Source organism: Epinephelus lanceolatus, chromosome 24 (assembly GCF_041903045.1).
Source record: "Epinephelus lanceolatus isolate andai-2023 chromosome 24, ASM4190304v1, whole genome shotgun sequence".
NCBI lineage: Eukaryota > Metazoa > Chordata > Actinopteri > Perciformes > Serranidae > Epinephelus > Epinephelus lanceolatus.
Genome location: NC_135757.1, coordinates 1,245,462 through 1,306,409, shown reverse-complemented (window position 1 = coordinate 1,306,409; position 60,948 = coordinate 1,245,462). Strand labels below are relative to the sequence as shown.

The 60,948-nt window shown below is 42.5% G+C and overlaps 1 protein-coding gene and 1 long non-coding RNA gene across 22 annotated transcripts; both read right to left on the bottom strand.

The window, feature by feature from the left end:
- Positions 1–5,464: 5,464 nt before the first annotated feature.
- On the bottom strand, positions 5,465–13,926 carry LOC117249998 (uncharacterized). The gene is made up of 4 exons (XR_004501028.2): positions 13,718–13,926; positions 11,499–11,618; positions 7,228–7,297; positions 5,465–7,065 (listed from the first exon to the last, which is right to left on the bottom strand). It is a non-coding gene; the product is annotated as an uncharacterized LOC117249998 (long non-coding RNA).
- Positions 13,927–14,293: 367 nt separating this feature from the next.
- abi3bpb (ABI family, member 3 (NESH) binding protein b) lies at positions 14,294–48,928 on the bottom strand. 21 transcript variants are annotated; one of them, XM_078165748.1, is made up of 24 exons: positions 48,636–48,928; positions 42,393–42,572; positions 39,818–39,886; positions 39,611–39,743; positions 37,297–37,478; positions 37,114–37,166; positions 36,338–36,377; positions 34,685–34,759; positions 34,017–34,091; positions 31,207–31,401; positions 29,069–29,146; positions 28,456–28,644; positions 26,367–26,432; positions 24,627–24,713; positions 23,238–23,306; positions 23,025–23,150; positions 21,965–22,054; positions 21,092–21,301; positions 20,786–20,891; positions 16,822–16,901; positions 16,667–16,696; positions 16,431–16,589; positions 16,224–16,346; positions 14,294–16,085 (listed from the first exon to the last, which is right to left on the bottom strand). In XM_078165748.1, exons 1-24 carry the CDS (start codon positions 48,712–48,714, stop codon positions 15,970–15,972), a joined length of 2,610 nt encoding a protein of 869 aa, XP_078021874.1. In that variant the 5' UTR covers positions 48,715–48,928; the 3' UTR covers positions 14,294–15,969. The 21 variants fall into 21 exon arrangements, with proteins under 21 accessions (XP_078021874.1, XP_078021875.1, XP_078021876.1 ...); XM_078165749.1 differs by lacking the exon at positions 34,017–34,091; XM_078165750.1 differs by lacking the exon at positions 28,456–28,644 and having other exon boundaries at positions 48,636–48,926.
- Between the last annotated feature and the right edge of the window lie 12,020 nt (positions 48,929–60,948).

Here is a 60,948-nt window from a genome sequence, read left to right as displayed (position 1 = left end):
GGAGACTGAGTCCCATCATGAGTCACCAGCGTGGGAGAGTTCGGCCTCCCAGCGAGGACTCTGAGGGTTCCCCACCAGCTGCAGGGCACCTCAGCAGCGTGAAGCTGGTTTCTCCGCATGCTGCGGCGTTCAGTGAAGGCAGCAGCTCTGACACTGAACAGACACCGTCGTTGAGGTGGAAGGTGTTCCAGTCGCCAACACATGCCTGTAAACCACTGCCCCACGTGACATCACATGGACGCCTAATGCCAACTGCCTCACCAAAACAAGTTTCTGATGTCAATCTGTGAATCGTGTAGTTAAAGTATCAGCAGTAAAAGTACACAACTATCATCGGCCTCATGTAATTAAAGTATCTGCAGTAAAAGTACACAAGTATCATCATCCTCATGTAGTTAAAGTATCAGCAGTAAAAGTACATAAGTATCATCGGCCTCCTGTAGTTAAAGTATCAGCAGTAAAAGTACACAACTATCATCGGCCTCATGTAATTAAAGTATCTGCAGTAAAAGTACACAAGTATCATCATCCTCATGTAGTTAAAGTATCAGCAGTAAAAGTACACAAGTATCATCGGCCTCATGTAGTTAAAGTATCAGCAGTAAAAGTACACAACTATCATCGTCCTCATGTAGTTAAAGTATCAGCAGTAAAAGTTCATAAGTATCATCATCCTCGTGTAGTTAAAGTATCAGCAGTAAAAGTACACAAGTATCATCGGCCTCATGTAGTTAAAGTATCAGCAGTAAAAGTACACAAGTATCATCGGCCTCATGTAGTTAAAGTATCAGCAGTAAAAGTTCACAAGTATCATCATCCTCATGTAGTTAAAGTATCAGCAGTAAAAGTACACAAGTATCATCATCCTCATGTAGTTAAAGTATCAGCAGTAAAAGTACACAACTATCATCATACTCATGTAGTTAAAGTATCAGCAGTAAAAGTACACAAGTATCATCATCCTCATGTAGTTAAAGTATCAGCAGTAAAAGTACACAAGTATCATCGGCCTCATGTAGTTAAAGTATCAGCAGTAAAAGTACACAAGTATCATCGGCCTCATGTAATTAAAGTACTGCAGTAAAAGTTCACAAGTATCATTGGCCTCATGTAGTTAAAGTATCAGCAGTAAAAGTACACAAGTATCATCGGCCTCATGTAGTTAAAGTATCAGCAGTAAAAGTACACAAGTATCATCGGCCTCATGTAATTAAAGTACTGCAGTAAAAGTTCACAAGTATCATTGGCCTCATGTAGTTAAAGTATCAGCAGTAAAAGTACACAAGTATCATCGGCCTCGTGTAGTTAAAGTATCAGCAGTAAAAGTTCACAAGTATCATCGGCCTCATGTAGTTAAAGTATCAGCAGTAAAAGTACACAAGTATCATCATCCTCGTGTAGTTAAAGTATCAGCAGTAAAGGTAAAGGTACGTCAGAATTGTTCTTGAGTTCAGTTTTTTTGCGTCACGTTTCTTTTGTGTGCAGTTTGTTTTTGCGTCACAGTGACTCAGTTTCACGTCTGGATGTTTTTTGAATTCTTTGACGTCAGTTCTTCTGCGTTCCTGTAAAAGCACCGTCGGTTCGTCTGTTTCACTTCTTTTAGTTGACGTGTTTGTCTGAAACTAAACAACATGTTCTCTGTAAACACATGTGTCATCCGTGTGCGAGGTGCAGAGAACAGAACGCTCTCTATTGTTCTCATATAACTCCGTACAGTCTGTTACCGTGACAATATGTCGAGCTGCGTCACCTGACAGGAGAACATGTCAGACTGTAACGTGCGTGAACGCTGAGCTGCTGCAGGGCGGTTTGTTTCCTCTGCAGGGGTGCAGAGGCGGGTGGATGGGGACAGTGTGTGGAGTCTGGAGCACATTAAACTCCTCTGTGACTGGAAGCAGATGTGGAGTTAACGTCAGAGGGGGTTTCCTTCATGTTCCGTGGTTTGAGTCAGATTTAAAGATTCAAACACGACAAACGATGTTTCTGTTTGTTTCGGAATCCAGTCAACATGTTGTTTACAGCCAACGTGTTTATCACCGCGCGCAGTGTTTCCCAGCATGCATCAGGACACAAACAGATTCAGTCAGGTGGACCTTCGAAACACAAAAGAAACAGGGACACGGTTCTTTTTTCAAACATGACTCAAACGACATACGATCAATGTTTTTTCTGGCCTCATGTTTTTATTCACTTTGGTTGTTTGTGTATTAATATAATACGTCCAGTTTGCTCTTACGTGCGGTTTGTTTTAACATGTGGTTGGTTTGTGCATCTGGTTTGAACAGGTCATGTCATTAACATCTATTAAAGTATGTTGTATTAGCAGTTAGTACTTCCTGTTTGGGTTCTGAAGCGCTTTTCTGATTTCTGAGCAGATTTATAGATGTTTATTTTAAAAGGACATCAGAGATAATGAAATCTTCTGGAAGTGGACGTCACACTGAATCTAAAAGTGTGTGTGCAGATTTGACAGAGTTACGACTCTGAACAGGAGTGCGATTTTCAGAAGTCACACTGAATAATAACATTAATGTCTAACATCCAAGACAAGCTTGTGTTTGACCCATCAGGTGCTTTAAAACGTCCTCACGGTTTCGTCCCCTGTCAGATACAAACAACAACAGCTGTGACGTGGAACACTGATGCGTTTGCAAGAAGCGCCTCCACGGCGATGTGTTGCAACACTTCCTGCCTGGCAGCCTGATATCTTGTTTCCAGCTCCCAGCTGTTTACTGATGCACTGATTAACGACGTGTGTTGGTATGTTGGAATCTTCATACATGTTCCTGTGTGTCCTAACCCCACTCTGAACTCTCGGCCAATCAGCTCTGTGGCTCAGACCTGCCAGGACCAATCAGACGCGGCGTTCTCCAGGCCAATCCCGGCTGGGTGAGCGCAGCGGCGGTTTGGATGCGGGCCCCGGTTGTCGGAGGCCTCCCCGGCTGTGCTGTAATCTAATTTTCTCTTTAATGGCGGTGATGAGAGCAGCAGATTGGAAACATGTGGAGAGCTGAGCGATGAGAGACAACACAAACACACGTCTCTCCGAGTTAAAGACAGGACGACCTGGACACGGGCGCAGTTCAGGACACATCTGAGTTTCAGTCTGAGGGACAGATATTTGTCTTTATGCACTTCACCTCCAGCAGTGCAGTTTTCCAATGTAACGACGTAAATGAGCTGCAGGTCGCCAGATCTGCACAAAGTGCCACTTAATAAGATCTGATGTTGTGCCTGAGGCTCAGGGTGCAGATTTGCAGAGCAGCAAAGTGCAACAACAAAAGTTTCATGCTGCTGAGTTTTAAATATTGATCAGAGTAAGGAGCTCCAGGTGAGGAAATATGAACCTGAAATATTCCAGGCTGCCAGAGAGACAACTTTTCAGGGGGGGAAGTCTGAAGTCCACAGCTCTAAATCTTCAGGCAGGTTGTGAAGCGCTTTTTTCCCTCTGATTTCTGAGCAGATTTATGGACGTCTTAATTAAACAGAGACACTTCATTAAGTAAAATAAAACAATTAACTAAATGAAATACAAATAAACTCATAAACTATTAAAATAAAAAATATAATATATGTACATTTTTGCACTACTGAAGCGCATTTTTACTGACAGTACATATGGGTGGAGTCTGTTGTATGGGTGGTCACTGTGGAGCATGTTTGGAGCGCATTTTGCAAATGGAGCACTTTTTACCATCGCATTTGGATTCTTTTGTTTCGCACTATTATCGTGCACATTTTAACGTTGGTGCGTTTTCTTATTTTGTTATCGGTGGAACGTGTTGAAACTTTTGTGAAGCTGCAGCAGAGGAACAAGGCCCCAAAGATCCAGAATAAGAGGGTTTTTCTCACATGCTGGACTTCAGTATTTATCCTCTCTGTGACAAACCAACAGGCCCGAACTGATCAGTCAACAACCTCAATCCTCCTCTACCCCCCACCACCCCACCCCGCACCCTGTCCATCTTCATCCTCTCAAACTCCAACACGTGTTGTGAAACTTTTGACAGAGGCGTGTTGGACGTGAGCTGTCAGGTGGCTGGTGACAGAGTGCGGGGTCTCCGCTGTGAATGAAGCTCTTTGTTTCACCTGTTTACACTCCGAGACAGCTGATTGGTCCTCGGAGGGATCGAGTTTCAGACCGCCAAGCTGATGTCAGGAAGTCAGATAAAGTTTCTAAACATCAGAGTGCACTCTGGGAAACGTCATCTGTCTCCATTAAAACATCTTATGGCGTCGTCACCTGTTCAGTTAATGTGGAGCTGCTGACGTCACTACGTCTGGTTTATACGGACCAAAGTAAGTGATACCACAGTAAAACTACTTTATTACAAGTACTAATACCGCAGAGGAAAAATACTTCATATAACTAAAGATCAGGTTTTCTAAAGTCTTCTTTGTGTGTATGAAACTAAAGCTGTGAGATAAACGCAGCATAAAGTACCTGCTGTGTGTAGTGCAGCTCAGTACTCGTGAGTAAAAGTACTTGTGAGGTTCCTGCTGTCATCCATCAGCCTGCCTGTTACATAAGCCTCTGCTCGGAGGGGTTTTCCTGCTGAGTGAAAGCAGACCAGGACCTGCAGCAGTTCTTTAACAGTCTTATTAAAACATACAGCGAGCTCACGTGAGGCCCCGTCCAGCTCCGGGCCCCCCGGGCCCCCTCAGGGACGGACAATTATATTTTAAAAGAGCTTTTTGAACTAATTCTTGAGCCAATAAAGAGTGTGTGCTGGCTGTGGGACGGCTCTGAGATGTTTACTGCACTCAGATCTTTACGGGCCGGAGCCAGAGGCAACAACCATCCACATCAGTCTGAAGGCATAATTACAACCAGTCCAACCTCAACACTCGTCCCCGCAGAGCCAAAACCTCCGATTCAGAGCCCCCTCATGTGACCGTCAGCCAGCCGTCAGCCACATCCAGCCTCTGCTCAAACAATCAGGTTCTCTTCTGGCCCCAGTTCTGCTCTGCTGAAGTAATCAGGGTCCCGGTTTGGACGGCCCCCGGTGGGAGACGTGGGGGCCAGCGCTGATTAAGTGATGTCTTTTGGAGGAGACGGTTCAGGTTCAAAACTTTTGTTTGAAACTCAGAGGAAAATCTCCATGAGAGCAGATGGTGAACACACACAGGAGGAGCAACCACACCACGCACCAGACCGCTGACTCTACTGTCAATCAAACAAACAAACAAACAAACAAACAACAGACTTTACCATGAAAGGAACAAAACAACTGACATAAAGACACCACACATCCAGACTGTACCTGCGTCTTTCTTGAAGAGACAAATGTCCAAACTCTACATAGAAGATTTTTAAACAACAGCAGAGCAGAACTTTCTAGGAAACTAAAACAAACTATCATTTTTATTTAAAGTTATCCAGTTAGTGTGTTCACTGAACTGACGTTAAAATGTTTGGTTCATAAAATGACAGAAAAAAAGTAAAAAAAAAAAAAAAAACACGTCCAAGTCAACATCTTCTTTTAATGCGTTGATGTGTCCAAAAAAATAAATCTCAGAAAAAAAGTAAAAAGAAAATGCCTTTGAAATTTTTTTTAGTTCCCAAATGCCCTGCACACATTTTAGTTAGAGAATGGCCTACATTCATTTTTAGTTCCCATACGCCCTTTGCTGGTTTTAGTTCCCAAACACCCTGTGCTGGTTTAAGTTACCAAACGCCCTGCACCGGTTTTAGCTCCCAAACGCCTTGGCTGGTTTTCGTTCCTCAATGCTCTGTGCTTATTTTAGCTCCTGAATAACCTGTGCTTGTTTTAGTTTGCAAATGCCTTTCACTCATTTTAGTTCCCAAATGCCCTGCACACATTTTAGCTAGAGAATGGCCTACACTCATTTTTAGTTCCCAAACAGCCCACGCTTTTAATTCCCAAATGTCTTGTGCTGGTTTTAGTTCCCAAATGCCCTGCGCTGGTTTTAGTTCTTGAACGCCCTGACCTGGTTTAAGTTCCCAAATGCCATGCACTGGTTTTAGTTCCTGAATGCCTTGCCCTGGTTTTAGTTCCCAAACGCCTTGGCTGGTTTTCGTTCCTAAATGCCCTGCACTCATTTTAGTTTCTGAATAACCTGTGCTTGTTTTAGTTCCCAAATGCTTTTCGCTCATTTAAGTTCCAAAGTGCCCTGCATTTGTTTCGTTACAGAATGCCTATGCTCATTTTAAGTTCCCTAACGCCCCATGCATCTTTTATTTCTCGAATGCCCAGCTTTCATTTTAGTTCCCAAATACGCCGCGCTCCTTTTAGTTCCTGAACACCCTGTGCTCACTTCTGTTCACAAAAGCCCCACACTCATGTTAGCTCCAGAATGGCCCACGCTGGTTTAGAGACCCTGAATGCTCCACACTCATTTTAAAATGTCCATGTGTGAATCAGTTAGTCACACTGTGTTACCTTTAATCTGTGAAGGAAACTTTTTCCTCCACAGAAAACAGCAAATATTGATTGATTGATTGATTCATTCATTCATTCAATGGCATTCACACTTAACAAAAACAAAACTATATCAGAACATCTTTTTACAAACTGTCACACAACTCCAGTCCGATTTATTCAGTCTGATGTTTTAACACTTCACAAACACACACGAACGCACTGTAAATGATTAAAGGTGAAAGCTATAGTTTTGTAGAACGTACTTTGACAAGTGCAAATATCCAGACTGTGTCTGTGTGCTCACAGCGTCACGTGAAGCTGAGGCTTTTATTTTGAAGGAGCAGAGGAATGAGCGGTATGTGAGCTGTGATTGGCCGGATGAGTCGAGGTCGTCTTTATCAATGGAGGTCACCCGTCACTCTGACACTGACCGTAGAGGAAGGAGGCAGGTGTGACGAGGACTCTGACGTCCCCCCTCTGGATTCAAGGATAACTGGACCTGGACCCAGACCAGTCTGTCCTGGATTATGTAACTGGGTTTGATGGAAACCAGCTCTGTGGTTCGAGGACAGACGTCTCCTCAGGTTCTCTCTACACATGGATGTCTTCCTGGTCCACGTGTTGGGGGGGGGGGTTGAGGGGCGAGGAGTGCTCGTCTGGTTTTCCTCAGACAGCGAGTCTAAAAGAAAAAATCAGCAGCATTGTTATTATCATCAGGTACAACTTCAGCACACACACTTCAGTCCACTGTGTGTGTGTGTGTGTGTGTGTGGGTGGGTGTGTGTGTGTGTGTGGACATCTCAGCTCACACTTCCTGATCGATTTACAGGTGACTGGTTACCTGAATCAATAACCATGCTGAAGGTCTGAGTGTTTTTTACGTCTGTCAGGCGACTGAGAGTCACAGGAATCTGTCAACATGTAAACAAACACCACAAGTTTAAAGTCAACAGCAACACATCATGTCAGACAGTTTGACCTCTGACCCTCAGAAGTCAACTCAATCAAGAATAGTTAAGAATGTCGTTGTGATGTTTGACGGCACTTTGACTGAGTTTCTATTTTTAGTTTCAAAAATCTAAATTTGTCTGCTGAATTTTCTGAAAAGGTTCAAAATCTTAAAATAATTTACTGACGCCCCGCACTCATTTTAGGATGCCAAACACCATGCATTGTTTAGTTCCCAAACACCCTACGCTCATTTTCATTACCAAATGCCCCAAGCTTGTATTACTTCCAGAATACCCTGCCCTCATTTCAGAATTCAGGTTCTCATTTTAAGTTCCCCAACACCCACGTTCATTTTAGTGTTTAAATGCCCTGCGCTTGTTTTAGTTCTGGAATGGCCTATGCTCATCTTTAGCTCCTGAACAGCTCTCGCTCATTTTAAGTTCCCTAACACCCATGTTCATTTTAGTTCCCAAATCCCCTTGCACTGTTTTAAGTTCCCAAATGCCCAACCCTCATTTTAGTTCCCAAATGCCTTGCACTCGTTGTAGTTTCAGAATGGCCATTTTAGGTTCCCTCATGGCCCACACTAATTTTAAGTTACCTAACATATTCAGTGCCAGAATGGCCCATGCCCATGGCCAATTTTTAGTTCCCAAGTGCCCTGCGCACGTTTTGGTTCCAGAACATGCGACACTTCGTTCTCAAACGCCTGGTGCTCATTTTAGTTCCAGAATGGCCCACACTCATTGTTAGACCCTGAACGCTCACGCGAATCAATGTTACCTTCAGTCTCTGAAGGAAACTTTTTTCTCTCGCTGCTCCACGGAAAACAAGGAACACATTAATTTATTGATTTATTGATTGATTGGTGTTTACGTTTATCAAAGACCAAACATCTGTTGACAAACTGTCACACAGCTCAAGACTCATTCATCCAGTCTGATGTTCACAACACTTTTCAGTATGATGGCTGTTTACCATAGAGGCATGAAAGAAAAATGTTTCCTTCACACATTGAAGGCAACACAGCGTTACAAACTGATTTACACATGGTCATTAGGAAGGTAAGGTATTTCTTTAAGACCCTGAATACCCCACACTCATTTTAGTTCTCTTCTTTAAACAACATCACTGATTTTACATCAACACAGTATCAGTAGATCAAAGGTTAGACAAATCTACGATCATTTCTACGACCAAAGGAGAAGAGAAGGAAACATGAGGTGATCTGAGGTCACTTCCTGTAACAGTCCAGAAACATGAACCATCGGACTGCTCGGAGACTTCATGAAAGCGTCTCTGTTAAACATATAAAAAGACCAAGAAGTCAGTGGAGGTTATCAATTTCTGAGTGAGGGTTTCCCTCGACTCACCCAGCCCCCGTCCCTCATTGTGTCCTCCCACGCTCTCTCCACTCAGCCAGGCCAAGTCCTGATTTTCCTAAAACAAGGGAATCCCAGTCCAGATAAGCCAGGGTGTGTGTGTGTGTGTGTGTGTGTGTGGGGGGGGGGGGGGGGGGGGGGGGGGTTCCTCTGCGTCGTAACTCATCTGTCAGAGATACTCGAGGAAACAAAGAGGGAGACATTTGGAGTCCAGACCAAGAGCTGAGGAGGACACAAGGACAACTACAAACATCAGCGACGATACGGACAGAGAATACTACAACTTCATTAAGTCCGAACTGACTCGAGGCCAAGTCATGTGACTAGAGTCCAAAGATATGCTGTTTAATAAGTAGTCAATCAGTAAGACCCAAGTCAACACCAAAAAGTCTCCTTTCAAGACAATCAGGTCCCGAGTTAAGACAACATCAAGTCCAACAAGTGAAAACCGTTTTTACTCAGCTCATCAAATAAAACAATCAGTGTTGATTTTATGTGTCAGAATCAGACTTCTAGTACAAACAGATCCAGAATCATGTCACATAGTCTCCTTACCGAGTGGTCGATAAGGAAAGGACACAGAATAACGTCTGCACCAAACATCCTGTGACACATTCCTCACAATGTTCCAGGGTGGCCCGCTCTCGTTTTTACCTCCCCAATGTCCCATGCTCATTTAAGCCCCCGAATACCCTACGCTCATTTTAACTCTCCAACACCCCATGCTCTGGTGCTTGTTTTAGCTACCCAGCAGCCCACGCTTGTTTTTAGCTGCCAAATGCCCGCGCTCATTTTAGCTCCTGAATTACCCTAAGCTCATATTAGTTCCAGAACACCTAGCACTCACTGTAGTTCCCGTGCATTTTAGCTACCCAACAGCCCACAGTCTTTTTTTTAGTTCCTGAAAATCCTGCACTGATTTTAGTTCCCAAAAACCTGGTGCTCATGTTAGTTCCAGACATCCTGTGCTCATTTTAATTCCCAAATGCCTAGCATTCATCTACGTTCCAAAACGCCGGCACTGATTTTAGTTCCCAAACCCTCCATGCTCAATTTAGTTCCCAAATGCCCCATGCTTAACTTAGTTCCCGAATATCACAAACATTTTAGTAGCCTATCAGCCTATGCTGGTTTTTAGCTCCCAATCACCCTGCACTGATTTTATTTCCCAAACACCTGGCACTCATTTTAGTTCCAGAACACCATGCTTTCATTTTAGTTTTCACTTTATTTCCCAACAAGCCCACGCTCATTTTAGTTCCCAAATTACCCGCACTTATTTTGTTCCAGAACACCTCACATTCATTTTAGTTCCCAAATGCCCCACAGTCATTTTATTTCCCTAAAATCCTGTTCTGATTTTAGTTCCCAAATGTCCCAAGCTCAATTTAGCTCCCAAACACCTGTTGCTTATTTTAGTTCCAGAACACACCATGCTCATTTTAGTTTCCAAACACTCTATTTTCACTGTATTTTCCAAATGGCCAGCACTCACTGAGTTCCCAAGGACCCCACTCTAATACAAGTTCCCAAACACCCCACAGTCAGTTGGAAAAGGCCTCAGAATAAAACACGTAAAAGGAAAGAGCATTATATGAAAACTTGTGTAACAAACGTCTTGTGAAACAATCATCACATTCAAACACCGGATGATTTTCAGGGTCGAGCTGCTGCAGGTTGAACACTGAATCACTGCAAAAACAATTAACAAGTGAACCTCTGCGGACTCATAACTTCCTGTGTGGAGAGGGGAACAGATGGATGACGCACAGAACAGGCTGGTAGAGCCAAGACTGTCAGTGAGGAGGGCAGGTGCATGAAGGCAACATCCAGGACTTCATCTAAATGGATTCTACCATCCAGTCTACCTTTAAACCATGTCCGAATCATCCGAAACTCTAACTCTGAATCTTAAAATTTAAATTATGAAAAACAACGTGTAATAACGAGGTTTATCACGATAATATTCTGAAATCAACCCTCTCATTTCAGTTCCCAAACACCTCAAACTCATTTCAGTTCCCAAACACCTCAAACTCATTTCAGTTCAAGAGCGCCCCAAACTCATTTCAGTTCAAGAGTGCCCCAAACTCATTTCAGTTCAAAAACGTCCCAAACTCATTTCAGTTCAAAAACGTCCCAAACTCATTTCAGTTCAAGAACGCTCCAAACTCATTTCAGTTCAGAACGCTCCAAACTCATTTCAGTTCAGAACGTCCCAAACTCATTTCAGTTCAAGAACGCTCCAAACTCATTTCAGTTCAGAACGCTCCAAACTCATTTCAGTTCAAGAACGCCCCAAACTCATTTCAGTTCAAGAGCGCCCCAAACTCATTTCAGTTCAAGAGCACCCCAAACTCATTTCAGTTCAAAAACGCTCCATACTCATTTCAGTTCAAGAACGCCCCAAACTCATTTCAGTTCAAGAGCGCCCCAAACTCATTTCAGTTCAAGAGCGCCCCAAACTCATTTCAGTTCAAAAACATCCCAAACTCATTTCAGTTCAAGAGCACCCCAAACTCAGTTCAGTTCAAGAGCGCCCCAAACTCTTTCAGTTCAAGAACGCTCCAAACTCATTTCAGTTTGAGAACGCCCTAAACTCATTTAAGTGACATTCACAGTGGAGCAACTGCTGCTGCAAGTTAAACACTGAATCCTGAGATATTGCATTCCTAGCAATGCTATGACCTTTGACCTTTGACCACCACATTGTTAAAACCAAATATTTTTCCTTTTATTTTCACGCCAGGTGAGACAGGAAGAAGAGTCTGAACTGTACCTGCTCTGTGAAGCAGCTCTCAGATCTTGCTCTTTTTTATGTTTCCCTCACGGTCCCCATGTTGCCTTCACAGATCCCATGTTGCCTTCACAGTCCCCATGTTGCCTTCACAGTCATTGTCTGTTTTAGGAAAGAAAATGAAATGACTGATGCTCATTATATAAACAATAAAATAAATCAGTCTTAAAGAGTTAAAGAGTTCAACAAAATACATTTAATCTTTCATAAATATATTGATTAAATCTCCATTTTTTAAAAAATGTATGACTCTATTTAATATCTGAAACTCCATTTCCGTCACTTTAAACCAGTTCAACAGTCTGACCTCAGCCAGTGATCCCAGTCCTCTGTACTCGGAACGTTGATGTGTTACATAACAGAGTGAAATTACAGCTCAGCTATTATTTTCTTTTTCTTCCTCTGTGGTGAATAAACTTGTCACTTTTTTTCCCCCCGCCAAACTGAAATAATGCGCCAGTTTCCACGGCAACGGGACTACAAAGCCTATCGCTGCCCCTGCGGTTGGAAAAGTGATGTCATCCGTCACATCGGAGCTGGTGTTTCTGACTGTGGACCAAACCCCATGCACTTTTCTACTGCTTTTAAATCTGTTCCCCACCAAGTCCTGTTAGTACACACAGTACCAGTACACACAGTGCTGCAAGCTTAACAAGTCTGTAGTATTGGTATATGAAGATTTGTGGTGGTAAAAGTTACTGCAGTTTGAAAGTTTGTGTTTTTATTTGATTGTATTTGAAGTATTGTTATTGTTTGTTTGTTTACAGTTTTTTGAAGCTGGTTTTGTTTGTATGTATCAGATAAATAAAAACAATACTAACTGTTTCCGGTGACTGTTTGTGATGCAGTCTGGTTCATGTTCTGTAAAAGATCCGGAACATTCTACCCAGGAATTCAGCTTTTCTTGCGAGAGTACCGCACACTCTGTAAAAGTGGCATTTTTTATTTTGATCCATTAGCTTGCTGGAATTTCATCCCCATTAGCCAACAAGCTAACGTCACATTATCCTTCTTAAATCACAACTAGTCCATAGCCATTGGCAGCTGTGTCACCTTCTATCTATGCCAGTCCTCAATGCCTATGTGCAGTTTCACATAGATTGACCACGTCAGTGAGTAGAAAAACGTGGGACAGACAGAATGACTGACTGACAGAATGACACACTGACAGTTTCCATGATTATGTACAGCATACCATACCATGACTTAGTCATACCAAACATTAGAAACAACACCAACATTGGTCCACAGGGGGAGCCACAGCGATCGGTCGCATTTTAGCCATTTTGAAGCATTTTTCTGTTGTTATAGCGCCACCCAGTTGCCAATTAGAGTTAAATTTCTCCAGTCACCTTGAGGCGTCCTGTTCTACATATCTACCAAGTTTAGTAAAAATCCATATGGCGGTTAGGCCTAGATAAGAAATGAGCTCTCTAGCGCCCCCATTTTGTTTGATGGGGTCAATAATGGAGGGGTCCCCTCAGATTATGTGTGGTCATATGCCTACAAAGTTGCGTGGTGATGGGTGAAACCCTTGAGATGTTATACACCTTTATGTGATGAGCCACGCCCTCCGCAATATTCATTGCCTTATAGAAGCTCAGTTTTAGTAAGTTTTCCAACTTTTGCCAAGAGGGAACTTTAGATATTGGTCCCTAGATTATGTTCACCCAGTTTCATGCAGATCGCTCAAACTTCCTAGGAAGAGATCCATTTGAAGTGTTTTTCAAAAAATTCAAAATGGCGGAAAATCTATATAAGCGGAAGTTATGGGTTCTTGAGGCAAATGTGTTCCTCATGAGGAGAGGCATCTCTGTGCAAAGTTTCATGTCTCTACGACATACGGGGCATGAGATATGCCCATTCAAAGTTTGACATTTCAGTTGGTTGCTATAGCGCCCCCCTTTGGCCAATTGATGTAATATTGCTTCATTGGCATCCTCCCATGACCCTCTACCACTGTGCCAAATTTCACATGGATTGACCAAGTCAGTGAGGAGAAAAACGTGGAACAGACACACACACACAATTTTTCTCATTATATAGTAAGATATCCCAAAATATAACAGGCTAGTTTTTTCTGTAGGAATATTATTCAGCAGCTTATCAGTGAATTTAATACATTTACTGTTTATCAGAACACAAATGAACCTCCAGAAATCCACTAAGAAAACACAGAACAAAGCAGCTGCAAAACTCACCTGAGAATCTTCGTGTTTTTAGGTTCTCTTCAGTTTTAAAGTAATCCAGTGACAATTGTCCATAAATTCATGGCGCCATTGTAAACAAGAGCTCCTTGCGGATAATTCGGCTCACTTTAATGGACACTTTAAACTAAAAGTGAACAAACAGACAAGAAAACATATTGTAGCTTACAGCTAACTGTGACTGGCTCCAATACAGCCATACATGCCCCAAAGCATTATGGGAACTTCCCAAAACTTTATTGCCCCCCGAAAAGCAGACAAAGAATAATATTGATTTAAAAAAAACATTAATATTATTATATTATATTGTTTACTATCAACAGTTAAACATACAGATGGAAGGTGTTTGAATCTGCTGCCTACAGCTGCTAATTCGGTGACCGATTATTTTTCTCAACAAACTGAATAAAACCCATAAAATATACTTCATGTATCTGTTAGAGTAACTTGTTTGCAGCATTAGTACAAAGTTCTGAGGAACGTAGTACAATTGTTAGTCGGCTATGTGAATGTTTACAGCTGCACACGTTAAAAAGGTTTTCTATCAGATTGAAAATAAAGACATTTCCATTTTTAAAAAAGAATCAAAACTTCTTTATTGTTAAAATCAATACAGAAATGTGTAAAAACACCAACAGCATCATGTTAACGTACATTCTCATGTTCTTTGGCACTCCTCTGTTTTAAATGACATGGGATCAACATTAAAGGCACAGTTCACTGTTTTACTTTCAGGAAACAGCATCCGCCCAGCAGGCTACATGTTGTACAAGAAGGAGAAAACACCTGACAGCTCCTCTCTTTCTTAAACTGGCGCTAACATTTCCTACCAGCCCAATAAATGTTTCTCGTAGGCTAACTAATTTTACAGAAATGCTAACCCTGCTTTAGATGTGCTCTAAAATGAAGTTATTTTCTTGCCCAAAAATCAGATATTTGGGGAAAATGAGGACATTTTAGAATTTTCTAGCCATTGAACTACGTAGTTAGCTTGCTGCCCTGGACACACGTAGCCTGTTTTGGTGGCTAGTTAGCCATGTTAGCCACGGAGTCTGTGTCTGACATATGCAAACAATTTAAAGTTTTGATGTTCTTCTTACTTCTTCTTCCATAAATCAGATTTGGTCGGTTAAAAAAAAGAAAGTTAATTTGTTCAAATACAGATATTTTTAGATTTACTAGCCATTATGCTGCACCGTTAGCTTCCTGCCCTCCTACTTTAGCACGAGGCAACAGGAAGGAGAAGGTTATAGTACATTAAAGACAAAAAAACAAAAGGACATGGCGAGGGAAATGCATCTGCAAAATGTATTGAACACATTCACTCCATATACATATAAATACATTTTTGTTGTGCAAATTGCAAGTAAGGACACCTCCGGGCGGCTAAATGCAGCGCAGCATGCTGGATCGACACATCTGGTGTGTTGACCTGATGGTTTATTGTATTTTTATTATTACGTTGATATAAATTTACACATTAAACCCCAGAGATTCATGATGTGCTAAAGCTAACATTAGCCCATTTGGCACTTTGTCATCAGTCGACCAAAACAAAATCTGAACAAAACTGAATTTGTAAAATGTCGCTGATATTGTTGCGTTAACGTTTAGGGTGGTTCTAGGTAGACATTCTGAGAAATATCCACACGCAGCCCATATTCTCCACATCCAGCGGACTGTCTACTGGTTGGCTTGTTTAAGGCGCATTGGAGCCGCCGGGAGAGAACTGGTTTTACTGGTCAGCTGCCAGTTCTGGTACCTAGCCTACGTTTTAAACCTTTTGCTCAACTTGCAAATGAACAGAAATGAGCTGAAAACAAAATCGACACCAGAGGAACAGAAGACGACCACTTCCTGTTCTGGAAGAAATGTAATCAAAGATAAATAAGTTATGAAAATAGTATTCCAGGGAGCCAGCTTCCCATTATTTTACACAAAATAAAATATATCTAACGTGGGTCTGCTTCCCCCCTACAGCGCAGAGAGGAACCAGACCTCCACGTATCCTCCTCTTCTTCTTCTACCAGTTTAAATAGTAAAGACGAGGCATGTCTGCTATATTTAAAAATGCTCTCTCATTACTAATTCCCTGACGAGTATGTCCTGTACATGTTTTTACAGCTCTGGGTAAGGTGGTGGAACATGAAGGTGAAGTCCGGAAGATCTTTAAGGACCCCTGCTGCCGTTGCCATCCCAGCCTAGGCGACGGTTCCTCTTCTGGGGTTCACTCAGCCTCAGTCCGTTTACCATTTCCCGGGAATGGGCGTCCCACACTCGTACCATGAGACGTAGTTTATGTGGGTGTGTCCTCCTATCTGGCCAAAGTGGACTGGCTCCTGCCGCACGGCTCTGTAGAAACCTGGACCAGGAACAACAGGTGAACTGTGAGAAGGACTTATGGTTTTATGGTTTTATTTCAGTTGGAGGTTCAAAAGAAATTATGAAATAAAGGTTTATCCAGGTCTGGACCATCAGGACTATGAAATAAAGGTCTTACCGGGCCTAGATGGGAGCTGGTCTGCTCGGAGCTGCCGGCCCGTTCTTCCATCCAGGAACGAATCAACGAACTGACAGTGGTCCTCCCCGAAGCCTGTCTGATCCCCAATGTTGTAGAATTTACCTGCAGGGTGAAACAACCAGAGACGGATCAGACCCGGGCTCAGATGAACTCCTGCATGAGGCGAAACAGGTGAATGTTACTCACCGTTGAGGGAGTCGCTCAGGTAGATCTTGTACCTGAGTGAGTTGCACAGCTGGATCCCGACGAACTTCCTGTACCAGGTTCTCTTCACGTACTGTTTACCGTGACAGTCCGAGTACGAGTCCGTCTTAAAGGGGAACTGAGTCCAGATGGCGTCTTTTCCTGCAGAGATTATTGATCAATTACTGTAAGATACTGATCACTGTAAGGTACTGATGAAACTGGTTATTTTATTGTACCTGAGACATTCTCACTGACTCGAGGATCCGCTGTTGAAGGAGGCAAAAGAAAGGAGACTTTTAACATCTTGAAAACTGGTTCAGTTCAGTTCGGTCTGTTTACTTGAGAACTTCTGAAAGTAAAATATTAAATTTGAACTTTTATAGGACTGTACCGGACTCCGTGTTGAAGGACACCGGCTCACTGGGAGGACCTTCACCCAGCTCGTTCTTTGGTTTCACCTTAAACTCGTAACTGTCAACAAACACAGACGAAAGGAGAAAATATAATTGTTACGTGATCTTAAGTGCTACATCGTAGCCAACTGGACTTTTGTCTCTCATCCAAGAAGCTTCTTCAGTTCTAAATGACTGGTGCGCAGTCGCAGGCTTTATACTCTGTGTGAGGTCACTCACACCCGAGTGTGATTGTTGTGTTTACATCTGCCCAAATGAACCTGAGTTCGACTGAACTGAATCAAACAGGTGTGAAAGCACCCTAAGGAGAAATCTGGACCCCATGGCTGGACCAGTAGGGAACCACTGCTCCAGGGGTCAATTTGGATGAAACTCTCAGGTTATGTTCCTGATATCTAATACCAATCAATTTCAGATTTATACTCTGATTTGGATGGTTCAATGCCCATTTTTGGCATTTGCTGCACCCCCTGGTGGTTGATTTAAATGAAAGTTTCATGATACATTCCTGGTATCCGACATTTCATACAAGTTTTGTGATGATTGGCTAAAGTTAGGGAGTAAGATCCATCTGTGTGCTGAGCCACGCCCCCGTTAAAGTTCATTGGTCAGTATCTTCAAAAAGCAATGAGATATTAATAAGAGTTAAAATGCTGGCGATAAAATTCTGTAAATAATCGCACATCATTCTGCTGATTTCAGGTATGTTGTCAAATGTTTTGGTGACATTTGGTTGAAAATATGATGAAATAAAACACGTTGTGCGTACAGTACAAATTACAACAAGATAATGAACATCACTGTGAGCTAACCGTTAAACCCATCTGAACACCATTTGAAATGTGTCATCGAGTAGCCAAACAATGTTTGTGTCAATGGCGGTTGCATTTAGGTGAAGAATTCTGGAGATATAGATGTTAATGAGTTTTGCATATTCTTAAAAATACACAGTGACAGACTTCTGAATTGACGATAGGTCACAGCATGGCAACATTTTGTCACAATTCAGTGGATGTGCTGAAAACTTTCAGCTGTGTCGGATACACTGGTGATTTATTATGATATTTTGAAATATGGAATGTGAATGTCTTGAAATTTATTTTTAACTTAATAAGCCACGCCCCCTTTAAGCAACAGTTTTCAATTCTTTTTTGCATCGACTGAGACATGACCCTTACTGATGCAAACCAAGTTTTGTAGAATATCTTTGGCTGATTATGAGATAGCAACTTTCAGCATGCGTAGCGCCCCCTATTGGTTGATTTTAATCAAACTTTCAGGGTATGATTCAGATACTTTTGTCTACATTTCCTACAAGTTTTCTGACAATTGGCTTAACGGTTAAGGAGTAAAATCCATTAATGTGCTGAGCCACGCCCCCTCTATAGTTCATTGGTCAATATCATCAAAACACAATAACTTATCTTGATATCTATGATGTCATGCTATTATTATTGCTAAAGCTCTGTGTCCTGACCGGAGACTACGGATGAAAATGAGCTTATAGCTAACTCTGGTGCAGCTAAGTAGCTGAGCACTGTCCCTGTTAAATAAATAAAATGAATAAATAAGTAAATATCAACAAGCTTTTGATGACCTTGGTCCGATGATGTTCCACAAAAAAACTGACACAAATCGGACCTACACCTCAGGAGATGTCCAAAATGTGTTTTTCAGAAAATTCAAAATGGTGAGGATATATTGAGCAGGACAGGTGTCCGAAATTAAATATATGGCCCTTTATTATAGCGCCCCCATCTGACTGATTAGCGTCATATTTGTTGAGCAAACAACTTCCACCCAGGTGAAAATTTCACGGGAAAAACATTTCTGAAGAAAAAACTTCAAACAAAAACAACAGGATTACTCAATTAACTGAAGAAAATGGATGATGGAAATAATCGTTGTCACTGATGACGATAAAAATGTCTCGTGGGAAACTTTAGTTTGCTGCAGATTCAGAACAGAAGAAGACGAGATGAACTATCAGCACCTCCTCCTTCTCTTCCTTCTCCTCCTCCGTTCTGAGCTCCACATCCTGACATTTAAACACCATCTACAAATCTTTTTCACAGTTTCCTGTCACCGCCCGGTTCACTGTCAAACCAGATGCAGCTGTAGTGCTGCGTTCAAGTACTCCTCTCCACAATCAGACAATCCAAAACTGCTCAGTACATTTACATCTCAGAGGGACACACTGTCCACTGCACAGTGTGGTGTTAGTACTTTGACTTCAGTTAAAGACCTGAACACGTCTGTGTCGTGTCACAGTGACTTTTCAGTTTCTGAAGACGTCACATTTTCACGAATCTCTGGTTTCACCTGAAGAAAGAAAAACAGTCCGCAGCTGTTGTTGCTCCTTCACGAGCCAGACGTCTTCTCCTTCACACCAAATACTTCTCTCATATCCAGCCTCATTAAAAGTTCACTGAGCGAAACAGACGGACCGCTTATTTGACTCTGGGTAGCGTCTCGCCGTGTTTGGACAGCTGAGCGCCTGAAACAGCCTGACTCAGACATATTTCAGGAGGGGCGGCAGATTTCCTGAGCGTGGACGTGATCAGGAGTCCTAAAGCTGCTTTTTATAGACTTTGTAAATCTTCTTTTTGTGTGTTGCATTAAATAAAAGAGACACTGGAACCTGCAGGAGCCAAAAACCCAACAAGTCCGCCTCAGAGAACTCCTCATGGAAAGACTCCGTCAGTCAGGGGAGGTATTTAATGCTCCCAAAACAAGATGAGACAACATTTAAAGTCATAATGCTGAACTCAGAACCAGGTCTTTACGTGGGACAGACTCGTATCAAAACCAAGTCTTTATGTGGGACAGGCTCGCATCAGAACCAGGTCTTTACATGGGACAGATTTGTATCAGAACCAGGTCTTTATGTGGGACAGACTTGCATCAGAACCAGGTCTTTATGTGGGACAGATTTGTATCAGAACCAGGTCTTTATGTGGGACAGACTTGCATCAGAACCAGGTCTTTATGTGGGACAGGCTCGCATCAGAACCAGGTCTTTACATGGGACAGATTTGTATCAGAACCAGGTCTTTATGTGGGACAGACTTGCATCAGAACCAGGTCTTTACATGGGACAGATTTGTATCAGAACCAGGTCTTTATGTGGGACAGACTTGCATCAGAACCAGGTCTTTATGTGGGACAGATTTGTATCAGAACCAGGTCTTTATGTGGGACAGACTTGCATCAGAACCAGGTCTTTATGTGGGACAGATTTGTATCAGAACCAGGTCTTTATGTGGGACAGACTCGCATCAGAATCAGGTCTTTATGTGGGACAGATTTGTATCAGAACCAGGTCTTTATGTGGGACAGACTCGCATCAGAATCAGGTCTTTATGTGGGACAGATTTGTATCAGAACCAGGTCTTTACGTGGGACAGACTCGTATCAAAACCAAGTCTTTATGTGGGACAGGCTCGCATCAGAACCAGGTCTTTATGTGGGACAGATTTGTATCAGAACCAGGTCTTTATGTGGGACAGACTTGCATCAGAACCAGGTCTTTACGTGGGACAGATTTGTATCAGAACCAGGTCTTTATGTGGGACAGACTTGCATCAGAACCAGGTCTTTATGTGGGACAGATTTGTATCAGAACCAGGTCTTTATGTGGGACAGATTCGCATCAGAACCAGGTCTTTATGTGGGACAGATTCGCATCAGAACCAGGTCTTTATGTGGGACAGACTCACATCAGAACCAGGTCTTTATGTGTAACAGACTCATATCAGACCCAGGTCTTTATGTCAAAAAAACTGGCTTTTGAAGAGTGTGGATTGGTTTAGACCGGTCCATCTCTGGTCTCAGTCTTGTTTCAGTCGCAACCCACTCGAGACCTGATCCTGACTTTGGGGGACCTGGACTTGGCATGGACTTCTTGACTAAAGCCGTGGACCTACTCTAAATGAAGCATACCTGCTCTCAGGTTTAAGGTTCTCCACAGCGGTGTGAGTCTGGTTGGTGGTCAGGATGGAAACCTGCTCGCCGTCGGGTCCTTTAGTGGTGGAGATGACTTCATACTCTGAGGAGAGGACAACAAAGTCGAATCATCAGATACTACTGCCCACCAAAAATGAAGGACGGAAGACAGTTTGGACTACAAACTAAAAGAGCTTGCTAACATGAAAACTTATCTTCACAATGCAGAGATGTCTCAGCAAAAACAACCACTTTTCGTGGCACTATACCAGAAGTTACCCTGAAAACACTACATCTTCGTACCGGTTGTGTCATTGTCGGTTTTCTCCCAGTCCAGGATGACAAAGGATGGGCATCCTTCCACCGTCACCACGGTGAGATTGGATGGCGGAGACTTGGGTGGAGCTGTCACGTTCGCTTCGCCCGGTTCGTCTTCAGGAAAGTAGTTGAGGGAGGAGGTGATGGAGCAAGGCTCGTCTGGTTTCTTGCCTGTTTGGTAGACAACGTGAGGTGCTGTGGGAGGAGAGGGGCAGTTGTTAGTCAGGGTCAGGGTTCAGGAGTTCAGTACCCTGTGAAGGTTTTAAGCTTCATCTCGGCAGTGATAATTCTGTTACCAAAAACTATGACAAAGTATGCTCGTCAAAGATTATTTTCTTTGTCAAATAATCTGCTGGTTGTTTTCAGGAACAATCTTTTGGTCTATAAATGACAGCAAACTTCCCCGGAGCCCAAAGTGACGTCTTCAGGTTGCTTCTTTTGTCCAACCAAAACCCCCAAATTCTTCCAAGAAAATTAGAAAATTCTCACATTTAAAGATGTTTTTTAGTAAAATTGGGCGTTCTCTGTAGCAGACTCAAAAATTGGTGCAACATGACCAGAGACAACAGAGGATAAAGTCTGGTGGCATTTGCTTTTGCTTTTGAGGTAGAAAACCTGCAACCACCAATGGATAACATGTTTCCAATCATCGGGCGGATTTTCAGGAGATGATCGGGGAGATCTGGGAGCTGGTGCGACAAAGGGAGACTTACCACAGTTCATTTACACACACTGTCCACGTTGTTATGATACAGAGCTGGTTGAAAATCGGCAGAGTTTCCCTTTAAGAAGGAACCAACAAATGTTTGACATTTCTTTCCTCTGAAGCTCCAGCTGAATCGCAGCTGTAAAACTCACCCGTGTAACGTTTCTTGCCCAAGGCGTCGACGTCAGAGGCTGGCTGTGATTTAAACAGGTCCGAGTCCTCCCAGGTCTCCTGTCGAGTGGCTAAAGAAGGAAAAAAAAAACAGATCTTATGAGATAAATTTTCACCTTTCTGCCATGTGAGCCAAACACAAAGTTTTAATCTCCCGCAGGAACCAAACACAACACCAACATCTAGTTTTCTAACTGTTGTCGACATCCTCCCAAATTCAGCTCTTGACTTCACATTAAGAACTCGAGTGTGGTGAGGAAGACTGTTCCAGAGGATTACTGATACAAAGATGGTAAAATCAGGCAGTTATTAATATAACATGGTATCTCTGGGACTGGTCTGAACTGCCAAACAACAAGAGAGGTTGTTAAGTTTTTACCACAGACCAAAAATAGAAGCTCTTCCTGAACACATGGATTGGATAGACATGCCTTCAAATGTTGGCGATACGTACGCACCAGAACAAACGTTGGCACTGTCTGTTTCTGCGAACCATGGATACGTAACATTTGTACCTTATTATGACAGGAAATGCAACGAGATCTCAGTAAAAAAAAAAGTGCTTTTTTGGCACTATTCTGAGAGTAAATGCAGCAATGTTTTGGTAAAAGATGGCATTTTTTTGGCACTATCATGGCAAGAAATGCAAAAACGTCACTTTTTGTGGCTGTATCTCTGGTGGAAACACGGAGACAGGTCAATTAAAAAACATCACTTGGTGTCTAAACAGCTGCTGGAAATGCAGGTTTGGTGTTTGTTGTTTGTTGGTGCTGAACAGTGATCTGCAGTTTGGCAGGTGTCACACCATCCACCACCACATTACAACAACCAGAGCAAAACAATTATCCAGCACAGTTTCATGAAATTTGCATCACAGGCTTCGGTTGCTTTAACTTGTCACTTTTTGACTTTATTTGTCGAGCAGTCATTTAAATCTAGATTCTGCTTCACAAGCAGGGAGATTTTGTCTCCTGAAGTTAACCCTGTCAGCCAGCATGCTAATACAAATAGCTCCTGTAGGAACTGAAGTGCAGGTCTTACTGGGGACTGCCGGTGCTGCAGTTGTGGTCTGCTTCCGGTCGAGTTTGGTCGGCTTGGCGGTTGCCGGCGGGACTTTGGGTTTCAGGATCGGCAGCTTGTCCGTCTGCTTAAAGTTATTGACTTTGTCTGATGGAAAATGTGTACAGAAACCACTGAGAAGAAAGAAATCTTCAGACATCACTGATCTCTTGTTGACTGGTGTTCAGCGCTCACCTGTTTCTCCAGGTTTCCCCGTCAGGTTTGGTTTCTTGTTGATGGGTATGGACGGGCGAGCCGGTGATCCTGGAACAAACATCAAACATCATCTTCACCTCTTCATCTATAAAAACATCTGAAACCACCTCTGCATTAGTGACGAATGATCTGAGGGTGTATTTAATGGAAAACACAGTCAACACAAAGTGCTGTCAGAGCTTTCTGAGGTGCTGCATGACGTCTCTCTGCTGTAAGTCAGACTCATGTTCCTCCTGCGGACACCTTCTGTCTAAATAAAACTCTGGATCTATTTTCTCTTCTCTAATCTCCTGGAAAATCTGCCCTTTCCTCCAAACGTACAACTCAGTACACATTTCCAAATGAACCTGAAAACATGAACAATCCTGTGTAATTCCACGAGGTCGTGTGTGTTTTTCTAAAATCTGCCAAGGTCCAGAACCTGCAGCCAATTACTCCTCCCCACCCCCACCCCCCCGTCCTCCTCTTATTAAAGCAGAAGCCAAAATTCTTCACAATCAAGGAGTTGAGCCGCTTCCAAAACTAAATGGAAGAAATGCGAAGCCAGAAACATGAAAGATGATGGAGTCCTGAAACTTTTTAGCTCGTAACATGAAACAATAAAGACGCATTCTTTTCAATCAGGTCTGTGTAAATATGTATGAACGCGGAGAAGAAGCCAGACTGCCTGTGGTGCTTTGGTGAAGACTTTTTGAGCTCCCATTGTTCTTCGATGGTTAACAAACATGGACCCATTACAGAGCTGTAGAAAAGCAGTGTGTTCAGGCTGGAAAGTGATGGTGGAAACTGTAATTATATTCAGCAATGCTTCGTGATTACAGTTTGAGACTTAAGGAAATAAATATTGGTATGATTTTCTCTTTTCACACACAAACAGTCCCGCAATAAAGAGCAAACATTCAGATCTAAACTGCTCAATGCACGCCATGCTGTCCTGGAAGCGTGAGCGTTTCATAAACACAGCAACATGTCTGAAGCTTGTCGATGCTCGCAATCAAGCAACAAGCAGCAGCTGAAGCACGCTGAGCATTCGAAAAAAAACCTACAACAACTAGAAAAGCTCCAGTCCAGACCAGACGGCAGGTTCATCATAGGCTAATTACAAACAGCTCCTTCTTTCAACTTCTGCGGCGGGGAAAAAGCGCAAAGCTCTGCAAAGTAAGGTCCTTATAAAGTAAGCTAACGATCAGAGGAGCACATACTTTCCAGGCTCCACTGAAGCTTCTGGCCAAAGCTTTCCAGTTGACGGACGGTGTTTTTGTTGCCTCTGGACACTTAACACGACCAAACCATGCAGTGTTGGCGGCGTAGAGCAACTTAAGCGCCAGTCAGCACACGGCGAGATGCGAAATTCATGCCTGTACCAACCATAAAACTGCTCCTCAACGGTGGAACCCGAGCGGCCGAACACGTCAAGGAGCTCAGACTTCTTGTTCTCCGGCAGCGAGTTGTTGACTGCGGCAGGAGAAGTACTGCAGTTAAAACTGGGCTCAGTCCTTAAGACTCTTCTACCACACAACGCCGAGACACTGACATCACAGACTCGAGCTTTCCACTGTTTTACATTTTCATCACAAAGCCCAGGAAGTTCCTGTCAGAATGTTCTGGATCATGTTTACACACAAAAGACAACCGAAAACACCAAAAACCAGCTCACGCCGGCTGCACAGGACCACCATCAACACCATGACATGCACAATGTAGATCATCAGAATCAGAATCTGCAGCAGATAGGTTGACAAGTGTTGTTAGGTTTAGACACAAAAAGTACTTGGTTATGGTTTGGGAAAAATTGTGTGTGGGCTTAAGATACCCAAGATTAGTGGCTCAAACACCGTTGAGAAACTCTACATTGTGTTGGTCAAAAAACGCCCAGGATCGTTGGCCCAAACACTGCGAGAAAATGCTGTGATGTGTTGGTTAAAAAAAAGGTTTGGTATCACAAAGACCGAGACGTCTCTGTGAAAATGCCAAGGTTCAGTGTTTCATATGTTGCTGCGAAACACCGCAATGTGTCAGTAAAGAACACCTGGTTACAAACACCCTGATGTGTCGGTGAAAATGCCAAGGTTTAGTGGTTCAGAGTTGTTTTGGTAAAAAGTACCAGCATTCACTTGCACAAAAGTCAAAAATGCCCAGATTTGGTGCCACAAATGCTACTGGGTTATGCCGCTATGGGTCGGTTAAAAAAACGCCAGGTTTAGGAGCCACATATGCAGCGATGTGTTGGTGAAAACGCTCAGGGAAACACAGCGAAGGCTCACCAGCTTGGCAGGTGTAACGTATGTCTATTTACTATGTAACTTTAGAAATGCTGATATGATACGTATGTAGAAAAGTTTCCGCTGGCATTTTTGGGGAAATTTGGGACTTTTTGAAGTCAAAAACTTTCGGGGGGGGGAAGACAAGAAAAAAGCACAGTGAACGACAAAAACATCGGTTTGTTTCCCAGATTTCAGGATTCTTGAAGTGAAAAAGTTTTCACACTAGTTGTTTCAGAAGCTTTAAGTTGCATTTCACTGTCTTCCTCCGAGGACAGAGTTCATCCAAAAGACAGAGAGGTGGAGTTTTAAGATCCAGAAAAAGAGTTCATGTTCTATTTTTGTCAAATTGTTTCCAAAGTAAAGAAACACAAAACTTAATGTATTTGTGTGTTGGTGGACCACACAGTGCTTAAAAGACAACTGAAGAATTGTGTAGTCCCTCACCCAAAGAGCCCCGGTAGGTCTCAGTAAAGACAACAACCCAAAACCCTGACATTCACCTCCACCACCTCCACCACACAGTGACATAATCTGCTTCTCCAACTGGACTTATGTAACCAACTCAAATAATCAAGCTCCAACATTCGTCTTGATTATTTGAACAAGTCTTTGCCAGAAGCTGAAAACCTGCAGAAGCTGGAGTGGAGACAAAAGGCAACATGGACGGACAGACCCAGGGACGGATGAATGAATGGATGAATGAATGGATGAACAGTCAAGTATTAATAAACACAATGGATGGAGACAAAAACATCAACATGAGCTGCAGTGGAGACGAAAATGCTGAGGAAGCGAGTGAAGGGTTAATGATGAAACACAAAAAGACAAACAAGGTCTTTTTTACCCAGTTGAGGTCGGGACCATAAGGCTGGTTTAGGAGGGGAAATGCCCCGGTGTGGCTGTCCGTTTACTGCGGGGAGAAAAGTGAGCGTTACGAGGGGAAGAAACTGTCTCTGAAAACTGAAGCCCACAGCCCAACAACCACCCGAGTCCTGAGGGAACATTTAGAGAGCACATATTCGTCTTTACGAGTCTGTCAGTGAAACCGTCAGGAGATGGAAGAGATCTGCAGTCCGGCAACGTTTCTCCCAATTAATCAGAAGGAAATACAACTAAAACTGAGGAGGAGAGAAAACCACAGCTCAGTCACAAGAAGGAAATGTTGGCATTGTATGTTTCATACATATCATATCAACATTTATAAAGTGACGTAGCTTTTTTTTTTTTTTACCAAGACATCATTTCCTGCTGGGAAGTACAACAAAAAGTGATCATTTTTAACCGAGACATTGCTGCACTTCCTGTCGGGATAGTGCCACAAAAGATGGTTGTTTTTCACCAAGACATCGCTGCGTTTCCTGTTGGGATATTGCCAAAAAAAGTTGGGGTTTTTTTGTTTTTTTACTGAGACATTGCCGCATTTCCTGCCAAGACAATGCCACAAAATGCAGTTGTTCTTCTTACTGAGACATTGATGGCTTCTCCAGCAGTGACTGTTTTTTTTTAAGACAAAACATTAACTTTCTAATTCTACCCAAATGCTTTTTGTGCATGAACCTAACCACACATTAACCCCAACGTTGTTGAAACATGAAGTCTCAACACACCTGATATATAATGCTGTACAAATGTAACAGTGGTTTGCAGAAATGTTCAATGCCAACATTTTTTTCTGGTGACTGGATGGAATCCACTGATTGTTTATCAAATTACGGTGACAATGGATTTGTCCTTTTGAGGACTGTATTGCAGTTTCCCCCGAACTCCCCAAACAAACGTCTTATCAGCAGAGTTTCAAAACATAAACAGGAAGCTGGTTCGTCAGTGGAAACCTCATCCCATTATCAGATTTTTCTCAGATATTAACAAAAATTTCCAAATTTAAACTCACTGTCTTTGAGATAGAATTGGGTTTATTTTCTGTACCTTCAAATTTTTGGTAAAGAAGTTTAAAGTGGACTCGTCTGGTTGTTCAGCTGTCGGGTTCATTTAGCAGGACACATTTAAAATCAAGTCAGCAAACAAAAAGTCAAAACCAGAACGTTAAAGTGTTGAAAACAGCCGTGAATCACAGTGTAAAGTCAAGTTGTTGGGAGTTTCTTTCCTTTGAAATGAAAAGAACAGTGCAGTGAATCATTAAACACAGATCCAGTGATGTCAGCATCAAAAACAAACCTAAACCCCCAAAGACAGCAGCTTCACCTGAACGTCTACCAGCAGCAGCCAATCACAACCTGACCAATCAATGTTTCATCGGCGGCTCAAGAGCTGACCCCCCCCACCCCTCCCGTGATGATGATGTCTGTGCTCTGCAGAGGCTGGTAGGCATCAGGAGGAAAGTTCTGATCAGTTGTTCTGATCATTTATTCTGGATTACATTTAGGAGCCTGGATTATTCAGTTTAGTAATCCGAGGGCACAAATCCTTAATTAAGGGTGTTATGGGGTCAAATCAGCTGATTTAAACATTTAAAATGGTGAAAATTGGCAGCGAATCCAATTCATCCCAATGCAAGTGGATTGATAACTGACTGTTAGCATTCTTGTTAGCTTGGTTTGTTTCATTGTCCTTTTTAAGTGTGTTTTTATCGACCTAAATGATGCGTACCAAACAATAAAATTTCGTTGTGGTGTTAAAATCAAAATTGACCAAACTTGGATTTTAACTTCTACATGATTGGTAATGTAGAGGTTGTTTTCTACCGAGACATTGCTACATTTCCTGTCGGGATAGTGCCACAAAATAGTGATTTACAGATCCATAAAACAAAGAGTAATTAATAAATAATTTGAGGGCACAAAGTCAATGTTTTCCTTCTGACACTAACAGGCTCTGCAGGTTTCAGTAACAAGGGCTCAATAGTCTCAGAGGAAAAGAACCTAATGATGACAAAAAGTTAAGAAAAGTTAAGAAAGAGGTACAAGGAGGATTACCCCCGAGTATCCCAGAGGTCGGGGATGAGTTACTGGGTCTAGAGGAGGAGTGTGTCTGTCTGAGGCCGTTAGAGAGGGGAAAGAGGGGATTTCTTGATGCAGGCCTCATGGATCTGCCAACCGTGGTAGCTGACGGGTTGTAGGGCTGCAAAGGCAGTCGTGGAGACAGATTTCTTTTGCTGCTTTGACCTAAAAGATCAAAAACAATTGCAGGTCCTTTGTTACAGTCTGATCTTTACTGAAGTTGCCAGTTACAGCGAGCTTGCAGCAGACCTGAGCGGTGATGTTAGTGATGGAAGTTTTTACACTAACGGACCATTAAATTCAATAACTATGGGGTTATGAGAGCGCTCACAATCTTGGGAAATGACAGTCATTGAAGCTGCTGAGTTTTGATGACCATGACTGTAAGATTGTGCGCCGCATGCAGACACCGGAGGCTGCGGTGGGTGAAATGTGTTTGAATGGTGCGACTCCTGCAGCGAGCAGCCACTTCCTGTGGACAAAAATTTTATCTGGAAGCTCGAGGCAACAAGATGGGAACAGCATACAGAAAGAGCAAGACTGCCTCTGATTGCAAGACAAAGGGAGCGTTTGATGAGGTCATCATTACCCCATCTGTTAGAATTGGCTCTCTCATTGGCCAGAGCTGATCTCAGCAGCGACGATCCGTCCTGTGATTTGCCGAAAGCTGTGTGGGAAAGAGAAGGTTAGGCACACAGATGGTCCACAACCTGTCGAAGTAAAATTTATTATTTGAACAACGACAGCCTCGAAGTTCATTGATAAAGTGTTGAAAGCAGATTCAGAAGTCAAACTGTTTGCAGATGACGCTCTAATTTACATGTCGGTCCTACAGGAAGTCCATTGCTTCTTATTTCACTCAGTGGTACAAACAGAAGGTATGATGGGAAATTGAGGCATGAAGGAGAAAATTACTGCCTACAGTTTTCCAAATGAAAGTTTAGTTGGATTTTAATTGGAGATTCCCCAGGTGAATGGGGTAAAATTTTTAAGTAACAGATGTCTCCAGGAAACTTCCTCAGTTGATAACTTACAGTAAGACAATTATTTAATCTATATTAGTAGTTTTCTGAAATTTTAGGTTTAAATATGCAAATTAAGCATTTGGTAATTAAATATGAGCTAATTTGCAGATATCTCCATAACAGAAATCCGAACATTGGACAAAGTGTGGATCAAAAGTCTTCTTTCATTTTGTTTTCATATTTTAGTAAAATGTTTTAACATAGGGATTTGTGGATATCTGTATTTATCACTCCATAAATCAGAAAATACTGTCAATAGCCATAAATTAATACATTTTTGCCATGTTTTTAGGAATGAAAAGTTCTATAAATCAGGCTGTGAATGCAAACCCCTCTGTTTAACTCTTTAGAATATAGACAGGATGAAAACTGGAAAATTTGCTGAATATAAGAGCCACTGAGGTGGAGATTTATCACTCATTGCTTGAGAAAAAAAATCATTTAGAGAAAACAAATTTTAAAGATACATTTTGTAAAGATTTAATAGATATTACCAGAGCTGCCCCGTACTAAGAATTTCCTCAGTCATTTAGGGCCATTAAACATTAAACATGAAACATGTTTAATGTTTAATGGCCTAATGGCCTAAATTTGACAATGATGACGATATTAATTTAATTATTAAATTATGTATTTTTGGCAGGGCAACACAATGGTTTGAGTTGAATGTCTTAGAAAGAATGGTTACTATAATAGGGGTTTGCTTATGTATCATTCCCAGCCTGTATTATAGAACTTTTTATTCCTAAAAACACTGCAAAAATTGATTTTTATGACTGATTGTTTTCTGATTTATGGAGTGATAAAAAGAGATATCCAAAATTCCCTTTGTAACAAACTTTTGATCCAGGCTTTGTCCTGTTTTTTAGATTCTAGATTTTTATTCTCAAACTGTCTGTAAATTGATGCATTTGTAACTAGATTGTGTCTTATTTGTGTATTTAAACATACAATTTTAGAATACTTGTAATACAAAAAATACTCATCCTAATATGAGTAATCAAGTGGGGAAGTTTCATAGTGATATCTGTTAGTCAAGACTGAGCTGGGTGGAGCAGCAGCTATTCTGCGATATCTGTTAGTTAAAAATGTTACCCTATTCACCTGTAGTGTCTCCACTTTAAGTAACAAACACAGATCCAGCCACAAACCTTTAAAGAAGTACAAAAACAAGACATCCTGAGCCTTGGAGGTTGGGACATGACCAAAGTCAACTTTCCCAAAAAAGGGAAAAAAAAAAAGGTTTGCTTTTTGAGAGCTCCAAAACACAAAACAGTCAAGTCAACCAATACTGTCGAAGCCTGGTTACAATGTGGTGGGGCTCATTTGACAAGGATTCGTCCATTGTTTTATTTTTGTCTAAAAACAACTATTTTTTCTATTTTTTTTTTTTTTTGTGATAAAACCAAAACTTTCAAACACCATGAATACTTCATGGACACTGGAAGGTTTGACTGTTTGTAATTCGCCCTTAAAGTGTAACTGTTTGCAGACGATACTCTTTTTTCCACAGGGGTCACAAAGAGAGATTTCAGCAGCATTTCTTTAAATATCACATTTTTGTTTTTCATCTGCAGCTGCTTTACAGCACAGTTAAAACCACAAACTGATTTTCATCAAGATTCAACCCCAGTTTTCCAAACATGGCAAATATTTCACAGAAATCAGAATAAAAAAAGGGAAGTTGGGAGGTGGAAATTACCAGCAGGGTTATCAGGTGTCTCGGGTGCATGAGAGGGCGCCTTAGTAGTCTGCCCCTGAAGTAAGCCGCCATTGGAGGGTAATTTTAGGAGGGGTGTGGTGTTGGCGGGGGGGGCTTTGGTGGGCAGGAGTTGGGGGAAGGCAGGAAGTCGATCCACTGGTCGGTCGGTGTCATTTTTAACAGCGTTTCCTTCGTCTGGGGCAAGAGAGTAGAGCAGTACCGTGATCATGGGATCGTCTTCTGATGTTTGTTTTGGGTTCACGGTGGATTTGTTGTGTTTCAATTATCAGACACACATTTTGATTCATGTCATCATCTCCTGCACTCGAGGAGAAATGACAGTCACCAGATACATGTCTCTGACAAACTTTCAAGTAGGACAGGGTATTGACCCTGATACTTTTTTGATTAAAACCTAAACTCAAATTCTGCCAACATTAGAGAGTATAGTTTTTAGGAAAAGTACTTGTTTATATCCCACAAGGTAAGGCTTTTAAAAAACATCATCTCAGTAGAAGTTCTAGTTTGAAACCCAGCCCTACTTTCAAACAAGGTTTCCAATCAGTAGACAAACATCCAAAAGATTCAGTGTCAGTCCCATGATCATGTACCTCATAGAAATACAGAAAAGTCCAGAAGACATTGCACATGTGATGAGACAGACAGGAAGAGGACAGTGTAAGGAGATTGCAGAACGACTTGGGTTGTCTTTCCAGGGTGGGAAAATCCAACCACGTCTGCGTCTGAACTGACTGACATGCAGACTGAACATGGAAATGACTTTATAAGGCAACCACAGGAAGGACTGGAAACAGATGGACAGACGCAAAGACAGATATGTGAATGATCTATAAATCTATGATAATGGCTTTACCTTAAGTTCTTAAGTTCTAAATTACCTGAGTTCTTCTTTACTAGGCCTTGGTACATCTGTGCACTGTAAGTATTAGCCTCTTAAACTCAGTTGGACAAGTCACCAGCTCCTGTTTGTTGTGCTGAGCGTTGCTCAAGTCCATTTAACCTAATTTTAAATTCTACTGGAGAACCCAGACTTTCCAAAGATACTTCATGGCACCTGGGAAACTTGGGAATTGGGAAAACTGTTGGTGGAATGTTTATGATATCTACAATTTATTGTGGAAACAAAAGTTTAGATGGTTAAAACTTGCAGAATGTTTAATCATTTAAAAAAAAAAAATCCAAAAAATAAAATAAAATAAAAACTGATCAGTGTCAAGTAATAACAACAACGTTTCTAGTTTTAACAAAATGGGTTTTTTTTTTTGCGTTTTTACAAGATTTTTTCATCTTTAAAAAAGAAAAGTTTCATGTTAGAACAATATTGTTTTTCTATTTGATAACAAAAAACCTTTAGTGTTATAACAATTATTTCATTTATGAAGTTACAATGTGAAATGTTTCTTATAACAACATTTGTCTTATATTTTTAAAAAATGTTTTCATGGTATAACAAAATATTTTTATGTTAGAAGTTATACTGTGAAACTATCTTGTAAAAAGCAAAGAAAAAAAAAAAGATGCCAATATATGTATATATTAAATAAAGCTTTTCTGCCAAAAAAAATTATAACAAGAAACATTTCTTGTGGGAAAAAAAAGAAACTTTTCATGCTATAACAATTTACTTATTTATCTTGTTACAAGATGAAAAGTTTCTTGTTATAAGAAGAAAATGTTCTCATTGTAAAAACATATTTTTACAAAATGATGTCATAAAAAGAAACTTTTCTTGTGTTAACAACAAGATTATCTCATACCATGAAAATATGAAAAACATCTTGTAGTAACAGGATTTTTTTTTAATGTTATTACCTGATCTTGAACCAACGTAAGAACAGCAGCTACTTATATCAGGAAAAATATATATTTTTACATTAATGTTTAATCCCAAGGTATTCTGTTAACCTCTTAAACTCTACTGGACCAATCACATGCTCCTGTTGTTCGGCTGAATGCTGCCAAAATTCAGGGAACCTAATTAAATTGATTAATTTTGAAAATCATTTCAGAGTAAAAACTATTAAACATTTTATATTTCTACGTGTTTAAAGGGTCTACAGAACCAAAGCCAGAACAACAGCTACTTGTATACTGATAAAAAATATTTTACATAAATATTTAATCCAAAAATATTCAGTTAATCTCCTGTTGTATAGATGTATGCTGCCAAAATGCAGTGAACCTTATTCACTTGATTCATTTTGAGAATCTTTGGTTTCAGAAGTTAAACTATTTTTTTTCCCCACAATCATCCAGGAACTCACCAACTGGCCTTACAGGTGATGATGACACCTTTTTCTGAAGGACTTCTGATTTAATTTTTCTGATTGAGAGCATAGCCAGGTTTTGGAAATGTTTTGAAGCTAAGTGCTGTTAGCCGTTTAACAAAAACCCTGAAGTTTGAGGACATATTTAAAGCGGCAGTAACACAAGAAGGCTGAAAGAAGAAAAGCAGAAGAAGAAAACTGATGGCTTCAGATGCACAAACGAAGTATCGTCGAAGCATCGCTAGCAGCGCAGTACTTCAAAACAACTAGCTATGGCAACGCACAGGGTGGGCGGGGGCAAAGTGAACTTACTCGTACCACTTGACCTCCGGCGACATCACCTCCACGCCTCGTATCGTCTTTCTAAACCGGCCTTAGGCATGCTAGCATGCAGCCAATCACAACAGCTGCACGTCCCACAGGCCCCACCCCCTCCCAGGCGCATCAGGGAGCTCAGCGGAAACAGGTGAAGACAGGATAAAGCTGATTTATGGTTAACAAAATAAAAGTCTTTCTTGTTACCGAGTGACACATGAGGCCATTTAGGCTCGGTGGAGCCGGGCGGAGGTAAAGTTTCCTGTCGACTCTCAGGTGGTGCTGCAGAAGTAATGTGTTTACAGGAAGTGAATGTCAAAGTTAAAGTGGTGAAAGGATAGAAATGTAAAATAATGGGTTTGAAAGAAGCAGCTTCAGACGCGGGGTTTGACTGATCGCAGTGTTGAACAAACTTTATTGCAACGTCTGTTCCTGACAAACACTGAAGAGGTGATCTGTTGGTTCTAGAACTTTATGTCGAAGTTGATTTTGATTATCGCAGTGAAAAATAATGAAACATTAAGACGATAATAAAGTCCCAACGTCCTCAAACGAGATATAATCCACCACCGCTACTTTTGTTATTCTAACTCCAGAAAGTGGCTTAAAAAAAGTAACCTAAATGTGTCGGTCATCGTATGTTATGATCAATGTGAGATTTGTTTTCTGAGTTTCCGAGCATTTGATCAACAGGAAGCGGACAAAAACCCAAAGCTAAAATCAATAAATTAAATTTAGACAAACCTATTTTTCATGGATCGATCGCTCACTTTCAGTTTGTCACGAACAAAACGTTTCATATCGATCAGTCGAAACCTGGCGGGAAGCTGCTGAGGTCAAAGCGTCTCTGTGGGAAAATAAAAAGTGATAATCACCAAAAGAAGTGCGGGGAGCTCCGGGGAAAGCTGAGGTTTTGAGCAGAGGAGAGAGGCGGGTCCTGTTGTGAAGAGCTGTGACACAAAATCATCACAGGAAGTGAAAACACCTGTTAGTCTTCAAACGATTAAAGTGCAAGGTCGTGTTTTTTATAGACGAAAAAAGTTTTCTCTCATACTCAAAGTGTCGTAATAATTTAGATTTCATTGAAAATGTTCTTTTTTTGTTTCTTAATTTGTGTTCTTGTCGTAAATAAAAACTTGTTTACCTTTAATTAATCCTTAATGTATTGATTTGTGCCTGAAAAGACCTTTAACTTTAATCTAAATTAAGATGTTTGTGATTTCTTTATTTGTTCTTTATTCACAAAACCCCTTAAAATCTTGAAAAAGTTTTTTAATAACAAATTTAGTCGTTTTTCTTTTAAAATTTCATTTGAATATTTTACATTCTTGTTATATCAACTGTTTCATTATCACAAGTATTATTTATTTATTTTTGTCATTTAACCTGTATGTTTGTTTTGTGTCTGAGGAAACCAGATGTTGCATCTCAAATTCTCAAATGTAACATTTTCAATCCAGTAAAAGTCAGTTTAAAGTGAATGTTATTTCAGGATGAAATTATCTTTTCAGCTGAACATTAATGAGCTTTTAAGCGATTTGTAATAAGTTATATATATTACTGATGTTTTCTGTGAGTTGAAAAACTTAAATCTTATCATAAATCTAATTAGTCATTTTAATTACTATACTTTTTAGACATTTTACTGATATTTTTCAGATTTTCATGAATATTTTTCAGATATCCAACATATTTTTTAGTCATTTTACTAACCCACGTCACTAAATTTTTAAAAAAATATATTTTTCATATTATTTCGAACGTTTAAAATTTCTTTTTTACTTTTTACTAAAATTTTTCAGACTTTTTTTCACTATTTTTTGGGTTAAAATTTAGAAATATTTTTCAGATATTTAACCCTTTTTTATAGACATTTTACTAATACTTTTTCAGATATCTTACTAATATTTATCAAACTTTGTACACATTTTTCAGACATTTTACTAATATTTTCTTCTTCTTTTTTTTTTTTTTTTTACATATTTTTGAGACTTTACAAGTATTTTTTGAACATTTTACTTTTTAAAGTTTTAATTTGTTTCTTAGAAGCTCCTCCTGTGTCACAATCACTGATACTTTTGGAGTGCAATTGCTACTGAACACATACAAAAAACGTGAAGATTTGCAGCTTTTCTTTCTTTTCTTTTTTAAATCAAACTGTAATTTAAATGTCTTTGGGGTTATTTTGGAAACTTGATAACAAAGAAGACTCACTGTGTCCTCTGTGTCTGTCACATCTTAAATTATGAAACAAATCATTAAATTAATTGATACTGATCCTAAAACCAAACACTCATTTTTCTTCTCTGCGTTTATGTGAAACATTTTTGGACTTGATGTTTGATGCAGATATTTTATAACCAGCCTGAACATGAAAGATGTTTTTATGATGATGAGGTTCAATTAAAAAGATTCCTCCAATAACGTGAAGCAGAAATAACGAGTGAGCGACAGCAGCAGCAGAGACACTGCCTCAACTCGTTCAGTTCTTAACACCAGTACCACATTTAAAGGATCTCAGGTCTTACCGGGGCGAGGAGGGAAGAGGGTGTGAGGACCGAGAGGTTTCTGAAAACACACAAAACATTCACTCAGATTAAAACTTCAACAAAACTATAAGTCCCAGAGTGCACTGCTGCAAAACATCTAATCTGATCAAACGGCTTCACATTTTGCCGTCAGGAGGCCAATCATAGAATAAATTTTGGATCAGTTTATGAGTATTGGTGCAGCTCTGTGAAGGCCACTGAGGCTCATGGGTAATGTAGTATTAACCCTTAGAACTCTGCCATAAATACGGTCCACCTGGGCATACGCTGGTGTTTTTGGTTATTGTAACGTCATAAATTCGGGTCAAAGTCTGTGGTTGTTGAACCCATCCACCACCCCTCCTGTCCACCCTACTCAGCCTGTTGTTGCCTTGACTTTCCGCCTTTTCCCCCTGATACTGCAAAGTGCCTTTAAACTATCACACCGGGTGGCCGCATCCCATGCTGATGTTAAATATCTGCCCAAGCGCCGGATTTTGACGATGCAGACAACGTGATGGTGTGAAAGACAGAAGTCTTATCTCTCTGTTGCAGAAAGAATGAATGCTCCACCTCTAATAGTTTTTTATTTTAGACCAATTTTAAACAGGACCCGCTGCCTGCAGGAGCTCCATTTTCAGGTGTTACACATTAAAGATGAGACAACAAATCAATATTCAGGTAGAAATTATTCGTATTTGATTGGAGTTCTTGGCAGAGAGGCTGCTGGTAGTTACATTCACTTTCTATGAGTAATTAAACAGAAGGTTACGTACCAGCGGCTTAGCAAGAGGGTTACGCAGCTTGTATGGCTTCTGTGTGTTTTTATCTGAAATATAAGGATGAAGATCAGAGACACAGCAGAAAGGTCAGGATGTTAACGACACCTTTATGTAACCACGACTGTAATCTATAAAAACTGTCCGTCAAAATCAAGACAACAAAGATGGCGTCCTTACTGCCCATGTTGGTGTTGTGGATAATGGGTTTGCTCCACATCCCGCTGCGGTCGTCCTTGTTGGACCGGACGCCAAACTCGTAAGGCGTGTTGGGTTTCAGGTTGTCGACCACCGTGTCGCTGGTTGGGCAGGTCTGATAGATCCACTTCCTGTTCCTCTCCCTGTAGCGAATGGTGTAGAACCTGAAAAGAAAGCCACAGTTAGTCTGCTTTTACCTGCTTCAGTTCAGCTTTACTTTAGCTGTGGGGTTCCTCAGGGTTCGATTGTTGACATGTAATATATGTGTCTATAAACCATCAGACAGGTTCTCCAAAACAACATAAAGAGCCAGAGCTTTTAAAAGAACCCAGATGCTGTTTTCTGGTCTAAAAACTCGAAGGTTTGGCAATTTTCAGGCAGCAACATTACCTAAAGTTGCATTCATTGATTGTTTTTGGTCGACTGGAGGCAACAGAACAACCTCACAATCTAAAAAAAGCAGTTGATGCTAACATGTTACTGACTTCCACATCCATCATGCGTCTGTTATGACTCGTGGGGTTCCTCAGGGTTCACTTCTGGTTCCTTTATATTTTTAGTTTACATGCTATTATGTAATTTATGTGTCTATAAATTGTCCCAAGTCTTTTACAAGAACCCAAAATGATACCTCGAAGGTTAATTTAAGCTGCGTCAAGTGATGGTTTTCAGTAATGACCAAAAGTCAGTCTCATGTCGGTGTTGGCAGAAAATGCGCCAGGGTACACTGTCTGTTTTTGGTAGATGATGAAAAGTTTCACTGGATGAGTGAAGACTTGCAGGTGGTTTTACGAGATAGGATCACAAAAGTCATTGGAGTTAATCATCTGGGGAACATGAACGTCTGAACCAAAGTTCCTGACAGTAGTTGTTGAGATATATCAGACTGGACCAACGTACAGTGCCATAAAAAGAGTCACACTGTTAAAAAATGTCCTCGTGTGGCGATGGAGTCAAAGACAGACCGGAGTGAGACACCTCATCATGATGAAGCTGCTTAATGGCCCAAAACTGAAGACAGCTCCTGGAACTCCAAAGAAAAATGAGTTCATCAAAGTTTCCTCGACCAGAAAACCGCCTCCACATGGTTCGTTGACTTCAAGCGCTCGCTCAACAGCTTCCCCCAGTCGCTGTTGTTACTTCTGGCCGGCGGCTCTCCACTTTCACTCCATCATGTAGTGTTTTTCAGACCCAAAGAATCTGAGGCGGCAGCCAAGACATTAGCTTTTAATAAGACGTGTAATAAGAGTGGCGGGGGACGCCTGGGTCAAGCTTTCCGACAGCTTCTCCAACTTGTTCGACAAAAGAGAAAAAAACAGGATTATTGGAGGCAGGAGAGCTGATGGAAAAGAGTCGGCCGGTGTAACATCAGTCAACACAGCAGCAGAGTTTGAGGACTTTAAATCGAACTGGTCATCACAGAGTCAAACTTTAGAGTCAGGACTTCCTCCAAGCTCGTAAAACACATGAAAGGATGTTTCATGTTCACGTCGTCTCAAACAGATTTGATGTGGAACATCTGTGAGATTCCTTCAGATGAAGGTGGCTCTGTTGTTTCATGTTTCACCACACGGCAGGTCAAACTGTCTCCGTCATCACTAACAGATCCGTTTTCTTTTATTTTTGGACGAAGTCTGAAGACGGCAGTGTCTCAAACTGACAAAGTGTCGTCACAGAGATCTTTTGTCTCTGAATTATCACGTATCGGGGATAATTACTGTGGTGGGTTCTTCATCACTATGAGGCTATTTTTTATTTATATTTGCAACAATCTAATCTCGTAACTTTCAGATATTTTTTCATAAATGCGACAATATGAATCACAGTTATTGGGAACTCTGAACTGTGACAATGGAATCTCGTGACTATACTGTTTTTTGTAATTACAATGTTTAGATTTTGTAATTAAAACATATTCTCGTCATCGTGACATTGAGTTTTATGTATTTCATGTCATTTGCGTGGCGTCCATCGCACAGTCCTGTGGGACTTTGCATCTAATCACGTCTTAATATCGACGTATATGTAACTCATGTGTGAATTGTTCTATTCACGCCCAGTGTGAATGCAACTCACGAGTTATTTTCCACTAAAATTAACTACTATTAGAAAATTAAGATTTTGTTTTTGTGATCATAACAAACAAATCACAAGCTCAATTTTCTGAATTTGCAACAATCAGATCTTTAACCGTACGATTGTTTCCTGTTATCACAAGTTCTTTACTAGTTAATTATGCAGATATAAATATGTAATTAACTTCTAATCACGATATTATGACGTGATATCCTCTCACCCGTCCTCCAGACACTCGTTCATGATGTTCCCCTCGTACGGCGTCTTCAGGTAGTTCCCCCAGGACAGCAGCACCGCCGTCGGGCTGACAGAGCCGATCACCAGGTGGAGCGGCTTCTCCAGGTTCACCTTCCCTGTGCACACAGGTGAGGACAGCGTGAGACATCAGGCTACGTATGAAACCACAAACAGGAAGTGGTCAGCGTACCTGTACAGTGTTTCTTCACGTCGTTGGCGGGGATCGGCTGGACGGCCACCAGGTACTTCGGCTCAGCGTCTGGAACAGAACGTAATTTGTTTTGAGTTCATCTTCAGGGTGAATTCATGAGGTTGATCAGAAGAACAGAGGAGACGCACAGCAGAGAAAATTATATCTGATCTTTAATCTCACTTTGACGGTTTAAAGTCGACACCACGAGTCACAGGTTAAATCCCCGAGTTTGTGTCTTTGAGCTCTGAACAAAAACTGTTTGTTATGTTTCATTACCAGGTGGGACTCGACTGAAAACTTCGGATCAGATTGTTCACCTTTATGCTTCCTGTTTCCTGTCGTCACTCACTGAATGTTTGTTGTTGTTTACAGTGTTTATTTGTTTGTTGTCCCGTCACGGGCCGGTCTTCAGTCTAAACTTCAGGGCTGAAACTGAACCTAAGCTCTTTACCCTGAAAACAAACTCATTCATTCACCACCTGCTCTTCAAAGCTTCGTACGCTGACAGGTGGAAACATGCCCCGCCCCCCTCTGCTTCCCCCTGCTGACCTCATCCATCACCTGTGAACACCTGAGGTCACCTGAGGTCAGGAACAGAAGCTGTTTGTCTCAGATAATCCTGAATCCTCAGCTGGGAGGGTTCAACGCCATCAACGGGCGGTTTGTTCCAACGTGTCCTTCAGCTTCAGTTTGGGTTCGTCTCTTTAAACCTCATCTACTGTGAGGGTTTCAATTTCCTCCTGTCCAGAGTTTTGTCCTGTTCTCATTTTTTTATCAATTATTCTGATCTTTTTTTTATGTCTTTTTATTTATTTTTTGTTATTTTTGTTTGTTCATTTCAACTTTTCTTTTCTTTGAAAGCAGAAGAACAGATAATTTTGTGAGAACGCCGTCTTGTAACAGAGGAACATGAGAAGCAGAGGAAATTGAATTATTGAGTCTCATGTGGCTAAAAACCAAAAACCCAGTCGGATTTAAAGAGTCAACACTGCGGTCGTCCTCCTCTCCCAGCTGCTGATGGATGGAGGGCTTTTAACCAGGAAGGTAAACACCACACGAATGCCGCAGGACCGCCCACACGCTTTCTCTGACAGGTGACCTCGGGGCAGAAAGAGCAGCCACAGATGAGAGATGGAAATGAAACGTCTCTCAGTGGAGCTCAAACTTCCTCCCAAACTAAACTGTGTGTATCATTTACCTTCTGACTTTCACTGACTCACAGAAAGTAAATGGAAGTGCAGCGTGTCTGATTTCCAGTGCAGCACTTGAACACACCGCACGGTGCCAAAACAACAACACGATGGAAACTCAACATTTGACTTATTGAAATAAAATATCAGTCGATGTTTGGGGTGTTGGTGATACGTCCACCAAACCTCAGCCAAAATATGGTCATTTTTAAACACAATGCTCACATTTTTTAGGGATTTATAGAAAAACAAAATAGAAAGAAACATTTTCACGATAAAAACTGTGAATGTTTAAATGTGGGCACTGGGACAGAGCCTCTTTAACGTCATCAGAGAGAATTCAAAGTCATCCAGACGACTGCCACCAAACCGCAGCCAAAATATGGAGGTTTTAAATTTGGAGAAAAGCTGATGGTGTGAGGAAAAACATCCAAAATACAAAAAATAAAGGTCATTTGGGTAAAGGTGACCTGTCCACCAAACCTCAGCCACATTTTGGACGATATTAAGCATCATGAAAAGCTGATGTCCCCCCACTCTCATCACAAAAGGAAAAGATTTACCTCCAAAATCTGCAAAGTGCAAACAAATCAGCCTCCAGTGTTGAAGGACGACTTTCAGCAGGTTTGCTGTTAACCCCCTCTGCTGATACGCTCCCTTAAACACATCACATGTCGAAGCTTTTCACGTTTTTTCTCCTCTGATGGGATAAAGATTGCTGGCCGGCCTTCAGAAACAGGATCAGAACCACCTGCTGCTTCTCAAAGCTTCTCACGTTCTGGTTTTCCCAAAAGTATTTCTGCAGAAACTCAGCGCTTCCCACGAGTCTGATGGCTCAGCGTTCACATACACAGAAACTCAACCTGCAGTCCCACAGCGACACAGAGGGCTTCAGAAATGAAAATCTTTCAATAGGTCCTGCACAAACTGACGCTCGTGTTTATAAATCAGTCTATTATCTACTTAAAGAAATTGAGTGTAAAATACAGAAAACATCTGGTCCCAACATCTGCTGTTGGCAGTCCGACCCAAAAACTAAACCCTGACTGCAAAATGCTTCAGATGTGTTCGGTGGAGAGATGTAACTCAAGATGTGTCCACCAGACTCCAGCCACATTTTGGTAGATTTTAATTTCTTTAATCACGCAAAGTTTGTGTCTTCACCTTCTAGCCGGGCTTCTCACAGTTGTATAGATTACAGGTATGGAAGCTCAGAGGGGACTTTTCCCTAAAATTTATTGGACAAATTACCAGATTTAATAAAATATAATGAAACACTGAAACAAATATACAAACACATACATTTTGATAATATTAAAATTGAAAGATATGTCCTCTCCAGGCTTCCATAGAGACCTGTCCCCGTCCTCATCCCGTCTTACCCATCTCAGTCTCGTACGGTTGTCCGTTCTCAGGCAGCTGGATGAACTGTTTGGAGAACATGCTGCTGCCGTAACCCAGGATATAACCCTCCAGCTTCACGTCCGGACTCGGACGCACAAACTTCATCACGATGGTGTCGCCAGTGGCGTTGATCCGAACCTTCATGTTCTGACGCCGCACTGAGGAGGAGGAGAAGATAAATAAGAACAATATGGATGAAGATGAAATCAAATTATAAGAAGTCGTGTGAAACATTGGACCAGCGTTAAAACACAGGAACAATATAAAAGTGCAGTAGCTGAAATATTGAAGGTTGTGTTTGTTTCTTTGAGAAGAGAAAAGCTGCTGATCAGTAAATGTGTCCAGCGTCTGTATGTGTTCTCCGTCAGTCTCAAGGAACACTCCGTTCTGATGAACCACTCTTTGATTTCATTTCATGCTGACATGAATGTCTCATTCAGAAACCAAACCCTCCATATTACTTTTTATGATTTCCCTTGGGGCCAATGGACCAGCAGGTAATGAACATCGTCCTGACCTCTGAGTTCAAACCAAACGTCACGGTCGACTGTTAAACGAGTACAAAATGTTTCAGGAACTATAAACCTTTTTGTTTTTTCAGGACTCAGGAACAGAAAACCACCAGTTTAACTTTATTACTGAGAGACTTTAAAAAACTCAAAAGTTGCAACCTTTTGTTCATCACTCAAAAAATCTGAAGTCACAAACATGAAACAAATATTTTTCTCTGATGTCTATCCAGAGGTTCACTGAAATAAGGAGCTGCTAACAGCTAATTCAGTTCATGGAAACTACCAAAGGCTTCCTGTTTACATCCACCAAAGCATCGTGGGAACTGTATTTATAAAACTTAAGAGCATGACTACACCCAAACAGACTTTAGACGAAACACAAAAATCAAATAACAAAAGACCTTTACTGAGATGTTCTGCTGCAGGTACAACTGATGTACGGAGCCCCAGAAGTCCCAAAAATCTTCATAACAGAGAGGTGTCTTTGATTTTTGCTTTTCTTTTCTCGCTTATTGATTCAGGCAAACTGCATTTTTCACATGTTTTACTCAGACATTCTGCTGAAGTGACGTGAGATCATACAGGAGCCCAGAACTCCTGAAAAAGTCTTACATAGATGAACTCAGAACTTTAGGTACTGGATAATATCTGGTGCACAACATGTCAATGTTATAGAGTGGTTTTCCTCGCACATCTGCATCTGGAGGCTCCCAAGATGAGATCTATTTAAAAACGCTGTCTGCATGTTAAACTAGGTGGCATGTCCCTTTAAGGGATGAATGAGTGAACTGTGTTGTTTTAGCTGATTAACGTCTCGTAGCGCCCCGAGCCGCCGCGCAGTCAAACAATCAGGTGTGATTACACAGCGGGGCCTCCTGCAGTCCACAGAGCTGTGTCATTACCCCATCCGTCTTCTTCACGTCCTCCTGTGGGATGTTTGTTCTGCGGATCAGTGTGAGAAAAGACACGCTGGACATGTGTAATCCTGCAGCTCATTCCTGGCAGCGGCCTGTCGGAGGATTTCCAGCAGCAGCTGATTGACTGGATCAAAGTCGCACTCAACAACCCGCAGAAGGAAAAACTACTAAATCAAGTCTGAGTGTTGTTTCAGGCCGACAGCTGCAGGAGCTCCTCCGAGTGAGGACGACGTGCACCATGGTCCCGCTACTGCACATAACACACCAGAGTTCACACAAGATGACAAGAGCGAGTACCTGAGTCACAGAAATACTACAAGTACTGCACTGTACTACAAAAAACTACAACCATCAAAGTGCCAAAAGTGTACAATACTTTGAAACAAAGCATCAAAAAGACAAAAGACGAAAGAAGTCACTGCTGTAATAGGACAAACAACCATGGTGTACAATAAAGTACCAAAAGAACCACAGCAAGTATCCAAGAGTACAACATGAGTACTACAAGAAACTGCCACAGACCCCCATCTGTTCCACAAAGGTTCTAAAAAACTACCACAAGTAACCACAATGGGTACAACAAAGCACCACAGAGTACCCAGAAAGTACCACCAGTATTACATGAAGTTACTGCTACACTGCAGAAGTATCACAAACAACCATAGCGTACCATAAAGTACCAACACAACCACAGCAAGTATCCAAGAGTACAACGTGAGTACTGCAAGAAACTGTTACAACAAAAAATATGAAGTACTACAAAGAACTATCAAGTGCACATCAAAGTACTACAACAAAATGCCAAAGGCCCCTGGAAGTACCACAAATAATAATACTTTTACACAAAGTATCAATAAAGTACCACAACGTACCAAAAGAACCACAGAAAATAACCAAGTGTACCTCAAAGTACTACGAGAAACTGCCACACACCCCCATTTGTACCACAAAGAGTCCAAAAGTGACCACAATGGGTACATGAAAGTACCACAAAGCATTACAAGTAACACACAGTACCCAGAAAGTACCACCATGTACTATAGAGAACTTCAAAGTGTATAAGTATACAGAAAAGTATCAAAAAGACGACCAAAAGGACACAAGAGTAGTACAAGAAGTTACTGCTGCTGCAACAAAAGTACCACAAACAACAGAAGTGTACAATAAAGTACCAAAAGAACCACAGCAAGTATCCAAGAGTACAACATGAGTACTACTAGAAACTGCCACAGATCCCCATTTGTTCCACCAGAAGTCCAAAAAAATACCAAAAGTACCACCATGTACTAGTACCATGTAAAGTATCACAAGGATGAAAGATGACACAAGTTACTGCTATAACAGTAGGACAAACAGAAGTGTACAATAAAGTACCACAGCAAGTATCCAAGAGTACAGCATGAGTACTACTAGAAAACAGTACCACAAGTACCACAATGTGAAGTACTACAGAGAACTAACAAGTGTACATCATCGTAGTACAAGACACTGCCACAGACCCCCAGAAGTACCACAGAGTATTAAAGGTATTATACACTTTAAAGTTCTCTGTAGTACATGGTGGTACTTTCTGGGTTCTTTGTGTTACTTGTAATGCTTTGTGGTACTTCTGAGGGTCTATTGCAGTTTCTTGTCGTACTTTGCAACTAGGTTCTTGTGACAAAGTATCAAAAAGTCGACCAAGACTTAACAGAAGTACAACCAGAAGTTACTGCTATGCAACAAAAGTACCACAAACAACCATAGTGTACAAGGAAGTACCACAACGTACCAACACAACCACAGCAAGTATCCAAGAGTACAACATGGGTACTACAAGAAACTGCCACAGATCCCCATTTGTTCCACCAGAAGTCCAAAAAACTACCAAAAGTACCACAAAGTATTACAACAAAACGTACCCAGAAAGTACCACCATGTACTAGTACCACGTAAAGTATCACAAGGACGAAAGATGAAAGAAGTTACTGCTATAACAGTAGGACAAACAACAGAAGTGTACAACAGCAAGTATCCAAGAGTACATCCTGAGTACTACTAGACACTGTACAGACCCCCAGAAGTACCACAAGTAACCACAACGAGTACAACAAAGTACCACAAAGAGATATTCACCAGAGTAACAATGTGCACAATAAGGACATCAGAGTACACAGAGTCAAGTAGAAGTATCATGAATTTATACATGAAACGAACACAAGACCCCGTCAGCTGTCTTATGGTATCAAAAAAACTACCACGAACATATTTATACACGTACTGACACGAAGAATCAGTGAGACGAGTTCTGAAGTGAACTCTGAAACAGAACAAAAACTGAATGGAGTTGGTTGAGTTTCTGCGTCGGTCTCAGCTACACTAACAAACTCTGTTTGATGTGTCAACTAATGAGCTGCTGCTGGTTTTACTGGTCTGGTTTACTGGTCTGGAGGGAAACATGGAGAAGAAACTCCAATGAAACTGTTGCGAAACACTCTTTAATTACTTGATGTATTTCTCTGATAACTTCACTTAATAAAGGGGATTTGGCGCCACCTGCAGGTCAAATTTAACCCTTTACAGGCGGAATAAAAACAGAAGAATCTGAGTTCTCGGTCGTCGTTGTGGAAAAAAACAGGAACACCAAACTAAATCATAAAAAGCTTTATGTGGATCTTTACAGCTGGGTGCGGATCATCTGAGCTGCAGTTTGGTGAGGAGGCGAGCAGCTGGACGAGTCTCTGCAGAAACATGACTTGTGTGGACGAGAGGAAAAGATTGTCCCTAAACGTGTCAGAGTGCCAGTGGAGTTTGGTTGGCTCAGTCGCTGAGTGCTTCTCACTGTTCATTACATGTTTCGCTCACGCTGCAGTTTTGTCTCTCGTAAACTTCCATATAAAGAAACCCCCTCTGTGTGTGTGTGTGTGTGTGTGTGTGTGTGTGTGTGTGTGTGTTGTTTTTGGCAGTCTCCCGCCTGGTGAGGTAATCCTCTCCTCTGCGAGTCTTCAGACCACCGCGCCGCTCTGAAGGAGGATTTCATCGTCTTACATAACGTTAACAAACTCAATGAGGCAGAAAATCACAGGTTAGATCAGGAATTAGCTCCGCCCCCTCTCCACGGGAGAATCACACCTGTCTGCATGAGTCCTCACATCACACCAGCGTCACACCAACATCACAACCTGCACTGAAAATGCACCAAAATGCATGAAAAGAAAACCTGCACAACAGTGACATGTGATCACTGTCCTGCAGCTTGAGCACCTGAACGCCTCGTTACACACAGGTACAGAGGAGGGAACATGCTAAGAACCCTCATTACTACCGCAGGGATGCAGAATGTCTACTAAGAGATGCAAAATGACCACTGAGAGACGTAAAACAACCATGAGGAGACACAAAATTATCTCAGAGAGGTGCAAAATTTCTACAAAAAGATGCAAAACGACCTCAAAGGGATGCAAAATTATCTCAGAGATGCAAAATGACCACGAAAAGATGCAAAGTTGTGTCAAAGAGAAGCAAAATTTCTACAAAAAATGATGCAAAATGATCACAGAGGGATGCAAGAAGAACACGAAAAGATGCAAATCGACCTCAACGATGAAAATGAACCACAAAGGGATGCAAAATTTCTACAAAACAGATGCAAAACAACCACAGAGAGGTGCAAAATGACCACACAGGGATGCAAAATGAACACAAGGAGGTGCAAAATTTCTACAGAGAGATGCAAAACAACCTCAAAGGGATGCAAAATGAGGACAGAGATGCAGAATGACCAGGAAAAGATGCAAAACCAACACAAAGAGATGCAAAATGACCACAGAGATGTGAAACAACCACTAACAGATGCAAAATTTCTAGAGATGCAAAACAACCATGAAAGGATGCAAAATGATCTCAAACAGATGCAAAATTTCTGCAAAAAATGCAAAAAGGGATGAAGCAAAATGACCACTAAGGGATGCAAAAAGAGCACAAAAAGATGCAAATCGACCTCAACAATGAAAATGAACCACAAAGAGGTGCGAAATGACCACAAAGGGATGCAAAATGAACACAAGGAGGTGCAAAACTTCTACAGAGAGATGCTAAACAACATCAAAGGGATGCAAAATGAGGACAGAGATGCAGAATGACCGGGAAAAGATGCAAAACCAACACAAAGAGATGCAAAATGACCAGAGATGCAAAGCAACCACAAAGGGATGCAAAATGATCTCGGGGAGACGCAAATTTTCTACAAAAAATGCAAAAAGAGATGAAGCAAAATGACCACTAAGGGACGCAAAACCACCACAAAGACACAAAGCGTCCACACAGAGACACACCTGTTTGCGGAGTTATTGCCTCACAGCAAACTGCTCTGGAACGTGCAAACATGAACGCACCAACACGCTGCAGGACAACGTGCAGCTTCATCACTCAGCACCTGAACGCCTCGTGACACAGGTACGGAGGATCCAGCACGCCGCACCTGAGAACCTGCGTCCTGTCCTCTTGTCCCTCTGTTGTCATGGACACCTTGATCCTGTCTCTGTCTCCACACTCTGCACCCTGCTGTGATCTGACCTGTTGGCTCGTGTCTTTCCCCCTGTCTTTCCCCCTGTCTGTCCCCCTGTCTGTCCCCCTGTCTGTCCCCCTGTCTGTCCCCTTGTCTGTCCCCCTGTCTGTCCCCTTGTCTGTCCCCCTGTCTGTACCCCTGTCTGTCCCCCTGTCTGTCCCCTTGTCTGTCCCCCTGTCTGTCCCCTTGTCTGTCCCCCTGTCTGTACCCCTGTCTCATCTGCTCAGTCTGAATCTGTCCACTCACCTCTGATCGTCTGTGCAGGGATGCCCTGGAGGACAAAGGTCCCTCCGAGCAGCAGCAGCAGGAGAGCGATGCCTGCCATGACCTCTCAAAGCTCCAGGAGGAAGATGATGAAGAGGAGGACGATGATGAAGAGGAGGACGATGATGAAGAGGAGTGACCAGGAGCTGAACAACTTCACTGAGCGTGCTCAGTCTTAGGACTTATCAGCTGTGGAACGTTCTTGGTGTGGAGAGGAGGACCACAGAAACACCTCCATCTATAGGCTCTGCAGGGGGGCGTGGCCTGGACGACATCATCACCTTCCTCTCGTACTGTACGCTCCCTCCTCCTCCTCCTCCTCCTCCTCCTCCTCCTCCTCCTCCGCTCTCTTTTCTTCTCTCTGAAACCTCAAACATGAGGTTTTTCTTTTCTCTCTGCTTTCTTCATCATGTACCCTCTCCTCTCCTCTCCTCTCCTCTCCTCCTCCTCCTCTCCTCTCCTCCTCCTCTCCCTCTCCTCTCCTCCTCCTCTCCCTCTCCTCTCCTCCTCTCAGTGTGTTGTTTCCAGTCCCTGTTGGCTCTGTGATGGTGTATAACTCCTGCCAGCGGAGCTGTGGAGGGAAACACAACCAGGACAAACTGAAAACAGCAGGAACATGAGGACAGACACACATCAGCTCAGTGACGCTCTGTGCTGTCCTCACTGTCCTCACTGTCCTCACTGTCCTCACTGTCCTCACTGTCCTTTAGAGTCTCACAGTCACCGTTAATGACATCACTGCTGCTCCCTTCAGGCTGCAAAACGTACAACAACAATACACTGACCACAGAGAGTGTTTTGTGTCTCTTTGTGGTTGTTTTGTGTCTCTTTGTAGTTCTTTGTGTCTCTTTGTGGTTGTTTTGTGTCTCTTTGTGGTTGTTTGTGTCTCTTTGTGGTTGTTTTGTGTCTCTTTGTGGTTGTTTTGTGTCTCTTTGTAGTTGTTTTGTGTCTCTTTGTGGTTGTTTTGTGTCTGTTTGTGGTTGTTTGTGTCTGTTTGTGGTTGCTTTGTGTCTCTGTGGTTGTTTCGTGTCTCTCTGCGGTCGTCTCCTGTCTTCCTGTCAGAACTCATATTAATAATAAGAGTTTGTTTGTTTTCAGAACCAGAATCAGCTGAGACTCAAACATTTGTGAGGAGGAGGACGATGAAGGTTTGGACTGACAGGAATGTAAATCAGCTGTGGACATGCGTGTGCGTGTGTGTGTGTGTGTGTGTGTGTGTGTCTTTGGGTCACTGAGGTTTTGGTCCACGTGCTCACAGAGAAGCTTGTGAAACCAGAGCGTCCTCGGTGGCCTCGCCGCTCCTGGAGCTGAGCATGATGGGAAGAATGAAACACCACAACACCCCACAACACCCCACACACACACACACACACACACACGCATGCACGCACACACACACACACACAGACCCCACCCGCATCACAACACATCCGCCCGCTTCACACGTGCATGCTGGGAAAAGAGCCACAGAGCCAAAAACGCTGACGTGTTTTCTCCGTGTTGGAGACCTGAGGAGGGGGGCTGAAGGGAAAACCCGAACACTGGACCTGGACTCTGTGGACGCAGTGGGTCCAACACGTGGCGTCACATGCGACAGGATGGAGCTGCAGCGCTGCCAAACAGCAGCTGATGCAGAGGAAGACTAGAGCTGTGTTACAGAGACAAGAGAAGAAGAAGAAGAAGAAGAAGAGGAAGAGGAAGAAGAAGGCGGTGTTCAGATCCAGCTGCAGTGTCGGATCCTCCACCTGTCAGTCAGCTTCTGCATCTTTGCCTAAACAATGTGTCAGAGCTGAGACAGTCTGCCCCCTGTGGACATCTGCAGTACTGAAACTACAACCAGAAACCACCCTGACAGAGTCTGTAAGGCTGCGCTCACACACAACCTGACAACAGGCTGATGTTTACCATGCTGACCATCTCTGTGTGGTCACAAAACAACCACAAACAGACACAAAACAACCACAAAGAGGCGCAAATCAACCACAAAGAGACACAAAACAACCACAAAGAGACACAAAACAACCACAAAGAAACACAAAACAACCACAAACAGACACAAAACAACCACAAAGAGACACAAAACAACCACATGAAATGAAGGTGTTCCTGCTCTGAGTGTGTGTGTGTGAACGCACTGGTGTGAGCGTGAGGCGCTGAATCAAACCGGTTGTGTCCTTTAAGTTCAGCAGAAACTGAACAAACTGTTTCTTTGAAGTGTTTCAAACAGGCCGTAAAGATTCTGACAGCTGCAAACAACAAGCTCCGACTCGCCACAGTCGACACCTTGCTGCTCACAGGTCGGCAAAGTTCACTCCTCTTCATGTTCTTCATAAAGTCTGAGCGGCTCCACGCCTCGTCCTGTAAAACTGAAACGCTCCCACATTAAACAGCTGAAGGAACGCGGCCCGAGGCGCAGCGCTCCACTGCACTCTGCTAATTAGGTTAACGAGGCGCTGCTGGTATCCCACGGCTAATTAACAGTCAACTACAACTGAAACAAATACACTGAACATTGAGGTTCCACCTTAATGACAAACAGAACGTTCACCTGCAGCTCTGATGCTGCTAACACCGACAGTACTTAAACAAACATAAACATGTTGGTTCTGAACGTTCTGTAAAGTGACGGAGAATCTGACGGTGTCATCAGGAGGTGACGTTCAGCACAAACATCTGAAGATGTTGTTATTTACCGAGACTTCACTGTGGTTCCTGTCGGAACGCTGCCAGGACTTTAAACTCACGTGATGTTTTACCACACCAGAACCCAGTGATGTTTGTTCCTAAACAGAACCACATGTGAACACAGCGTCGTTAAAACATAAATAAATGTAAAGTTTAATTTCAGAAACAAACAGTTGTTCTGGTGACAAGGCCGAAACTAAACATCAAACATTCAGTTTGATTTGAACGTTTTTTATTTCAGTCTGATGGGAATCAAAAAGTAGAATTTAAAAAAAAAACAAAGGTAAAGTTTCAATTTAAGATGAGAACTTCAGGAACACAAAAACTTACAATCAGGTCATTTAGAACAACCTTCAAACTTCCTGCAGAACCAGGAGCAACAGCAGTGAGTTGATGGTTCTCAGCAGGATCACAAACACAAACGTTCACACCTGCCTCAGCGAGGACAAAGCAGCCGTTATTAAAGAGCCAGCAGCTGTTTGCTTCCAGGTTCCACTGCCACTCCTGACCTTTACTAACACACGCAGGCCTTCACAATAAAAGCCTGGATGACCCAACACAACCTGGGCCTTCACAATAAAACACTGACTTCACCACTGATGAAGTTTCCACGTTCTGTCATTGAGTCAGGAACTGGTTCTACCGATCAGTCTGATTACACAGAGACACATCAGTGTGGGACAGGCCCACAGGGGACAAACTGGTCCAGAGAAGACGGACTGGTCCACAGAGGACGGACTGGTCCACAGAGGACGGACTGGTCCACAGAGGATGGACTGGTCCAGAGAGGACGGACCGGTCCACAGAGGACGGACCGGTCCAGAGAGGACGGACTGGTCCAGAGAAGACAGACTGGTCCACAGAGGACGGACAGGTCCACAGAGGATGGACTGGTCCACAGAGGATGGACTGGTCCAGAGAGGACGGACTGGTCCACAGAGGACAGACTGGTCCAGAGGGGACGGACTGGTCCACAGAGGATGGACCGGTCCAGAGAGGATGGACTGGTCCACAGAGGATGGACCGGTCCACAGAGGATGGACCGGTCCAGAGAGGATGGACTGGTCCACAGAGGACAGACTGGTCCAGAGAGGATGGACTGGTCCACAGAGGACAGACTGGTCCAGAGGGGACGGACTGTCCTCGACATAACTGAACATTTTAATTTCACGTCACGTTCTCAGACTAAACTAAAGGTGGACATCAGGAGGGACACTGTCCGTCCTCAGCTGAACAGCCCAGGTGTGAACACGGAGCTCTTGAACCAATCAAACATCTCCGTCATGCCAGAGTGCCGGCGTGGACTCGGCGTGCCAGAGCCCAGGAGCCACCTGCATCACATCAGGGCGCTGCAGCCCGAGGAGGAAACCGGCGAGGCTTATATAACCCCGGCTCGTCTCTCACAGAGCCATCTTTGTCCTACATCAAGACATTTTTACACTTTAATCAGAACCTCAGAGTTCTGCCTGAAACGTTCTGAATGTGTTCGTTAGCTCAGGATTCATCAGAGTGTTCAGGCCGCCGGGGAAACTCTTCTTCTTCTTCTTCTCTTGTGGTGCTGCTCAGCTGCGGCGCTGATGTGGAAAGTGTTAGCAGATGTCGCCTGCGCGGGCCAAGCGCCACCATGTCCCCCTTCCCCTCCTCCACATCAGCTTCCCCCACTTGGAAAGGTCTCAGGTTTGGAGAGACGAGTGGAGGAGAGGACGGTTTATTTTCCACGCCAGCTTACATGAAGAGAAGTTCTGTGAGGCCTGAAGACGAGAGAGGAGGAGGAGGAGGAGGAGGGAGTGTGGACCCAGAGACGAAGAGGAAACCCCCCAAAACACCACGGAGAGCTAGGATCAGTTTGGGGGGGGGGGGGGGGCGAAAACATAAAATCACATTTCACATGTTCTGCCTTTAATACGTATTTTATTTCCAAACCTTAACACTGCATCAGATCATCTGAGGCTCAGACTGGACGTTATTTCGTGTTAAACACTTTCAGATACTCAGTAAATATAAACGTGCTGTTGCCTGGTTACGGTTCAGATATTTGAGATGGTACCTGTGTCCCTGACAGTAAATGCTAAAACAGTGCAGCTCAGATAATTTAACCTGTGAACCCTGCTCCAATCACAGACGTCACCTGTTGAGTCAAACTGTTACCCAACCCCTGAGTCCTGCTTCTTCCCAGCACATGAAACACAAGCTGCCTCCCATTAGATGAAACCGATCACCTCAAACTGCAGGAAAAAAAAAGAAAGACCTTCGTCGTTACGCAACCAAAGCTAACGGCCTCTGACAGGAAGGCTGACTGCGTCTGGATCCAAACCGAGGAGGAGAACAATCAGAGAGCCACTTGTTCTCGCTGAGGACTGTGTTTCCCATTAAACCCCCACACAGCCAAGTCCAGATACTTTCCAGTCGCTGTCAGATCTCAAAGAGACACCTGCCGAACCAAAACCAGTCACATCAGCTTCTTCTGACCCAGAAGTGGGTTTTAGTTTGAAAGAAAAACCCTCAGACTTTGACTCTGGCTCAACTTGCTCACGTTCTTCCTCCAGGAAATGATGCATTAGTACAAGGTTTGACTGCAGAGAGGTTAGAACACCCTGGAGCTGCATACAGGCCTTAAAACCCTGAAACCTTCCAAGAACTGAACTCCTGAACTGTGAAAGAATAAATAAAACCTGTCTGCAAGAACTCTTATTTTTGAAGTATTTTATATTCTATGCATTAGAGAACCCTCAGAGAGGGTTACATACTGCAGTGTCTGAACAACTCACCGAGTCATAGTCCAGTCCCACATTCCTGCTGGTTACCCGATCATAACCTGCCGGGTGTCCGATCATAGTCCGATCCCAAGTTGTCCTAACCCTGAACCCTTTTAGCCATTATACCGTGGTGAAAAAGGCCCAGAGACATGGGGCCAGACTTTTTCAGAAAGCTGCCAGAGAAGGCTTTCAAGACCCTGTTTTCATCATCAGGGGGCGCTGTCCCTTGATATTTAACGGCAATGTCAGCCTCTTGTCAAGGAGCTACATCACATTTTACAATGCAGACATGTTCACCGTCCCCCAGTTAGCCTAGATACTAAATTTGGGACGAATCAACTTTTTCATGGAGGAAAACTTATTAACTTATTACAACTTCCAGATTTGAGATGTTCATTTCCAGTTTCACAAGGCTCAGACCCTTCCCCTTCCCATGCACAATCTACCAGGTGCCCGATCATAGTCCGATCCTAACCTACCAGGTGCCCGATCAAAGTCCGTTCCTAACCTGCCAGGTGCCCGATCAAAGTCCGTTCCTAACCTGCCAGGTGCCCAATCATAGTCCGATCCTAACCTACCAGGTGCCCGATCAAAGTCCGATCCTAACCTACCAGGTGTCCGATCATAGTCCGATCCTAACCTGCCAAGTGCCCGATCATAGTCCGATCCTAACCTACCAGGTGCCCGATCAAAGTCCGTTCCTAACCTGCCAGGTGCCCGATCATAGTCCGATCCTAACCTGCCAAGTGCCCAATCAAAGTCCGATCCTAACCTACCAGGTGTCCGATCATAGTCCGATCCTAACCTGCCAAGTGCCCGATCATAGTCCGTTCCTAACCTACCAGGTGCCCGATCAAAGTCCGTTCCTAACCTGCCAGGTGCCCGATCATAGTCCGATCCTAACCTGCCAAGTGCCCGATCATAGTCCGATCCTAACCTACCAGGTGCCCGATCATAGTCCGATCCTAACCTGCCAAGTGCCCGATCATAGTCCGATCCTAACCTACCAGGTGCCCGATCATAGTCCGATCCTAACCTACCAGGTGTCCGATCATAGTCCGATCCTAACCTGCCAAGTGCCTGATCATAGTCCGATCCTAACCTACCAGGTGCCCAAACATAGTCCGATCCTAACCTGCCAAGTGCCCGATCATAGTCCGGTGCTAACCTACCAGGTGCCCGATCATAGTCCGATCCTAACCTGCCAAGTGCCCGATCATAGTCCGATCCTAACCTGCCAAGTGCCCGATCATAGTCCGATCCTAACCTACCAGGTGCCCAAACATAGTCCGATCCTAACCTGCCAAGTGCCCGATCATAGTCCGGTGCTAACCTACCAGGTGCCCGATCATAGTCCGATCCTAACCTGCCAAGTGCCCAAACATAGTCCGATCCTAACCTGCCAAGTGCCCAAACATAGTCCGATCCTAACCTACCAGGTGCCCAAACATAGTCCGATCCTAACCTGCCAAGTGCCCAAACATAGTCCGATCCTAACCTGCCAAGTGCCCAAACATAGTCCGATCCTAACCTACCAGGTGCCCAAACATAGTCCGATCCTAACCTGCCAAGTGCCCAAACATAGTCCGATCCTAACCTACCAGGTGCCCAAACATAGTCCGATCCTAACCTGCCAAGTGCCCAAACATAGTCCGATCCTAACCTGCCAAGTGCCCAAACATAGTCCGATCCTAACCTGCCAAGTGCCTGATCATAGTCCGATCCTAACCTGCCAGGTGCCCAATCATAGTCCGATCCTAACCCCTCATGTTGACAGAAGGACTCGGACACTTCCCCTCTTCTTCCTATGTTTGCTGTGAGCGAGGTCAGACCAGTCCTGGAGCGCTTACGAAACCACCATACACAGAGAACAAGAGGATCCTGGAAATAGCCTGATCCTTTAAAGTCTTCCAGCAAAGATAATCCTGTCATTATCGGCCATCCTGTTCACTTACCGTCATGTTTCAGGTTTCAGGGCTGATGGGGGTCAAGGTTAAGAGCTGTGAGAGCCTCAGCTGGGCCCCGGGGCCCCGACAACAGGGAGGGAAAGTATCTGTGATCCTCTGATTGTCAACAGGGATCTGGTTGTCTGACGTCCATGTGTGAGCCACCTGCCTCAGGCTGGTTTAACGGACGGACTGAAGACTTTAATCATGGTGATCCAGGGTTTAATGGTTTCCCTCTGAGACACGAGGATCGTCTCCTCTGTCGTCGCTCGTTATTCAGAAATATAATTAACGACTCAAAGATCCGTTAATGTCAAGAATTATTATAGTATTTGACAGTTCCTCCAGTGCAAAGTTTTGATGCTGTCACAATATTATCAATTTTATTTATTTTATTTCTATTGATTTATTTATTGTTATTTAGGGAGTACTTGTTTGAGGACATTTGGACTTTGTTATCGAAAGACGTAAGGAGAGGAGGGAGGAAGGAGAGATGAATGAGGAGACAGGAAGGAAGGAGAAAGCAAGGAGCGAGAAAGAAGGGAAGAGGCAGGGAGGAGGAAAAAGGGAGGGAAGGAGAGAGGACAAGAAGGGGGGGAAAAGAGGGAGGGAGAAAGAAAGGAAAGAGGAAGGAGGCAGGAAGGAGGGAGCAAGGATATAAGAAAGGAAGGAAGGACAGAGGGAGGAGGAAAATGGGTGAGGGACAGAGGATGGATAGGGAAGGGAAGAAAGAGGAAGGGAGATAATGAGGAAGGACGTTTTGGTCTCCAAAGTAAAAGCGTGAAGGACTTCCTGTGGTAAGGTCACCTTAGAACTGACGACCTCAGGTGACCTCAGGTGGAGGATCGAACGCTGACTTCCTGACTGGACTCGTTTTAAACTCTGTGAACTGTAACAAGTCTCACGTGTCCCGGCAGAGAGACGACTCGTCCGTCCAACTCACTGATGAGTTTCTCCACTCGGCAGGTCCAAGACCTGAGACACACAATAACAACACGGCAACAACAACCACAACAACAGTCACAGGCTGCCCCTCACAACTACGACTCCCAGGGTGCATTTCACCAGCTAACAGCAATGCAAGCTGCAGACACCTGCCCTGACAGGCCTCGTCTCCATGGCAACAGCAGCTGGGGATCATGGGTACCGTAGTCACAGCTGCGTGCCCTGAAACGACCTCTCTGACCGTCACTGATAAATATTTGGACGTGGTGTCAGCCGTCCTGACACATCAGGACACAATGAGAGACGGCGTCCAACAGCCTAAATGAGAACCATGAAGAAGAAGACAGCGAGTCCAAGACCTGCCGCCAGCGTCCAAAACAAAAACCACGCTGTGGAAAAACCCAAAAATAACCTCAGTGCTTCACACATCTGACACGAAGCAGCTGACAGTGACTGGAGAAACTTCATCATCATCACCATCATCATCATCAGCAGCAGCAGCAGCAACGTTGCCATGGAAACAAACACAGGAGGAACAGTGACTGACAGCTCAGGGTCACTCACAGGGAATACAAAAAATACAACTTTATTTGTTTCAGAGTTTTTTAACAAACTGCTTTAAAAACCTTTAAATACAAGAGCTGCAACATTATCCTGGCAGGAAACTAAGCGATGCAACTTTCTGTGGCACTATCCTGACAGGAAACTAAGCGATGCAACTTTCTGTGGCACTATCCTGGCAGGAAACTAAGCGATGCAACTTTCTGTGGCACTATCCTGACAGGAAACACAGTGACACAAGTTTCTGTGGCACTATCCTGGCAGGAAACTAAGCGATGCAACTTTATGTGGCACTATCCTGGCAGGAAACTAAGCGATGCAACTTTCTGTGGCACTATCCTGACAGGAAACACAGTGACACAACTTTCTGTGGCACTATCCTGACAGGAAACTAAGCGATGCAACTTTCTGTGGCACTATCCTGGCAGGAAACTAAGCGATGCAACTTTCTGTGGCACTATCCTGACAGGAAACTAAGCGATGCAACTTTCTGTGGCACTATCCTGGCAGGAAACTAAGCGATGCAACTTTCTGTGGCACTATCCTGACAGGAAACTAAGCGATGCAACTTTCTGTGGCACTATCCTGACAGGAAACACAGTGACACAAGTTTCTGTGGCACTATCCTGGCAGGAAACTAAGCGATGCAACTTTCTGTGGCACTATCCTGACAGGAAACTAAGCGATGCAACTTTCTGTGGCACTATCCTGACAGGAAACTAAGCGATGCAACTTTCTGTGGCACTATCCTGACAGGAAACGAGTGATGTCTGATGTAAAAAACAACCACTTACTGAAGTTGATTTTTCTCACATGATTTCCTCTTGAAAACGAGTTGCTCTAAAGCAAAGAGGATCCTGGAATGGGATGGTTTGATCCAGGTTTGGTTTTGACGTGGATCAAACCAGTACGTGTCGTTCCCTACTTTGATCGTGACACATTTGATCCGTAAACATCCAGAGAATTCTGATCCTAGCAGAAAGTGGACCCAGGCTGGATTTCAGATGTAAAGACACTTTTTTTGGACCACGTGTTTCACAGCTCTGGTTTCATGAGCTGCTGCAGGTCTCAGCACTGCATCGCTCTTACACAACATTCCTTCACTCAGCGGGTGATGAAAACACAAATATTTCCTCTTTTCATCGTCTGTCGACACGTCGTCCGTCTCACCGCAAAGCTACAATACATAACACTTTATCTCAAAATCACAACTTCAGCCTGTGAAATTCAAGAAAATATAAAAACAGGGAGTTGATATGTTTTACTTTTAAATATAAAATATTTAATTTTCATTCTTTAAATCAGAAAATAAAACCTCAAATAAAATAATAAACAAATCTAAAATAATTATAAAACATGTAAAACATTAAATGTCTTCTTGTTGCAAATATTATTTTAGTTTTATTTTAAATGATCTAATAATATGATCAAATTCAGGTCTTTATATAAATAAAACAGGAGATTCATGTTAAATAATAAATTTGAGATGATGCAAAATTTTATCTTCTTATCTTTTAAATGTTGTTTAAATTAAACTTTGTAATAAAAATCAATAAAAATTAAACAGAGTTAATTATAAAAAGAATCTAGATTTTAAACAAAATTACATTAAATATGAAAATGGAATTTAAAACAAAAAATAAAAAGAATCTACATTTACAAGGAAACAGGACAGAAAAACAAAATGAAGATGATGATGAAGAACAGTGACCTCTGCCTCACACCTGAAATCCTCTGTCAGTTCAAACCTTTATTTAAACACACACACGCACACACACATCTCTGCTGTCATCAGGTCGTCATGACGATGTGTTTGACTGACAGGTGGAGAATTGTTGAACTCGGTCACATCTGTCAATAAAGACTCCAAACTTTCCAGGTATTAGAGAATAAATTACAAAGTAATTCCTGGATATTTCAATGGCCGATGAAAAGCAGAATGTAAAAATAGATTTACAAATTAAATGTTAATTCATCAATAAACAGTTCAATATAAAAAGGGACTTACAGGAACAATTTAACTGTATTTATTTATATTTTAATAAATTCATTTGTGAACTTTTAATACCTATTCTACTAATACAAATACTTAATAATTATTTAAATAGTTTATTACAATTTCCAAACTTGTGGCCCTCTGTTCTGACGATCAGGTCAATTAAGATTAAACCCCCAAATTTTACAATAATTTACTCAGTTACTCAAATTTCTTAATAATTAATTACTTTTTATAGTAACTTTGTAAATTACATTTTGTAACCATTGTAACATTTCAGAATTTTAAAACTCCAAACACAGGTCAAACTGGAGGAATGGTTTCAATAAATAAAATATATGAATAAATATCTCATATCAATCTCTACAAAAACATCTTTGTTACCATGAAGCTTTAGTCACCAACTCAGAAACAACAGCAACTAATTTACCGTCAAAAAAGTTGACCAAAAAAACCCAACAGCCACTGAAAATGCAAAATGTTTTGCCTGTACACTACAGCTGATTATGACACACAGTTCATCGTCAGCGAAATGCAAATATATTAAAGGTTCTCTGTGGTTTCACATTATTAAACTGACCTACAGGTGGCAGCAACGCGCCAAGGAAGACCACATGAGGAGGAAACCCACGCTGACACAGGGAGAATATCTCAGAGCACCTGGAGGAAACCCACGCTGACACGGGGAGAACATGTCAGAGCACCTGGAGGAAACCCACGCTGACACGGGGAGAACATGTCAGAGCACCTGGAGGAAACCCACGCTGACACGGGGAGAACATGTCAGAGCACCTGGAGGAAACCCACGCTGACACAGGGAGAACATGTCGGAGCACCTGGAGGAAACCCACGCTGACACAGGGAGAACATGTCAGAGCACCTGGAGGAAACCCACGCTGACACAGGGAGAACATGTCAGAGCACCTGGAGGAAACCCACGCTGACACAGGGAGAACATGTCGGAGCACCTGGAGGAAACCCACGCTGACACAGGGAGAACATGTCGGAGCACCAGATAAAAGACAGCGGGTGAGTCGGGTGATACTATAAAAAATATGGTCATTTTATTTTAGAAAAACGTGCCAGCTCGCACTCACACATCATAGTTCTGTCTCCGTTCTTTAAGTAACAGCATATAAAACACAATACAAAGCACACAGACTTTAACTGCTGCACATGTGAGTTTATGAGAGTGAGAAGCCGTCAAGTCACTGTGAGATGTGTCATGTTGGTTGGGTGGTGAGGAGGTGTCTATAAAAACAAACAAACAAACTACGTCTAAACAGACAACAACAAACATCAGCTGTGAGTCTAACGGATATATTTCAATTACGATCCAGACTGGTCTTTCAAGTAAATCCAACAGACGGAGAAAATTCAAGTAATTCAAAACACAAAATGTTCAA

Coding starts and splice junctions, on each gene's coding strand:
- abi3bpb (XM_078165748.1), bottom strand. CDS start 48,714: ATGGCAGGCATCGCTCTCCTGCTGCTGCTGCTCGGAGGGACCTTTGTC. Junction 29,147..31,206: donor GACACCTGATAACCCTGCTG/GTAATTTCCACC, acceptor TTTCCCACACAG/CTTTCGGCAAATCACAGGAC. Junction 16,347..16,430: donor CCTGAGCGACTCCCTCAACG/GTGAGTAACATT, acceptor TTCACCCTGCAG/GTAAATTCTACAACATTGGG.